General features: G+C 34.1%; 2 protein-coding genes and 2 long non-coding RNA genes across 4 annotated transcripts; 3 read left to right on the top strand and 1 right to left on the bottom strand.

The window, feature by feature from the left end:
* Nucleotides 1–30,674: 30,674 nt before the first annotated feature.
* Nucleotides 30,675–35,919, bottom strand: LOC109793642 (synaptotagmin-2). The gene is made up of 12 exons (XM_020353101.3): nt 35,602–35,919; nt 34,469–34,567; nt 34,316–34,366; nt 34,105–34,228; nt 33,605–33,723; nt 33,358–33,459; nt 32,890–32,964; nt 32,695–32,771; nt 32,371–32,617; nt 31,646–31,996; nt 31,223–31,354; nt 30,675–30,996 (listed from the first exon to the last, which is right to left on the bottom strand). Exons 1-12 carry the CDS (start codon nt 35,710–35,712, stop codon nt 30,868–30,870), a joined length of 1,617 nt encoding a protein of 538 aa, XP_020208690.1. The 5' UTR covers nt 35,713–35,919; the 3' UTR covers nt 30,675–30,867.
* LOC145951666 (uncharacterized) lies at nt 32,865–33,566 on the top strand. The gene is made up of 2 exons (XR_014429545.1): nt 32,865–33,003; nt 33,262–33,566. It is a non-coding gene; the product is annotated as an uncharacterized LOC145951666 (long non-coding RNA).
* Nucleotides 35,920–46,224: 10,305 nt separating the features above from the next.
* Nucleotides 46,225–46,472, top strand: LOC109793644 (dolichyl-diphosphooligosaccharide--protein glycosyltransferase subunit 4A). Its single transcript, XM_020353103.1, has one exon. The coding sequence runs from the start codon at nt 46,225–46,227 to the stop codon at nt 46,336–46,338; it is 114 nt and encodes a 37-aa protein (XP_020208692.1). The 3' UTR covers nt 46,339–46,472.
* Nucleotides 46,473–56,620: 10,148 nt separating this feature from the next.
* On the top strand, nt 56,621–59,223 carry LOC145951882 (uncharacterized). The gene is made up of 2 exons (XR_014429820.1): nt 56,621–57,906; nt 58,765–59,223. It is a non-coding gene; the product is annotated as an uncharacterized LOC145951882 (long non-coding RNA).
* Nucleotides 59,224–60,948: the final 1,725 nt, after the last annotated feature.

Consider the following 60,948-nt stretch of genomic DNA (forward strand, 5'->3'; position numbering starts at 1 on the left):
AACAATGAATGAAACAACATGTATATATATCATAAAAACCAGAAGGATTACAATAGTATTCGTTGGTTACATCTAACCCCACAAAAAATGGGTGAAACCACTCAACAAAGAGGGTAAATACAAAATAGAGATGAAGGGAGAAATGAAGAACCGAAGGAAAGACCCACACACGAACGGCTTCAAGCTCCGAGAATCCCTTCCACAGCTCCCAAAACGCGCCCAATGTGTGAATGGGGGTTTCTCCCCCGAAAATGGCTTCAAATACGAGCTTGGGGAGTCAGATTAGGGTTTCGCGCCCGGCGCATAAGTCTTCGCGCCCGGCGCGGGGCCTTCCAGATACTCTCTGCCTTAGGACAAGCCCGGCGCAATTCACATTACGCCCGGCGCAATGGCTCCCAGAGGTGAGATACTCTGTTTTGCTCGCCTGGCGCGGATCACCTTGCGCCCGGCGCAGAACCTCTTCTCTGCTCCTTAGCTTCTTAGATTTCCAATCCTAAGAGTCTTCAACTTTCCACTCTTACTCAATACCTGCACAAAAAATGAGGTGGATTAAGGTATTGTTAGATGAATTTGGGTTAGTTATATCTGCACACAAAATGAACCAAAAAGAGAACAATTATATTGCAATGGTTCAAAGGATGAGTGGAATTTGTTCAATAAGTCTCATCCAAAAAGAGGTAAAATTGAGACTTAACAACTCCCCTAAACTTAGAACCTTGCTTGTCCTCAAGCAAAAGGTAATTAATCTAGCAGATAACAAGCAATGCAAGTGAGTCAATTTCTACATCCTAGTTCACTTGTATCTTCTTTTCGCAAGCATGAACCTCAGATGAATTTCCAATCACAATTATTGTAATAGAACATGACAAGGTGCAAACAAAGGTTTCAAAAGAGATCAAAGAGCTGAGAAGAGTAATGACTATCTGTGTATGCATCCTCACTAGGAAAATGTTTCTCTCTATGCACACTAGTGTATCAGGGTGAGTGTTTCTCTCTAGTCTACTACTCACGCCACATAATTCAACTTTGCTCTTCGTTTCCAAATGAAACCAATGGTAAAACAAATGCAGACACTTATCACAAGGTCTTTATTAGGGCAATCTGGGTCAAGCAGGGTCAAGCGGTAGCAGTTTTATGGTTTTTCAAGGATTGAAGGTGCTATAGCTTAAGAGAGCAAATAAGATTTTACAATGATGTCCCTCTCCATACCCCATTACAACAAGTTGGCACATGCCCTTTACCTGATCCAAGCCATTAGCCTTTATGAGATGCATATTTACATTTTTGCATCTTAATATTTTTGTTTTTGTTTTGCTTTGTTTTTCTCTTTTTTTTTTTATTATTTATTTTGTTTTGTAATGGCTGACCACATACTTTCTTCTTCCCAAAATTTCCCATTCTTCAACTCCCCCAAACTTATTTGATGTCATCAGTTTGCTCTCTTAACCAAAGCAAGGGTTATGGTTAATTTTTCATGGTTTGGGACAAGTGGAAGGTGTGGTGTTTAGGCTTAGAAAGGTATGGGTCAAGTGAAGAGTGGAGATGGCTTTTTGGCTTAGATGGTTAACAAAAGATGGAAATGTGAATGCCTTGATCATATAAGTGCACAACATAAGCAAACCACCAGGGAAACTCAAGCAAAGTCTATCATGCAACCTAAGTGTAGTTCACTCATAGGTATTTAGGCTCACACCTCACCCGGCTATGCATGCACAACTATCAAACTCAACTCAGTTCTATGATCAACATTGAAACCTGTATGCAACTAGTTATGAACTAAAGATCTAATGTGACTTGAAAATGTCTAGGGTACATGCACCATAACATCAAGCAAACTACAATCCAGAATTGACCACAAGCAACGCAAGTATCAACAAGATTAAAACCTGTGCTAAAGCAGAATATTCACAAAAAGAACCAACAGTGTAATCACCAAAAGAGATAGATATAAAAATAGTTAAAATACTGAAAATAAAAGACAGAAAAATAAATTGCAAGAAACAAAGGCAAACTAAGGTGAGCTCCATCTGCTTCCATCTATGGGGTCTGGTCATCATCATCTTTAGGGGCTGCTCCACCATCAACGGCTCCGTCTGCATCAGCAGCTCCACTCCCCCAAACTTAGGAGCCTGGTCCCCAGGCCAACCAGTATATGCCTGAAAGTCCTAGAAACCAAGAGTGGTCGCGGAGTATAAGCATGAAAAAGAATGGTGAGCACAAAAATGTATACATAGTGATGACCAAGCAACTATAACACAATGGAGAATATCCTTAGACCAAAATTAAGCACAAAATGCATGTACACGGAAATGGACTAAGACAATGCAACACAAACAGAACACAAAGAAACATGAATGAAAAATAGTTAAATACAAGGTATCAGGAATGCTTTTGCGCCGGGCACAAAACAGATGCGCCGGGCTTCATATCAGTAAAACTCAACGAGGTCCAAAATCTGATATCGCGCCGGGCATGCATTAAACGCGCCCGGCGTGGTGGTTCCAGAGACCAAAAATTGAGTACTAGGCCGGGCGTAAAAGAGTCACGCCCGGCGCGTAGTCACTTTAAAAGGTCAATTTGCCCAGGTTTTAAATTAGGATCAGGCCTTATTTCCACCTAGACACAGAATTGCCTCATTCCTCACATTCCAAACAAAATGTACCCTATATTTACCCATTCAAACATGATTCTAACAACTAACACATAACACAAACAACATATACCACAAAACATATAACACAAAACACAACACATAATACAAAACAACACTTATAACACAGAACAACATGCAACAAAAATCTAAAACACAGTTCAGATCTCTGGGTTGCCTCCCAGGAAGCGCTTGTTTACTGTCCCGAGCCTGACAGTGACCAACTTGAAGTGCTCTACTCTCCTTCTCCTCCTGTTGCTCTTGTTCCTCCTTGCTTTGTGCTCAATCTCATGATTGCTCAACAATTGCTCAGAGGGATTGGTCAATCTTGTTCATAGTACCTAGCATACAAGAGAAAGTAGAGGACTAGAGCGCCCAGGTCAGCTTCAACAATTCATTGCTACCATAAAATGAAAATAAAAGTAAAAGAATAAGTCACAAATAGCTATAAATACTAAATCGCCATTCTAATCCCCGGCAACGGCGCCAAAAACTTGTTGAGATTTCCGTTGAAACACTTTTGTTAATATTTGTAAATTCGTTTAATTCTATCAACGGTCTCAAACACGGCAAGTATACCGGCCGTTCAAGTAGTAAAAATATCGTATCCACAGGGATTAGAAGGTAAAATAAGCATTTAATGACTATTCGTGACTAAAGAATGATTCCAAATTGTAGTTCGTCATGTATATGAATCGAAGAGCATGACTACTGGAATGAAAGCTATAAATAAATAATGGTTTGTGAGTGGAAAAGGGTAGAAATGGTAATGGTTTTGTGAGGTTGTGGGGTCAGATTTCACCAAACGTTACACTAATGAGTCCTTAATCTCTTGTTAAATTCATTGCTTAGTCAACCCAAGAGTTACTCAAACCTAATCCCTTAGAAAAAGAGCCTAGATGCGGATATTGAATATCAATCCCTTGAGTACCCAATATCTACACCCGCATTACGGGCTAGGGTTTAAGACTACTAATGGGTCAAGCTCTATCCCTAGATACAATCACCACTAGGCATATGTTTCAGAACTAGTTTCAAAGGTTATTTTCCAATACCCATGGAACCTTAAATCGTGCAAATGGTGATCAATCCAAAGCAAGCATTAAGAATAGAAACATAAACAACAATGAATGAAACAACATGTATATATATCATAAAAACCAGAAGGATTACAATAGTATTCGTTGGTTACATCTAACCCCACAAAAAATGGGTGAAACCACTCAACAAAGAGGGTAAATACAAAATAGAGATGAAGGGAGAAATGAAGAACCGAAGGAAAGACCCACACACGAACGGCTTCAAGCTCCGAGAATCCCTTCCACAGCTCCCAAAACGCGCCCAATGTGTGAATGGGGGTTTCTCCCCCGAAAATGGCTTCAAATACGAGCTTGGGGAGTCAGATTAGGGTTTCGCGCCCGGCGCATAAGTCTTCGCGCCCGGCGCGGGGCCTTCCAGATACTCTCTGCCTTAGGACAAGCCCGGCGCAATTCACATTACGCCCGGCGCAATGGCTCCCAGAGGTGAGATACTCTGTTTTGCTCGCCTGGCGCGGATCACCTTGCGCCCGGCGCAGAACCTCTTCTCTGCTCCTTAGCTTCTTAGATTTCCAATCCTAAGAGTCTTCAACTTTCCACTCTTACTCAATACCTGCACAAAAAATGAGGTGAATTAAGGTATTGTTAGATGAATTTGGGTTAGTTATATCTGCACACAAAATGAACCAAAAAGAGAACAATTATATTGCAATGGTTCAAAGGATGAGTGGAATTTGTTCAATAAGTCTCATCCAAAAAGAGGTAAAATTGAGACTTAACAACTCCCCCAAACTTAGAACCTTGCTTGTCCTCAAGCAAAAGGTAATTAATCTAGCAGATAACAAGCAATGCAAGTGAGTCAATTTCTACATCCTAGTTCACTTGTATCTTCTTTTCGCAAGCATGAACCTCAGATGAATTTCCAATCACAATTATTGTAATAGAACATGACAAGGTGCAAACAAAGGTTTCAAAAGAGATCAAAGAGCTGAGAAGAGTAATGACTATCTGTGTATGCATCCTCACTAGGAAAATGTTTCTCTCTATGCACACTAGTGTATCAGGGTGAGTGTTTCTCTCTAGTCTACTACTCACGCCACATAATTCAACTTTGCTCTTCGTTTCCAAATGAAACCAATGGTAAAACAAATGCAGACACTTATCACAAGGTCTTTATTAGGGCAATCTGGGTCAAGCAGGGTCAAGCGGTAGCAGTTTTATGGTTTTTCAAGGATTGAAGGTGCTATAGCTTAAGAGAGCAAATAAGATTTTACAATGATGTCCCTCTCCATACCCCATTACAACAAGTTGGCACATGCCCTTTACCTGATCCAAGCCATTAGCCTTTATGAGATGCATATTTACATTTTTGCATCTTAATATTTTTGTTTTTGTTTTGCTTTGTTTTTCTCTTTTTTTTTTTATTATTTATTTTGTTTTGTAATGGCTGACCACATACTTTCTTCTTCCCAAAATTTCCCATTCTTCAACTCCCCCAAACTTATTTGATGTCATCAGTTTGCTCTCTTAACCAAAGCAAGGGTTATGGTTAATTTTTCATGGTTTGGGACAAGTGGAAGGTGTGGTGTTTAGGCTTAGAAAGGTATGGGTCAAGTGAAGAGTGGAGATGGCTTTTTGGCTTAGATGGTTAACAAAAGATGGAAATGTGAATGCCTTGATCATATAAGTGCACAACATAAGCAAACCACCAGGGAAACTCAAGCAAAGTCTATCATGCAACCTAAGTGTAGTTCACTCATAGGTATTTAGGCTCACACCTCACCCGGCTATGCATGCACAACTATCAAACTCAACTCAGTTCTATGATCAACATTGAAACCTGTATGCAACTAGTTATGAACTAAAGATCTAATGTGACTTGAAAATGTCTAGGGTACATGCACCATAACATCAAGCAAACTACAATCCAGAATTGACCACAAGCAACGCAAGTATCAACAAGATTAAAACCTGTGCTAAAGCAGAATATTCACAAAAAGAACCAACAGTGTAATCACCAAAAGAGATAGATATAAAAATAGTTAAAATACTGAAAATAAAAGACAGAAAAATAAATTGCAAGAAACAAAGGCAAACTAAGGTGAGCTCCATCTGCTTCCATCTATGGGGTCTGGTCATCATCATCTTTAGGGGCTGCTCCACCATCAACGGCTCCGTCTGCATCAGCAGCTCCACTCCCCCAAACTTAGGAGCCTGGTCCCCAGGCCAACCAGTATATGCCTGAAAGTCCTAGAAACCAAGAGTGGTCGCGGAGTATAAGCATGAAAAAGAATGGTGAGCACAAAAATGTATACATAGTGATGACCAAGCAACTATAACACAATGGAGAATATCCTTAGACCAAAATTAAGCACAAAATGCATGTACACGGAAATGGACTAAGACAATGCAACACAAACAGAACACAAAGAAACATGAATGAAAAATAGTTAAATACAAGGTATCAGGAATGCTTTTGCGCCGGGCACAAAACAGATGCGCCGGGCTTCATATCAGTAAAACTCAACGAGGTCCAAAATCTGATATCGCGCCGGGCATGCATTAAACGCGCCCGGCGTGGTGGTTCCAGAGACCAAAAATTGAGTACTAGGCCGGGCGCAAAAGAGTCACGCCCGGCGCGTAGTCACTTTAAAAGGTCAATTTGCCCAGGTTTTAAATTAGGATCAGGCCTTATTTCCACCTAGACACAGAATTGCCTCATTCCTCACATTCCAAACAAAATGTACCCTATATTTACCCATTCAAACATGATTCTAACAACTAACACATAACACAAACAACATATACCACAAAACATATAACACAAAACACAACACATAATACAAAACAACACTTATAACACAGAACAACATGCAACAAAAATCTAAAACACAGTTCAGATCTCTGGGTTGCCTCCCAGGAAGCGCTTGTTTACTGTCCCGAGCCTGACAGTGACCAACTTGAAGTGCTCTACTCTCCTTCTCCTCCTGTTGCTCTTGTTCCTCCTTGCTTTGTGCTCAATCTCATGATTGCTCAACAATTGCTCAGAGGGATTGGTCAATCTTGTTCATAGTACCTAGCATACAAGAGAAAGTAGAGGACTAGAGCGCCCAGGTCAGCTTCAACAATTCATTGCTACCATAAAATGAAAATAAAAGTAAAAGAATAAGTCACAAATAGCTATAAATACTAAATCGCCATTCTAATCCCCGGCAACGGCGCCAAAAACTTGTTGAGATTTCCGTTGAAACACTTTTGTTAATATTTGTAAATTCGTTTAATTCTATCAACGGTCTCAAACACGGCAAGTATACCGGCCGTTCAAGTAGTAAAAATATCGTATCCACAGGGATTAGAAGGTAAAATAAGCATTTAATGACTATTCGTGACTAAAGAATGATTCCAAATTGTAGTTCGTCATGTATATGAATCGAAGAGCATGACTACTGGAATGAAAGCTATAAATAAATAATGGTTTGTGAGTGGAAAAGGGTAGAAATGGTAATGGTTTTGTGAGGTTGTGGGGTCAGATTTCACCAAACGTTACACTAATGAGTCCTTAATCTCTTGTTAAATTCATTGCTTAGTCAACCCAAGAGTTACTCAAACCTAATCCCTTAGAAAAAGAGCCTAGATGCGGATATTGAATATCAATCCCTTGAGTACCCAATATCTACACCCGCATTACGGGCTAGGGTTTAAGACTACTAATGGGTCAAGCTCTATCCCTAGATACAATCACCACTAGGCATATGTTTCAGAACTAGTTTCAAAGGTTATTTTCCAATACCCATGGAACCTTAAATCGTGCAAATGGTGATCAATCCAAAGCAAGCATTAAGAATAGAAACATAAACAACAATGAATGAAACAACATGTATATATATCATAAAAACCAGAAGGATTACAATAGTATTCGTTGGTTACATCTAACCCCACAAAAAATGGGTGAAACCACTCAACAAAGAGGGTAAATACAAAATAGAGATGAAGGGAGAAATGAAGAACCGAAGGAAAGACCCACACACGAACGGCTTCAAGCTCCGAGAATCCCTTCCACAGCTCCCAAAACGCGCCCAATGTGTGAATGGGGGTTTCTCCCCCGAAAATGGCTTCAAATACGAGCTTGGGGAGTCAGATTAGGGTTTCGCGCCCGGCGCATAAGTCTTCGCGCCCGGCGCGGGGCCTTCCAGATACTCTCTGCCTTAGGACAAGCCCGGCGCAATTCACATTACGCCCGGCGCAATGGCTCCCAGAGGTGAGATACTCTGTTTTGCTCGCCTGGCGCGGATCACCTTGCGCCCGGCGCAGAACCTCTTCTCTGCTCCTTAGCTTCTTAGATTTCCAATCCTAAGAGTCTTCAACTTTCCACTCTTACTCAATACCTGCACAAAAAATGAGGTGGATTAAGGTATTGTTAGATGAATTTGGGTTAGTTATATCTGCACACAAAATGAACCAAAAAGAGAACAATTATATTGCAATGGTTCAAAGGATGAGTGGAATTTGTTCAATAAGTCTCATCCAAAAAGAGGTAAAATTGAGACTTAACAAGGTCCTCATCACTATGTTTGATGTTATTCAACCCGCATTTGACACGTGTTAGGCAAGGACCCTTGGGACCTTAGAGAGTTCCTCTCACTAGTCTCTCTATAAGATTTCTAAAACTAGAACTTATGATGTTTTGGTTTTCAGAAAATCTTATATACCATTTTTGAACTAACCCAACTCGATACATAACATAACTTAAAACAAAGACTTTAAAACATGAGTGTTTGATAATGTTAATTTTCAATTAGAATTATTAACCATTTGTATTAACAAAACCAACTCTTCTCTAGCTTTTGATAAGTTGAGTCCCCTTTTTATGATTTTTTGTAATTAATACTGGTAACTATCATTTAATTATACCACTAATTAGCAACTTTTTTTTGTCTATATGGTTGTAGACCCCTAAAATTGTCCGGGTCGGAAATAAAGCTTGAAGACTCTCGAAGACTGAAGGAAGATCAGCCAGAAGGACTCCTGGAAGGCCCTAGGAGGGTTCTCTGTAGGTCTAGAGGTCTTAGAATAGCTCAAAATAAGGAAGTGGAGGGAATGAAGCCCAATACGGCCGTACTGAACTTAATACGGCCGTATTGAAGCTTCAATACGGCCGCAGTGAACTCAATACGGCGTATTGAAGTTTCTGAAACTTCAATACGGCCGTACTGAAATCAATACGGCCGTATTGAAGCTTCAATACAGCCGTATTGAACTCAATACGGCCGTATTGAAGTTCAAAAATTTCAATACGGCCGTATTGCTTCTGTAGGCCGTATTGCGCCTATTCCCTATAAATATGACGTCAATTGGACGTCATTCCACACTTTTTCAGATAGTTTTAACCCTCTCCTTGAGTATTCTGGGGTTTTTGAGCAGTGTTCTGCCCTAGAAATCACTCGGAGAGTTGATCCGACAAAGTTCTTGAGCCCCGAGCCATTTTGCTTGAGGATCGAACCTAGTCGAAGGGAAATCCTCCGGATTTCCATAGTTAAAAGTTTTTAGGAAGGAGCGAGCGAGCTTGTAGAGCGAGGGAACGCCAAAAGGCTTCCCAGTTTCACTCAATATATAAAAGCACGCTTCAAGAGGTTTCTTCTTAAATCCTTCCTTTTACTGCTTTCTGTGTGCATATTTAAACTGTCATCATGTAGATAGTTAATTTATAATTGCTTAGAATAAATAGGGGTAATTTAGTAATTTTACGCTGTTATTTTAGAAAATAATCTGTCATAGGGAACCCGAAAGGGGCGCTGTGGGGTGCTAACACCTTCCCCACGCGTAACCGACTCCCTTACCCAACTCTGGTTGTAATGGCCAAAGTTGATTTGTAAAATCAATTGCCTTATCCCTTTTTCCAATGTTTTGAGTAAAACATTGGTGGCGACTCCACGAACCCCTCCTTTTTGCGAAAACCACTAATCCATGGAGGGTCCCGCTTGGGATTAATATGGATTGGTGAATCATTTAATAAAATTGCTCGTTTGACAAGGTCTCAGTTTGAGAATACGTCATTCTAGCAATCCATATTTTTAAAATAAAAGCGAGCTCGACCGTCTTCGCGACCGCCGAGGCCCGTTTCGGGCCGGTGGCGACAGATGGCGACTTCACTGGGGAAGCTTCGAGAGTCAGTCCCATTTAGTGACAGATTATTTTTAACAAATAATAGTTAAAATTACTTCATTACCCCTTGCTTGTATGATAACATGCTTTATATATTTGGCTTTAAATAACTGTTGTATTTTTAAAATTTACGCAATTGTTTGAAATAAAAACTGCACACAAACCTTTGCACACAACAGTTCCCTCTATACCCGGGGGCATGAGTGGTAATCCATAGGGAGTGGATGTTAGTACGGCCGGTTGAATGGGTCTATAGGAGCCTACGAGACCGTTGTCGGAAAAACATCACTCAAGGTGATAACCATGAACTTAAGTCCGACGGTGCGTTGGAACTTTCCATCGACCCACGACGAGAGGAATTGGGTCCCTATAATGGGGGCACCTTGGGGGCCTCAGACCGGTGAGAACAGTTAGATCCACCTTGAATATGCACTTTTCTGCAGGATACCCCCACCTCGTGATTCGCTCGTGACTGTTCGTGGATGAGTGAATTGTTTGTGCATTGTTTATGTGAAATTGTTTGAGCATACATTGCATTTCTTTAAACATACAACATTCCTATTCTTTTAAAATAAAAATAAATAGGAATAAGGATCTTCCATTGCATGGTGTTAACATCTACCTTCATCACATTCATATAGGTAGTTTCCCTTTTCACCCAAAAATACAAAAAAAAATATAATAAATAAAAATACCCAAAAAAAAAAAAAAAAAAGAGAAAAAAGGGTTATTTATCCAAACCAAGCAATATCATGCATCATCTTAGGAACATCCTAAAAACATGATAATGCTTAGTTGAATAAACACTATGCATGCATACCCACCACCATCATCTCATATCATGCATATAGATCATGGAGGGATCTAGGAGTTATTCATTTCATACATCTCTCCTAGTATTCCATTAATAAATATTAATAAAAAGAAAGAAATAATCGATGCGTATGTTCAAAGAATGGATCGCACGCCGTTCGTTATCAAGTGTAAGCCAACAACCATGCCAAGCGAGCATACGTCAACTCCGTTGTTGGTAATCAGACAAACAAAGGGGAAGGTCCAACACCATTAAGGATCACAGTTCCAAGGCCTTTCCCTTGCAAATCAAATAAGGCTGTGCCGTGGATATACGACATCCACTCTTCTGCCGACAGCGATATCTCCAACATCGCTGGACTTGGGGGCATAACTAGGAGTGGCAGGATCTACACTCCCGAAGATCTTTATGATAAAGCCCCCAAGAATAAAGAAAAAGAAGAAAAGAAAACCGAGGAAAAAGAATCTGAGGAGGAGACAGACGAGCTGTTAAAGTATATCCGACAGAGCGAGTACTCCACCGAGGATCAACTTCATAAGACGCCAGCAAAGATTACGCTGTCGTCGTTGATCCGAAGCTCCGAACCGCATCGACAAGATCTGTTGAAAGTCTTGAACAAGGCATATGTGTCGCACACTATCTCCCAAGACGAGTTTGAGGGGATTGTTAGTCACATCAAGGCTAATGACCACCTCACCTTCATCGATGAAGAAATCCCCGCCGAGGGATCAAACCACAACAAGCCCTTGCACATCTCTATAAAGTGCAAGGAGTATCACATCGCTAAAGTCTTGGTAGATAATGGATCTTCCTTGAACGTAATGCCAAAAAAAAAGCGCTCGAGCAAGTGGCAATCAAGGGAATCCAAATGCGCCAACAACATGATCGTTCGAGCCTTCGATGGATCTAAAAGAGAAGTGGTGGGAGAGATCAATCTTCCAATCCAAATTGGACCCACTATCTTTAATGTCGAATTCCAAGTGATGGACATTACTCCCGCATACAGCTGTCTCCTCGGCCGACCTTGGATTCATGATGCGAAAGCTGTACCCTCTACGCTCCACCAGAAAGTCAAGTTCATAGTGGGTGACAAACTGGTGACTGTACAAGCTGAAGATGACATACTCATCAGCAAACCATCCACCATACCTTACGTGGATGCAGCGGAGGAAGCTTTAGAAACCGCCTTCCAAGCATTGGAAATTGCCAATGTCGAAACGTTTCCCCGAGAAATGAAGAAGGTAGCCTCCATGCTCACCAAGAACGGATACTTGCCAGGACAAGGATTAGGCAAGGACTCCCAAGGAATCCCGGAGCTACCCATTATCAAGGATAATCCGGGGAAACAAGGGTTAGGATACAACCCTAACAAAGATCAAAGAACGAAGAGGAATCAAGATCCTTCTCGACGTTCTTTAAGCCAGATCTTTAGGAAGGCCGGTTCACAAGCGTCAAGGCCGGTCGTCGTCGTCAAAATGTTTTTTTCCTTCCGATAGGGATGTATAGACTCAATGACTATTAGAGATCACTCCTCGGGGACAGCCCGACCCCCGAGCCTCGATAGGGCACATGTTTCCATTATGATTATAATAAAATCATTCTTCATTAATTCTTTATTGCTTCTTTTCTTGCTCGCAATAAAATTCTAAACCACATTATTTAACCCTGTTTGAATAAGCATAAATGAGGTTAAAATCGTCTTAATAATCAATAAACCCGCATCATTTTTATGTGGAAATGTGCATGACAGCTTGGAGCACCTTTTCTTGGCATCAATAAGTGCCATCATGGATAAAGAAATCCTAAAGAGCAAAAGACCCGCTAGGAATCCCACAAAAGGGTGACCTAGGCAAAAGTTAGGGTTACAAAATAAGACCAAAAGACCCGCTAGGAATCCCACAAAAGGGTGACCTAGGCAAAAGTTAGGGTTACAAAATAAGACCAAAAGACCCGCTAGGAATCCCACAAAAGGGTGACCTAGGCAAAAATTAGGGTTACAAAATAAAAAGCCCGCTAAGACACCACAAATGGGTGTTTTAGGCAAAAGTAAGAGCCATAAAAAAAAAGGAAAAAAAACAGAATAAATCCATGATGGTACCATCAATTGAATTCAACAAAGGGGCTCAAGAAAAGCTATCCAAGTTGTCAAAGCACAATAACAAAGATGTGCTTAACCTCATAAGTGTTTAAACAAACAAACCTAAACACAATAAGCCTACCTTGGCCATCCATGCTTACAAAAACAATTTTTCAAAAATAAAATAATCCCCTCTAAAACACAAACTTTTGAAAATATATCCTTTCCTTCTTTTCTCTCTTGTCCCAACGATTTTTGAATAATCTAGTGGAAACATGGAGATATAGTGGTAAATAGGAGGGTTGACACATCTCTTAAAGAAAGGGAAGAATCATTTGGTTGATGACACCAAAATCAAAATACGCATCATTCCTCGGTAACAGAAATCGGCAGAGCACAGTCCGTATGGAGGAATGGCAAAATCCAAACAGAAAAACGCATCGGTTAATTCTTTTGAAAAAAGAATCAAATAGAATTAGGTGCATCATACCGCATACATGCATACAGATGATAGGTGTACTGGAAGATCACTTATTCTCTGTTTATTGAAAAAACAAAAAAAAAAAAAAAACAACAAAAAAAACAAAAAATATAAACTTCAGAAAAAAAACAATACGCCCGTATCATGTTCAGTACGCCCGTACCAAAATTGGGGTTATGAACAAATTTTCAACTCAACATGGGCGAACTGAAATGGATACGGCCGTATTGGCCATAAAGAAATTTTCAAAGACCTCGTCATGAGGCAATTGCATAAAATAGAAAATAGGAAAAATTGATTGTGTATGACAGCAGTCAACAAAAAGCCGAAAACGGAAAAGAGGCATGGGTACAAAAAATCCAACAAGAAAATTGTACAGAATAACTAAGCCTGGAGAGGCTCGCCGAAAGAATACTCTTTCAGAATAATTGAGCCTGGAGAGGCTTGTCGAAACAATACTCATACAGAATAACTGAGCCTGGAGAGGCTTGCCGAAAGAATACTCTCAGAATAACTGAGCCTGGAGAGGCTTGCCGAAATAATACTCTCAGAATAACTGAGCCTGGAGAGGCTTGCCGAAAGAATACTCTCAGAATAACTGAGCCTGGAGAGGCTTGCCGAAAGAATACTCTCAGAATAACTGAGCCTGGAGAGGCTCGCCGAAATAATACTCCCTCGTCATACAGAATAATTGAGCCTGGAGAGGCTTGCCGAAATAATACTCCTACAAAATAACTGAGCCTGGAGAGGCTCGCCGAAATAATACTCTCTCATAATAACTGAATTTAATTTCTTTAGCACTTTTAATTTCTGTACAGCAAAAGCCAAAAACATAAAAAAAGGCAAAATACAGAAAAAGCCAAATCAGAAGAAAAGGCAAAATACAGAAAAAGCCGAAAATGAAAAAAGGCAAGGATATAGAAAATCCAACAAACAGTTTGTACAGAATAACTAAGCCTGGAGAGGCTTACCAAAATAATACTCCACATCCTCCACAGTATGCAGAATAACTGAGCCTGGAGAGGCTCGCAGAAATAATACTCCCCAGAGGGAACCTCAGCTCAAGCTCACGGGAAAATCCCCAGCGAGAGCTATCAAAGCAAGATCGACGCAATCCCCAATGGAAGTGCGATCATCCAAACAGTATATACAAGTCAAAGGACTAAAACTTCCTCAGTGGAAGATAGCTCTCCAACTCAAGCGTTGAGTGAGGCTAAGCCTGCAGAGGCTTCCTAAATAATACTCTGGGATACATAAGATCCCTAAATCCCCAGTCGCCTACTCAGAGGCACCCCTTCAAGAAAAATCACAAAAAGATCAATAACCATTCCCCAAGAGGAATCCGGCACTCAGCCGAACACTGAACATCAAGATAATTCGCCTACTCAGAGGTACCCTTCCAAAAAAGGAAAAAATATATCAATAAATATTCCCCAAACGGAATGTGGCATCCAGCCAAGCACCAAACATCAAGATCATTTGCCTAACAGAAGAGGCCAGTCAAGAAATGAATGACAAAATCCCCAGCGGATAAACAGCCTACACAGAGGCTACAAAAATCAGAAAATCCAAAAGAGATACCCGAATAAGGACAACCGGGATACTCCACCCACGTCAAAAGGACGTCAGCCAAACATAAGGCATCGCTCAACTCAGAGAGAGAGCATCTGTGTCTACACCCCAAGGAGTCAAAAATTCCCCATGGGTACCAACAATGCAATGCAAGTTGGGGCACAAGAACCTATGAATGACTGCACATCCCCTAGACGGATCCCTGCGTTATCCAGCCCTCAGCGGCACAAAATCAGAAAAACCGTCGAAGCAGCATCGTGGACTGTGGAGACAAAAATCATATCAAATCATTGCCGAAGTGATCAGAAGACACGGAAGCAGGCCTGGAGAGGCAATACTCAACTGCTGAATGTTAAGAGGCAGGACCTGGAGAGGGTAAACTCAACTGCTGAATGTTAAGAGGCAGGACCTGGAGAGGGTAAACTCACACTGCTGAATGTTAAGAGGCAGGACCTGGAGAGGGTAAACTCACACTGCTGAATGTTAAGAGGCAGGACCTGGAGAGGGTAAACTCACACTGCTGAATGTTAAGAGGCAGGACCTGGAGAGGGTAAACTCACACTGCTGAATGTTAAGAGGCAGGACCTGGAGAGGGTAAACTCACACTGCTGAATGTTAAGAGGCAGGACCTGAAGAGGGTAAACTTAGCTACCGAGGTTGTCAGGAGCGCCGAGGTATGCAACAACCTGGAGAGGTTACTCAACAATTTTCCACCGGAAGACGCTACAAGTCAGAAGGTCGGCGCATCACCCGGACAATTGGGTCAACTCCTTTACTTGTCAGCCGGTACACCAAAAGACCGTTTGACTAAGTAAAGGGGGGGCAGCTGTAGACCCCTAAAATTGTCCGGGTCGGAAATAAAGCTTGAAGACTCTCGAAGACTGAAGGAAGATCAGCCAGAAGGACTCCTGGAAGGCCCTAGGAGGGTTCTCTGTAGGTCTAGAGGTCTTAGAATAGCTCAAAATAAGGAAGTGGAGGGAATGAAGCCCAATACGGCCGTACTGAACTTAATACGGCCGTATTGAAGCTTCAATACGGCCGCAGTGAACTCAATACGGCGTATTGAAGTTTCTGAAACTTCAATACGGCCGTACTGAAATCAATACGGCCGTATTGAAGCTTCAATACAGCCGTATTGAACTCAATACGGCCGTATTGAAGTTCAAAAATTTCAATACGGCCGTATTGCTTCTGTAGGCCGTATTGCGCCTATTCCCTATAAATATGACGTCAATTGGACGTCATTCCACACTTTTTCAGATAGTTTTAACCCTCTCCTTGAGTATTCTGGGGTTTTTGAGCAGTGTTCTGCCCTAGAAATCACTCGGAGAGTTGATCCGACAAAGTTCTTGAGCCCCGAGCCATTTTGCTTGAGGATCGAACCTAGTCGAAGGGAAATCCTCCGGATTTCCATAGTTAAAAGTTTTTAGGAAGGAGCGAGCGAGCTTGTAGAGCGAGGGAACGCCAAAAGGCTTCCCAGTTTCACTCAATATATAAAAGCACGCTTCAAGAGGTTTCTTCTTAAATCCTTCCTTTTACTGCTTTCTGTGTGCATATTTAAACTGTCATCATGTAGATAGTTAATTTATAATTGCTTAGAATAAATAGGGGTAATTTAGTAATTTTACGCTGTTATTTTAGAAAATAATCTGTCATAGGGAACCCGAAAGGGGCGCTGTGGGGTGCTAACACCTTCCCCACGCGTAACCGACTCCCTTACCCAACTCTGGTTGTAATGGCCAAAGTTGATTTGTAAAATCAATTGCCTTATCCCTTTTTCCAATGTTTTGAGTAAAACATTGGTGGCGACTCCACGAACCCCTCCTTTTTGCGAAAACCACTAATCCATGGAGGGTCCCGCTTGGGATTAATATGGATTGGTGAATCATTTAATAAAATTGCTCGTTTGACAAGGTCTCAGTTTGAGAATACGTCATTCTAGCAATCCATATTTTTAAAATAAAAGCGAGCTCGACCGTCTTCGCGACCGCCGAGGCCCGTTTCGGGCCGGTGGCGACAATGGTCAAAAAACTAAAGAAGCACACTAAGTGAGAAAGTGCTTGGAAGTAAGAAAGAAGAGAAGTTGAAGAGCAAGTGAAGGCTTCCATCACCAAGCGCCACTCTACCTATGCCTGACGCTATCCATACAAAGAGCACCATGCTCTTCAGTGTTAAGAACCACTATACTTGCGCCAGGTAGGATCTTGGTAGAGTGTCACTCAAACTTTAGAGGGCCTTTATTTTGTGTTTTGATGTTCACGCCCAACGTGACTTAATCTGTGTTAGGCAACAATTTTATGACGTGGTAGTTTTGGCTCACTTGTCCCTCTCTCTTCGAGGGATGAAAAGCATTTTGGTAGTAGAACACTATTGGGATGAGTTTGAGAGCACTTTTGGGATGTTGCTAGGTCTTACTTGAAGATCTCCAATCCTCTCTTTATCTCTCCATCTTCCACCATACATCTATTTTTTTTGTGCTCCTCATGACATTGATGGACTAAATCCATTTTGTTGGGATTAAATGTATCCAATTGAACTCTCATGTAACTTGTATTGTTAATTAATTAATTAATTATATATATATATATATATATATATATATATATATGTATTTATATATATGTTTTCCCATTTCAATGTTAATACTTTTTTTCTTCTTCTTTTAATGTTTGTTGTGGAGTGATCAACCATAGCTTGATATTTGATTCATTAGGTATTGAAAAATATCTTTTGTAATCTTGAACTAAAACAAAATATCTAATGAAGCTTGTATCTAGGGATAGAACTTGACTCATTAGTTGTTTTAAACCTTTGTTATAAATGCAGATTTTTTTATTACGTAGTTAAGGGATTGATGTTTACTAAAGGAAGTTAGGCTCTCTCTTCTAAGGAATTAGGGTTTGAATAAACTAGTGGATTGACATTAACATTAAGTGAGAAAGAAGATTGTGTGATTACATGTATGAGAGTGAGATTCAGTGAAATCTAATCCCAACATTAACTTTCGTATCCATACCACTTTCTAATCTAATCCGCCTTCTAAATATTCAATAAAGTACCAAAAAGAGTTTTAATTTCTCCTACATAAATTTACTTCTTTTATAAACCAACACTTAAATTATGGAAATATTCTTTTTGTTTAAATTAGTTGTAAATTGTAATGATTGTCGTGTATTACACAAGTCTTTAGAAAAAATGATAAAATACTTTTTAATATTTACTTGTGCGACTGGTACACTTGCCAAAATCGCTTAACAATGTTATACTAAGGTTAACAATGAATAAAAAAATGAATGTAAATGCACAAATAATCAAATAAATTACCTAAATTCGGTTGGTTTATAGTTATTTTGGGAACTTGATTTTTCAAGTCCCAATACAAAGCCAAGTTTCATTATTGCATGCATGATCTAAGTTATCAATTGTTAAAGAAACATGAGGTCTAAAAGATAGTGGAGAGAATGAAAATTTAAAATTAAGGTCAATGGACTATTTTTTTCACTTTTAATTTTATATAACATATATATATATATATATATATATATTAATTTTTTCAAAAAAATTTACTAAGATAATAAAATATTGTATTATTTTATATTTATTTTATAGAAATAGAAAAAAAAATATTTTCAACTAAATATACCCTTAATTTTCATTAAATGACAAAAGACATACAATGAAAGTTTCCATGTAACTTTATACAAGGATGACAATGAGTTTAGTCAATGAAATCAACCCATAGTCATTTTGGTAGGAAGGGTTAAGGTTTAGAATTCTGATAAGTGCTATGATTTCATTAAGTTTATGGCCTAGTTTGAAGCACTTATATCAATTTTCCTTGCTTTAGACTTTGTTTTTAACTCAAAATGTATCTAAATTGTTAGGTGATCACATTTTGTTTTTGAATCATGTTTTTAGATAACTTACAAGTATTTGGTTGTTGTTTTGTAGTTTAGGAGAAAGCTAGGAAAGAAGGAAGGAAGTCAAGCACAAAGTGGTGAATTTGAAGTTGAAGGAATTTTTGGTTAAGTTCCCAGGCTAAGCCCCAGATCCACGCTTAGCCTCAGCATGGCAGAGAATCCCTGGAACAGAATTTTGATTCCCACGCTGAGCGTGGAACTGAGGCTTAGCGTGGATTGTGCTGACATGTCATTATTCACATAAGACAAAAGCTTTTATGACCTAAAAGTGGGATTTTCGAAGAGAGAAGTAAGGAGGATCATTCTTGGACTTTGTGTGGCGGCTGGAGAGCTATGGAGCCTTCAAGATCAAGCTTCTTCCTTTCTTCATCATTTGTAGAGTTCTACATGTCTATGTGTAGCTAAACTCACCCTTGTTGGGGTTTGATGTAACTAAACCCATTCTCATGTGTAAACACTAAGCTATCAATCTAAGTTGTTATTCAGTTTTATTGCTCTTTTTCTGTGCATAATGCTTGTTATGGCTTGATCACCCTTAACTTGAACTTAAGGTTTTCAAGAGATTGATAAATGATTTTAAACCTTTGACTTGAAATAGAGCAGCTAATGGTGCTTATTGCTAGAGATAGAGTAAATGCCATTGGTCTTTCTTAAGCTCTTGTTTTTAAAGCTGGTTTCTAGGTTAAACTATGCAAGAGATTGATAGTTTAAGCTAGTAACTTAGATGTCAACTTGTAAGAGATTAGGGTTGGTTACTTTTGAAAGTGATTGATAAATTCTGAATAATAACTATTGTGAACTTAGTGATAAGCATGAGAGGAAGGTTTAGTGAAGTCAAACCCCAACAATTTATTAATATTGCATTAGAATCAAGTTTTGCACTCTAAGTGTTTACCAAAATTCCAAAAAGAATTGTTATTGCTTGTTTACATTATTTACTGCAGCAAATCAAACTTTTATTGTTTTTCGGTAGCTTAGTTAGTATAACAAGTGAAATTGCAAAGTGTTGCGCAAGTCCCTTGGGAGACGATACTCATACTTTCATTGAACTACTTATACGATTTGGTACACTTGCCAAACGACATAACAAGTTTCTGGCGCCGTTGCTGGGGACTTGCGTCTCAATACTTAGGCAAAGTCACTTGGATTACTAATCTAGGCTTTGATTCATTTATTCTTTTACATTTTGCAATTACTATATTCCTTGTCTTTTAATTCATTGTATCTGTGTTGCTGACTGTTTGTTGTAGCTTTGTGATTCTGGTTTATGCGAGGTACTGTTCCTGCTAGTGATTTAGCTTACGACCCGGAAATTGAGAAAACAGCTAGGAGGAACAGGGGAGCAGTAAGGAAGCAAAGGTTACTAGCCAAGCAGGCACAGCACATAGAGGCTACTTCGTCCTTTCTCAGTCCTTCTTTATCTGAAATCTTAGAGGAAGTTGAAATGGCAGAGGAAAGACCAAGAATTACTCTTGGTGATCATGCAGCTGCTACTGGTACTACTCATTTCTCTAGCATTGCCACTCCTGCAATCGCAGCCACTAATTTTGAGATGAAGCCAGCACTGTTGAATTTGATTCAGAACAACCAATTTGCGGGCCTTGATCATGAGGACCCATATCTGCATCTCCATACTTTTGTTGAGCTTTGTGGCATAGTGAAGATACATCAAGTTCCTGAAGAGGTGATTCGGATGAAGTTGTTTCCTTTCTCACTACTTGGGAAAGCTAAGATGTGGCTCAATGCTCTACCACATCAAAGCTTAACCAAGTGGTCTGACATAGAGACAAAGTTCTTGGCAAGATTCTTCCCTCTTGCTAAGATAAATCAAGCAAAAAGTGAGATTGTCACATTCTCTCAGAAGCAAGATGAACTTCTATCCGAGGCTTGGGAGAGATACAAATCCTTGTTGAGGAGATGTCCAAGTCATGGGTTTGATGACCTTACTCAGGTTAATATTTTTCTGGGTGGATTACAGCCACGGGTGAAAATTTTATTGGATGCCTCAGCTGGAGGTAGCATGCGTTTTAAAACACCGGAGGAGGCTATAGAGTTGATTGATGCTATGGCAGCAAATGATTATGATCTACCAGCTGAAAGGGAGTCAAGACAGAAAAGAGGAATTCTAGAGTTGGGATCTCAAGATGCTTTATTAGCTCAAAATAAGCTCTTGTCCCAACAAATTGAGGCTCTTACCAAGCAAGTTGCTCGGATTCCACAACAACTACAATCCACTCAACATCAAGTTCTAAGTTGTGATCTTTGTGGGTTGAATCATCCTCACGGGCAGTGCATTGATACTTTCCCATCTCATGGAGAAGAGGTGAATTACATGAGAAATCAAGCTCGACAAGGAGGAAATTATGGTGGTAATTATGGGAAGAATTGGCAATCACACCCTAGCACAGGGTGGAACCAAAATGATATTGCTCAATCTAGTAGACCTCCTATGCAAAGGCCCAACTTGTATGACAGGCAGACTAAATTAGAAGAAACATTGAATCAGTTCATGCAAGTCTCAATCTCTAACCACAAGAATACTGAAGCATCTATAAAGAATTTGGAGATTCAAATGGGGCAGCTGGCCAAACAATTGGCTGAAAATTCTGGTGGAAATTTTTCAGCCAATACTCATACTAATCCAAAGGAGAATTGTAGTGCAATTACAACAAGAGGTGGTAAGAGAGTGGGTGTGTTGGAGGATGAGGAAGAGCAACAAGAAAACAAGGCTGAAGAGAGAGAGGGAGGTGAAAAAAATAATGAAAAAAATAAAAAAAATAGAAAATGCAAAAGAGAATGTCATAGAGGGAAAAGAGTTGGCTGAGGAAGTTGCTGTTAAAAAATCAAAGAGCCAGCTAGCAAGAGAATTGAAGATGAAACCCAAGGTGTCTAGTACCAAGGATATGCCATATCCCCCAGCCCCAAGCAAAAAGGATAAAGAGAAGCAATTTGCACGTTTCATGGAGCTTTTTAAGAAGCTTCAGATCAACATTCCATTCTCAGAGGCATTGGAGCAGATGCCCACTTATGCAAAATTCATGAAAGACCTCTTGACAAAGAAGAGAAAGTTCATTGAGCAGGAGATTATTGAGTTGGAAGCGGGGTGCAGTGCCATAATTCAAAAGAACTTACCTCCCAAGTTCAAGGACCCTGGAAGTTTTACAATTCCAATCACTATTGGGGACCTATCAGTTGGAAGAGCACTGCTAGACTTGGGTGCAAGCATTAACCTCATGCCCTTGTCTATGTTAGATAGAGTTGGCCAGGTGGTAGTAAAATCGACCCGCATGACTTTGCAACTAGCTGACCGGTCCATCAAGTATCCCTATGGTGTCATTGAAAACATGCTAGTCAAAGTTGACAAATTCACATTTCCAGCTGATTTTGTCATTTTGGACATGGAAGAGGACTCTACTATTCCTATTATCTTGGGGAGGCCATTTATGAAGACTGCACGAGCAATCATTGATGTTGGGGATGGTGAATTAAAATTGAGGGTCCAAGATGAGGTGATCACTTTCAATGTATTTGAAGCCACGACCCATCCGAATGATAAGGGTGCTTGTTTCCGAATGGATGTGCTGGATGAGGTAGTGTGTGAGGCTACAAAGAAGCTAAAAAAATCAGTTCCAGATGATGTAATCCGCTTGAAGCCACCTCCATTCTCACTACTTAGGAAATCTAAATTGTGGCTCAATGCTTATGAGTCAGCTAAGTATTACAAGGAAAAGGTGAAGTTGTATCATGAACGAAAGATCTTAAAACGAGAGTTTCAGCCGGGACAACTTGTGATCCTTTACAACTCCCGGTTGAAACTATTTCTAAGGAAGTTGAAGTCAAAGTGGTCAGGGCCATTCAAAGTTAAGCAAGTTAGGCCTCAGGGAGCAATACAAGTGGAGGATCTTGCCTCTAAAGAGAGATGGGTGGTAAATGGCCAAAGACTCAAACTCTACCTAGGTGGTGAAATTGAGTGAGCTCATTCCACCGTTGAATTGAACAACCCTTGAAGTCTTGGCTTGTCAAGCTAGTGACAAAAAATGAGCGCTTTATGGGAGACAACCCATCATTTCTAATCCAAAAACAAGTTAGCATGCCTTTAAATTTAGTTATTTTGTGTTAGTGTGTTTTAGGTGTAGGTACATGGTTTATCATTATGTTTGCTTCTTAGTCGAGAAAGCATTGTGATTGTGAAGGCTTGAGGAACTTCATGTTGAGCTATGCTTGAAAATTTTGAAAATTTGCAGAAAAATTGAAATCCACGCTCAGCATAAAGTTCCAAGCTAAGCTATATCAGTGCAGAGGTAGAAAAATAGCTTTCTGGAGGTGTCAGGCTAAGCGCCAGTCCCACGCTTAGCCTCAGAACTTAAACTTGAAAACTGGGAGTTCTCTCTGGAACTCCCACGCTCAGCCCCAGTCCCACGCTTAGCCTGGGAGTTCCTTTTTCATTAAATGTTGTCACACTCTCTCTCCAGACACCTATTTCTTTCCCTCTACCACTCCTCACTCTCTCACAAACACTCTCAAACCCTAAGTCTCTTTCTTTGCTTCCTTGGCCGTGTTTCTCTTGGTGTGGGTAGGCTCCATTTTCTCTTTTCTTCATCAAAGGCGCGAAGGTAAGTTCATCTCCTCTAACCTTGTGTGGTTCCCCCCATTGTATGTTTCTTGGCTCCATTTCTATTTTTTCCCACTCATATAATCCCCCTACCCATTTTCCTGCAAACCCTTGTATCCATGGTATTTTTGGGCTTATTTTCATGGTTGATGTTCCTTGATGATATTTGCACATTTGTGTTGGTATATTTGTGAATGGGTCTTCTTATAAAAACCCTTGGAAACCTTATTTTTGTGAATGCCCAGTACAAGATTCAAGTTATTTTGGTGTTCTTGGTGGTAGGTGAAGCCTTTTGGGGGCCAAAAGGGGAGCACATTTCTGCAACCCTCACGCTGAGCGTGGGCTGGGCGCTCAGCTTGTCTATGGAGTTTAAAAAAAAAAAAAAAAAAAAACCCAACTTGGTTGTTCATTGTTTTGCCTGATTTTGTGTCTTGCTAATTACATTAACTTATTTTACTTTTGTAGCATGGCCAGGAGGCCATGATCAAGAGAAGGGGGGAGGTGATGCAGTTGACGATGAAGAAGAGTTAGACGAGGCTGAAGATGATGAGGAGGAAGACTAAGCTGTTTCACTTTGGAAAACTATGTTTTATTATTTTGTTCTGTTATTTGCTTCTAATTGTGTGGTTTTAATGTGTTTTGAAAACTGGAAAAGCAAAAAAAAATCAGGTGTGTATGTATCCCTTAGTGAACAAAGGTATTTTAAGACACGAGATCAAATATGTTTGTGGTTGCACTCTAGGGATGATTAGAGATAGTGTGACAATTACTTTTGTGGTTAATGACTGTGGCATGATACTTTTGAAAAGTTTTGAGCACCTTTATTAGCCCATGTGAGTTTTGGCCCCTCTTGCTGTTAGAGTGTTACCATTTGATTTCATGCGGTTGATTTTGCTTGAATCTCTTTTGAGTTTGCATAGCATATGTTGTTTAGAGATGATCAAGGCAATTTTTCTTGTAAATTTGAGCCACTTGACCAAAAAGTCAACCTAACAAAAAAGTGAATCCATTGCACCCTACTTTGAGCCAAACAGTGAATTTATTGAGAACCTTGAAGCCCTTAAGAAAAACAAAATTCTCCCACACCTTAGGAATAGGAGAGCAGTCAAATTGATCATAAGGGGAGAAAATTCTTAAGTTTGGGGTATTGTGGGGTGATCATTGTTGCTGAGCATATTGATGAATGTACATGTTATGGTTGTACCACTGTGGCCATTAGTCAGCTATTATTCAGTTTCAAAAAAAAAAATTCAAAATTCAAAATTCAAAAATCAAGAATCAAAAAGAAAAAAAAAATTCAAAAGAGAAAGTAAAAGAAAAAAAAAAATCAAACATCAAAAAGTGATTAAATTGTGTGTATAAGTGTGTTGTATGATCTATATGCTTTGGGTGAAGGTAGTATCTTGGGACTTCTGGGAATAGAGAAAGGAAGAGGAATTATACATGGTGATCATTGAGACTTGCTCTTCTACTCCTGTGGTGTCTTTTGTTTACCCAGAAAAACCAATTTCTTTTGTTAGCCCAGCCACATTACAACCCATGAAAGACCTTGTGATCTATGCATGATTATGTGACTGTTTGAATTTGATTGAGATGAAAAGCAAAGTTGACTTGTGTGATTCATTTGTGTTGATTTGAGAGATTCCCACCTAAATACACTTGTGTGATGAGAGAAACACTGATCTTGGTGAGGAAGAGGTTGTTCACTAATTTTCATTAGTATCATTGCCATGCTTGTTAATCCCTTTGGGAACTGTTCCAATACACTTCTGATATCAAATTGTGTGGGCACCACATTAATTGGAGGATCAAGTGTAAACATTTTTGGTGTTCAACTATTGGAAGACATGTATGGCTATTTTGTGTGATTACCAATTTTCAAATCGTGTTCAATTAGGAGATTAGGTTGTGTGTTAACTTAGTTGCTTTATTTTTCTTTGCTTGAGGACAAGCAAGATCTTAAGTTTGGGTTATTGATAAGTGCTATGATTTCATTAAGTTTATGGCCTAGTTTGAAGCACTTATATCAATTTTCCTTGCTTTAGACTTTGTTTTTAACTCAAAACGTATCTAAATTGTTAGGTGATCACATTTTGTTTTTGAATCATGTTTTTAGATAACTTACAAGTATTTGGTTGTTGTTTTGTAGTTTAGGAGAAAGCTAGGAAAGAAGGAAGAAAGTCAAGCACAAAGTGGTGAATTTGAAGTTGAAGGAATTTTTGGTTAAGTTCCCAGGCTAAGCCCCAGATCCACGCTTAGCCTCAGCATGGCAGAGAATCCCTGGAACAGAATTTTGATTCCCACGCTGAGCGTGGAACTGAGGCTTAGCGTGGATTGTGCTGACATGTCATTATTCACATAAGACAAAAGCTTTTATGACCTAAAAGTGGGATTTTCGAAGAGAGAAGTAAGGAGGATCATTCTTGGACTTTGTGTGGCGGCTGGAGAGCTATGGAGCCTTCAAGATCAAGCTTCTTCCTTTCTTCATCATTTGTAGAGTTCTACATGTCTATGTGTAGCTAAACTCACCCTTGTTGGGGTTTGATGTAACTAAACCCATTCTCATGTGTAAACTCTAAGCTATCAATCTAAGTTGTTATTCAGTTTTATTGCTCTTTTTCTGTGCATAATGCTTGTTATGGCTTGATCACCCTTAACTTGAACTTAAGGTTTTCAAGAGATTGAGAAATGATTTTAAACCTTTGACTTGAAATAGAGCAGCTAATGGTGCTTATTGCTAGAGATAGAGTAAATGCCATTGATCTTTCTTAAGCTCTTGTTTTTAAAGCTGGTTTCTAGGTTAAACTATGCAAAAGATTGATAGTTTAAGCTAGTAACTTAGATGTCAACTTGTAAGAGATTAGGGTTGGTTACTTTTGAGAGTGATTGATAAATTCTGAATAATAACTATTGTGAACTTAGTGATAAGCATGAGAGGAAGGTTTAGTGAAGTCAAACCCCAACAATTTATTAATATTGCATTAGAATCAAGTTTTGCACTCTAAGTGTTTACCAAAATTCCAAAAAGAATTGTTATTGCTTGTTTACATTATTTACTGCAGCAAATCAAACTCTTATTGCTTTTCGGTAGCTTAGTTAGTATAACAAGTGAAATTGCAAAGTGTTGCGCAAGTCCCTTGGGAGACGATACTCATACTTTCATTGAACTACTTATACGATTTGGTACACTTGCCAAACGACATAACAAATTCATTAACAAGCTTAACTCTTATTACCCAATATGTAGTCCAAATTCTAAAAATTAAGTTTAACATAATGGCCTATTGGGTTAAGGTTTAAAATTTAGACAATAATGAAATTTTAACTAAAGTTATTATGTTAATTATTCTATACATTTTTCTTTTTATTATTGGGAAAATTGAAAAGAGAGGAAAAATAAGCAAATAGATGCTTTTGAGGAAGTAATAACTAGGTTCCCCTAGAATTAGCATGAACAAGTAAAAGTAAATAAAGAGGATATACAAGCCTAGTAACTAGACTATCAACCAATGAAACACCTCCCTTAGCTAACCATTCAATGCATTGGTTTCCTTCCCCAAGAGTACAAATAAAGACAATATTCTAACTACAAGAAGACAGATCATCCTTGACGAGAGAGCGCAATTTTAGAGTTTGATTCACATATTATGATTTGATAGCCACCAGAACAAGCTAAGGTCATGCCAAGAAAAATTGCCAAAAGTTCAATATGAAGCACTATAGAGAATCCACAGAACTTGAAAAGCCAATGAGCCAGCACCCATCATAGTCTCGAATAATACATCTAAATCCCGTCAAGTCAGGGTAATCATGATAGCTCCCATCAGTGCTGAGCTTTAACACATTAGTTGGAGGGGGTAACCACTTGATATAAGTTATAGCATGGGACTAGTTTGAATGAGTAAAAACATTACACTTTTAAATGCAGATTCTTGATAATATTCACCTACAACCAAACAAAAGTCTCTTTGTCCTAAAAGATTGGAGTATTCTTGACCTACCAAATGCACCATCAAGAAACTGGGGGCAAAGTTGCACAATTTTTTGTCCTGGGTATTATTATGAATCAATCATAAAGTATTTGAATTAGTCAAATGCCTTGAAATGATGTCAACATGAAGGCCTCTCAAACCCTCGTTACTTTATCACACTCTCATATGACATGCCAGAGGTTTCCTTGAAAGGTGTCTCACATATTACACGAGAGTTTAGGAAACAAGTGTCTCATGTGTCAAAAGGAATTAATATAAAGAGAACAGTGGATAACTAGCCAAAAGAATAATTTAATATATTCTTCATGAGTGACAAAGGCCAAATCCACAAGATAATTATTCTTTGTTTGGCCGACTTTGTTGGATTTAAATTATCTAAAATAAAATTATATCTACGTGATATTTTTGAAACGTTTCTAAACCTAACATCGACTACCAAAACACTTGACAATAAAGCTGAATATAGCTGATTTAAAACATCTATAATAAGATCATATTAATATGATATTTGACTAAATTATACTTTTGAGCTCTCTATTTATTTTTAAAACTTAATTTGGTCTCATTAATTTTAAAGAATTTAATTTAATTTTCTAATTTTTAAAAAATATTTAATGTTATTTTTTTGTTCAAATTGATATTAACAACGTTAATAAAATATGATAGAAAGACAACATTGAATACTAATTGAAAATTAGATGAACAAATGAAATTATTTAAAATATTCAATTCAATTTCATTATTTTTAAATTATTTAATTTAATCCTTTAATTTTTTAAAAAAAATGTTCGATAATGTTTTTCACCTAATTTTATTAATATATTATTAAAGTAAAAAATTTGACAGAACAATTGCTGATCCCAATTTCCAGACAATAATTAATTTGTGACGCATATATTATTAAAGAAAACACAAAAATTGCAAAGGAACTGAAAACCTCTTGGTAAAGAAACTTAACTTTATATGAAAGAGAACATCCAACCTATAGGATAAAGAAAAAAAATCCAATCAGATATACAATCTCCAATGAGAGTGTTTTAGCTACAATGCATGAGTTGTTGAATAATTCATAACTTTTTTATAATGTCATATGTGATTTTGACACTTAAAATTGTAGTTACTTATATGAAAAATGTTTTTTTTTTTAATGAGTCGTTTAACATTTATGTGTACATACAAGAAAAATATGAGATGTTTAAGAAAGGAGGAATATTTGTGACTTAAGTAACTTGTTAATGAAAATTTATATTTAAGTGAAAACTATTGGAATGCTTAACATTGAAGTGACATATATGATTCAATTAAAGAGCATCGAAGATATTCTTAAGAGTTTGAAGTTGTGTATATATAATTTAATTTTTTATTACATATTTTTAGTTCTTAAATTTTTATGTTTAATTCTTCAACAATATTTTTACTAATTTTAAATTTTTAACTTTTGTCGTTTTTCAGTTTTAGTCTTTTAATATTGACATTTTGGTTTGTAATGTTAATTTTTTATAGAGTAAATTACACTTTTTACTCTTTTGAGATAAAAAAATTACACTGTCAACCTTATATTAAAAATTACAATTTTTTCTCTCAATAAATTTCAAAACACGACACTTTACTCATTTTTAAAATTTTTCCATTGAACTTCTGTTACAAGACATTGAGGTATTATTTAATTGATGTTAATAATAAAATATTTTAATAAATAACTAAATAAAAAGGTGTTTTATGACATAATATTATTTATTATATTTGATTAATATAATACTAAAATATGTTATTAAATATATATTTATATTAAAAAGTTATTATTAAATAAAATATAATTATTACAAAATTTAATACTTATATATATATGTTTGTTATATTTATGTATATGTATGTAATTATACATATATAATTTATTTTATAATTTATTTTATTTATTATTTTAATAAATTACTTTAAATTTAATTATATATATTTTTAAAAAATTATTAAGTGAATGCAGAATCACAATGAACTAATTTTTTTTTTAACATATATTCAAAAATATTTGTTTACCATATATTTTAATTAAACAAATATTATAAAATCTAATAATAAATATTTTTTAGTAATATTGATTTAAATAATCTAAAATATATATTTAATATAATAAGAAAGATAGTATAATACTTATATCTTTAAGGAGTAAAATTGTAATTTACTTTATATTTTTACATATGAGGAGGTGATAATGTAATATTTACACCTCGTTAAAGAAAAAATGTTATTTACATTAATGATGTTTAAGTTAAATAAAATAAATTATATATTTTAACATAAAAAAATGACATTATAATATTCTTATCTTTTTAGAGAAATTAATGTAATTTACCATTTTTTATTCCTAAATAAATCAAAATTAAATAAATTTTGTTCAAAAAAAAAAATTAACAAAACTTTAGGAACTAAAAAAATTTAATCTATAACTTTTTTTTTTTAATGTGTGACTTTTGTAATGATAACCAATAGGTTTTGAGATACCAACATGTCATTGTTTCGAGTAAATTTGAATTTGAATTTTTTACTTAAAATTTTATGTTTTATTGATGTAAATATAAAATAGTTAAAAAATAATTTTATTAAAGATAATGAACCAAAATTTCTATAAAAATTAATAATTAATAAAGATAGTCAAGTGAAAAACTTATCATCAGCAATGCCTAAAATGTTATACATTAACATATCAAACCAATTTATCAGTTATGTGATTTCTCTTACCTCTTGTCTAGATATCTATCATTTGAACACTAAAATCTTTTTATATGAATTCCTACAAATGATATGGGTTTATTTAGGTAAACTTCTCTAGAAGTAATTTTAGAAGAGAAAATTAGGAAAGAAAACTGAAACAAGTCTCTCCCTGAGCTAAAACTATCTTATGCAAGAGTTAAAAATAAAATTTTAAAAAAATAAATTAGATAAAATTGTACAAATTATCTTATGAATAAGTTAATTTTAATTTATTAAAAAATTCATTTCATTTTTTCTTCCTATTTTTCTCTATTTTTACAGAAATTTATCTAAATAGACTCATATTCACAACATTGAAAGACCATCACTAAAGATTAACATGTGCAAAATAAGATTATAAAATATGCATTCATTACTCTTAAGTTAGTGCTGAACACTAATCATATTAGCTATATTTTTGGTAATTGTTATTTGTACGGGGTATCTCGATGATTAATCTTAAGTTAGTGCTGAACACTAATCTTATTTGCTAATTTCTTTCTAAAATACTGTATTATATTTAAGTTACAATAAAATAAAATATTATGAGATATCTTTTAGATATTCTTATCGTATGATAAACATAAACCGAAGAACAGAACTAGATCATAGAGTTAATTAACTCATTGGATAGTTATATAGTATTGAGTCATGGACGTTATTCTGTATATCAACAGTAGAATACAAATACTCCCAATTTTCTACGTGTCAAAGAGACAAGTCTGAGAGCTTTGATCCAAACCTTATCACAAGGAAAGAGTGCTTTACAAAAACTATGCACGCCAACTGTTACCAGCCATCATCAGGGAGTTCTCCACTGAAGCTCAATTTGAATCCGTCCATTTCTTGAGTCAATAAGATGATATTTCTCGTTTATTCTTTTGTTGGTAACAACGTCAGATAATTTTATGTCCACGTAACCCAGACTTTCCTGTTTAACAAGCTTTCTTGAATGAGAACCATATATTATCATCTTCAATAAAGTGAAGCCAAATATATGCACATATACACGAGTCAGGATCTTTTAAAACCAGGTCACAGTTAGTAAAATAACATTTTGTTCAGAACATTTACAATAACTTTGACACCTGATATCAGCAGATCATGTCCCATATATATATATATATATCATTTAGAGATAATAATAGTACATTTACCTTTGGATGTAGCAGACCAAGCTTTGAGGAGGCACTTTGCACTTCAACATATAGTCTCTCATTGGTGGGGGGTTCTTCCAGCATAAATTGAAACGACTCACCCCATCTTGGATCTCTATTTTTCTTTACATGCTGTAAAGTTGCCGCAAACAATAGTCAAATTTCACTGAAATATCAAGCTATCATGTATGGTAGATTGGTGGTGTAAAACTTTTTTAGTGTTAAACAAACAGAAACCATTGTTTATATGATTTTTAAGATAATGATTATAAAAGACAAAAAACTTAAAATATATCATAATTTGTGATTGAATGACTATGTAAAACTGCTTCACTGTTTTATAAATTGAAGCATAACACTCCTTATTAACCACAAAAGAAGAATAAAAATATGATGAAAAATATCATAATCAGTGTATAATACCTTGGTTTTTCTCTCTTCCCCTTTAAATATAAGCCGTGCATACGGATTTGTGTGGTGTTTTCCTTCCACATCTTCAGCTTCATGGATGGTAATTACAAGCAAACCACCACTGGCAGGTGTTCCTTCAGGAGCCTTTTCTATTGCATTGGAATCTTCTGCACTCTGAGCTAACTCATCTTCATTAAAAGGTTTATACAGAACTTCTACAGTGAGCTGTCCACGTGACTTCTCATTCTCAGGATCACTAGGGTCCAAGGTCTTGAGTAAATTAAGAGTCACTACTTTTGATTCATCAGGTGTAATCTCTTTTAATTGAATCACATTCATACCCATCCTGTCATGCTTGCCAATCTAGGCAAAAGAAAGAAAAATCATGCTTCAAAATATGTAAGAGGAAACTTTTATGCAATGAAAATATTATTTAGTTCTTCACGGTTTAGACAAAAATTCGAAAAGTCACCTATTTTATAAAATGTTAACCAAATCATATTTTATAAAGTAGTCCTGTAAGAATTTCTCAAAAAACAGATTGGCTTCTTCTAAAATTGGTCAGTTTGAATAGATTTGGATCCTTTATTCCAATAGATTTTACAAAGTGGATCCAGTTTGGCCTTTTTTTAAAACAGTTCTGTCCGCATTTTTTGCGGTGACAGTTTCTAAATGTGTCCTAAAGGAAATTTCACATCCAATTTTATAAATCTAGAATTGCATGTGAAGATACTTACCTGCTCCCAGTCATAAATACTAAGTTCTAGGACTTGAGATTCTGGATCTTTGACTACTATGTTAAACTCCTCATTCCATTCCGGATTCAAATTCTTGTATTTCACAGTTGTTTTCTTTGAAGGAAGTTTATCTTCAGAGATTTTGAGTTTCACATAAGGGTCTGATGATCCCAATAGATCTTTCTTTCTAAGCTTTTCTGCCCTCACAACCTTCACGTGAAGGATTCCAACTGGCCCTTTCATGGCCCTGATCACAAACCAAGCAAAATTAGCTAGTCCAACACCTAATGTTAATATAAACTAGATGAAAGGAAGAAATCATACTTTGCTGGATCCATTATTTGCACCTCCAAGGCCTTGGGCCACAGATACATTTTGGCAACTTGATCTTTAATAATTTCCTGAAAGGAAAGTAAGTGAGGAAGAGAAATTAATCCTGAAACTTGACATGTATAATCATGACTAGCCATAAACAATTATTTGAAAAATTTAGAGGACATGAAAGTGATATATGCTTACCTGGACAATCCTATAAAGGCCAGGAATAGACATTGCATCAGCTCCGAGCAGTTTCAGTCCAAAATCAACATGCGGCTTCAAACAAGAGTTTCAACTTTCAGGACAACACAATAGGTGAAGAAAAAGATGAAAATATATAAAATCATAATTGCATAGATGGATGTTGTGGTCGCATGCTACACAGACACACCTAGATTACTTTTGAAAGTTTTGCTACAGGAAAAAAAAAAAAAAAAACTCTTTATTTCTAATAAAGAAACTCTCAAAAGTGCTACTAACTTGTATCCAAACAGACTTCAAGATATGAATTCTTTTAAATTTGATTGTGCGTTCAAGAATACCCTAATTATTCATTTGCTCATCACTATGCAGGTTATATAGAATCGCCAATTCATCAGATATCTTTCTCTTCACTCCTCACTAAGAACTATGAAAATTTAGTCTTAAGGAGTTTGACATCATACACACCTTCTCCATGAGAGACACGTAAATATTGGCAAAACAAGGAAAACTTGGAACCAAAGGCTTCAGAGTTATACGTGGAGCAGCAAATACTTGCAGATCAACAACCTGATATTATTTAAAAGCATAAAAATATCCTTCGTGGGGTGAGAACAAAGTATTCGCATGTTACTTACCTTTTACAACTGCTAAAATAAATTAAATCAAACATTATCTTTTCTGTTCTTCAAAAGTTCACGCAGTACTAATATACCTGCACTGTGGCTCGAAGTCCAAATGCTTTAATTGCTACTATAATATTAGGATTCCCAGCCCACTTCACTGATGGTTCCATAATCAACTCCTTTTCGTCAGTCGTGTAGACTTTCATTCCTGGCATATATTCAGATGAAAACAAATATTAGTCAGTCTAAACTTCTATTTGCTGAAAGAGTCATCAAGGATCATGAATAAAGAATTTGGAACCACGAAACATGAGGTGACAATGATTTCATTTTGAAGTTCAAGCAAATATCTGTAGCACTTTAGAGACCACATTCATGGTAAAATCAACTTGGTTCCACGGACACACTGCTTGTACCAGAACATATTTCAAGACAGTGAAAACCCAACACATAACCAACATTGGCTAGACAACTATTAAAAATATACTTGTTTAAGCAATGGGGTCATGATAAAAAAAATGAGTCTTACACAATAGCAGCTTCACATACTTAATGCTCATGTGAGTGTGGAAGAGAGAGAGAGATCAACCTTGAAAAGTTGGTGGCAGAGAACCCAAGTTAAGTTCTTCAAATTCAACTGAATCAATTTTGTACTTCGGAATTTGCTCAGCAATAATGGGCTTTGCTATACTCCTTGCAGTCTTGCAAATTGCCTATAAAGATTGAATTGTAGATACTACTTAGACAGTCTCATAGATGCCATAGGAGCATTTATGAACATCAATAAAAAGTGAACATACCTTGTCCAGATAAGGCCACATATGCTCAATAAATTTATTAAGCCAATCAAGCTGTAAACAAGAAAATAGTATTAGTTCTCTGTAGAACCTACAATACATTTCTGGATCCCAAGATAAACACTTGTACAAAGGGCCTATAAAAGAATAACATACACGGTCAAAGTCTGGATTTTTAATCCAAGAGGGTATCTCTGTAAGCAACTGTTGGAGAGTTTTAGAATCTTGCTCAACCAAAGGTTGAATTATTGGATCCTGAAATCATGCATGCCATAATTTGAAAGTGTAAGTCGACAACTAAAAGAGAAGGTAACGGAATAACAGAATGTTGTCTTTTAACTTTTGATTAGAGTCTATTTCGATACAAATTTAGCCTATTTAAATACAACCTTAGAAGAATTTTCCAATACTTATCTATTGAGACAAGCTCTTTATTATTAGCTGAGAAGTTTTCAAAAGTTTTTCTAAACATGAATCCAAACATACTCTTACAATGATGAAATATCAAATAACACAGTTGGAATACTCTTACCTCTTAAAAAAAAAAAACAATAAAACCAGAAAGAACACAATCTTTTTCTTGTTCCAAAATTCTATAAGAAAGAAAAAGGGAAATCACCTTTCAAGACTAAGAAAAGAGAAAACGGCATATCTATCGAAAGCATATCTTTGAATGTGTTGCTCATGTCTTGCATGTGTGTATAAGAACATAAATTGCATATTTCTTTTCATTAACAATAATTGAGTCCTATGTAAAGTATTTTATATATGGTCTAGAATTCCTCTCAATGTTCTAAAAGTCCCTCATTACCCTATAGATCAAGAAGTTCAGAACAAAAAGTTTATATGAAAAAGAGGTTTTCGAAAAGTTAACGGAGAGAAGCAACTTTAGTTATATTCAAAACAACTATTGCATTGTCCTCTGATAGAAGTTTCATGACAACAAATTTTATCTACAATTAATGTCACGAGATCTCAGTTCAGGCTAAAATCATCCTCAGTAAAAAAATCAAGACCAAGTTCTTGAAGAATGAAAACATTCAGTTTTATCAACAAAATAAAAATTATGCATGCAAAAAAGTCATTGAACAAGTCTATAAATAAGTAACAACAAAATGTAAGGAATTAGCTTGTTCATCCTTCAGCACAGAAGTAATAACAGGACAATGATACCTAGTTATATCATAAATCATGATTCAACAAACAAAAGAGATTGAAAACGATATAATTCAGAGTTCACACAATCCAAAAATTAAAAGAAACAATAAATAAGAGAAACAAAAACCAACCTTAACATCTGTTGGCTGGAAGTATATGAACAAATAGTAGCCAATGACTAAGCCAATTGAAGTTCCCACCCCAAATCCAAAAAAGCTTGCTATAGTACCCAAAATTCCCATCTTCAAAATCTTTGTCCACCACTACCAAGTACCCTGAAAATTCATTTGCACAATGTGGAAAGAAGAGAAGGAAGCTTCCAACTGAACAAATAATGGTTATTAGTTATTACTACCTATCGTTGTGAATTGAGTTTCAAAGAGAGTGAAAAAGACAAGAAGGTGAATAATATCTTAATAATGTTATGATACAAGTGCATTAAAGGGGCATTAAAACCAGTGGCCAATAGAAACCTTCTTCAACTTCCACTTGATCCACCCAACAGTTAACAAGGAAACATGTAAGCGCGTGAGAGTGTCGGTAAGGTTTATTCTTTCAGATTTTTGGAAAATAATATCAACGTGGATGTAACTAAGAGTGAAATATGTTCATCACAGAAAGGAAAATAAAATATTGTCTTAAAGTGGTGCAATAAAGACAGGTCCCAGTCCCACCATGCTTTCTATTTTGGCTTTTGGTATGTTAGAAACGGATAAAGGAAGGAGTAACGTTTTACGTTATCTTCTACCAGTCACACCAGATTTCATAAAGTAACTTTCAAATAAACAATAAATATGTATTGAATATTTTAGAAACATTTTTTTATAACTTTTCTTATATGATAAATAAATAAATAAATTATTATAAGAAAATGTCTTAAAAAGATGTAGAATTATACAGATTCTGTGCTTCTGTTTCGTCATTAACTTCAACTGTTATCATTTTCTTTACTGTATTGCATGCATAGTTACTAGAAATAACTAACTTCTATTTTATTTTTAACAACAGAATTCTATTTCAGGAAACAAATAAAAAATTATTCGAATAGAAAAATAGAAAAACTTGTACCAGTTGAAAGCTATGGTCCCTGGAATTGAGGAATATGTAAAAATAATAGGGTCTGAACGTCTCGTGATGTACCCACAAAAAAGTAAAACTTATCATATCATTATCAGCTATAGGTCTATAAGAAAAATAACTAATCATTGATTTTTGTTAAAATCATGCGTAAAAAATTTCACATTGAGAAGTGGTATAATTAAAACAAAATGTAAAGTGATATAACACTTACTTTATAAAAAAAATCAACTGAACTAAACTCTATTAATAAAAAAAACTGATTTAAATTCGTACAAAGTAATTTCTAAAATATTCTAAACAAGAAATATAGATTATTAAATTATCAAAAATTAGAGCTGGTTGATTACGATACAGGTCACCCTCATGTAGGCTTTACGCCTCTACCAGTAAGTCAAACCTTAGAGCTACTTGATGAAAATCCATAATAATATTATTAAATTAAATTCATAGATTTTGCTTCATCATTAGAGATAGAAATAAGTTGGACTAAGTTTTACATAACTAGAATATGAATTATGACCTGCTTTTCAAACTAAAGGTTTAAGTCTTACGTAAAAAAATAAAATAAAAATTAAAGGCAAACAGATATGTTTTTTTTAATCCTAATATAACCTTTTAATAAAAGTCTAATATGATCCAAACACATTATTATTTTTTTTTTGCCAATGTGTTTCTTTATATAATGATCCAAAAACTTATTTAAAGCTTACTTTTGTAGCAAGATCTATTGAAATAAGGTTATAGACATCCTTTAAATATACCAATTAGTTTATGCTCATATAGAGACTAACGAATTGAAGTCTTTAAATACATTAATACGTATATAACCTTAAATATTGCAATTAAATTTCAATACAAATAATAATAATCATTATTAATTTATTACCAATATGTTATTTATTTATTTTGATACATATATTGTTAATTATTTATTTTAAAAAAATAATCTAATGTATTTAATAAATAGACTTATCTTAAACTGAGCCATGTCATAAAGTTGCAATGGATGATCCAAACTACTTTTGTACCTAAAAATCAGCGACCAGAATTTTATTCTCCACGGGTTACTGAAAAAAACAGCATTTAGACCATCTTTATAACTTTATTATAACAATATACTCTATCTGTCACAAAACAAAATTATTCAATGTTGTCCATGCAGTATAAAACCGATTGGCGAAGCCTATGAGGCTTTCTATTTATTTGTTGTTTGGGGATAAAGTAAATTTTTTTAAAAAAATTTATAGGAAAAAGAAGGATGTAAATGAGAGTACGTACTTTATTAAATTAAAAATTATTAATTAAATATTTATAGGTTTATTTTACAAGTATTTTCATTTTATTTTATTTTTTAAAAAAGGGAAGTCTTTCATTTATTTTATTTTATTTTTTAATAAAGGCGTGCTCGTCATCCCCAATCAAAATATCAAATGCAAAATTTCCTCATTGGTCATTATCAGTTTTAATGGCAACCGTAGCCAAAGGCAACAACAGGTATTGAAAAGGGAAAGTGAAATTCATCAGTCCAAATTATATTGAGGAAGAAGAGTATTAATAAAATATTGGTAATAAATTAATAATGGACTTCAGTTTACAGAAAAGAAGTTTAATGAGTTCCTCACAAGTCTAGGAATCAAACACAGAATGATTTTGGTTGAACATCCACAATCAAATGGGTAGGCAAAATCGACAAACACGGTCATACTCACAGAATTAAGGAAGAGACTCGATTCAGCTAAAGAGGCCTAGGTTGAACAATTGCCAGAGATATTATGGGCATATAGATGTACCCCTCAGTCCATTATGAAGAAGTCACCTTTCTGGCTTACATATGGTAACAATTTTATGATTCCAGTAGAAGTAAGAGAGTCCTCATACAAAAGAACCCAATTCTAGGAAAATCAGAAACATGAAGAATTAAGGGCAGAAATGGATATGGTAGAGAAAATGAGAGAAAGAGTGATAATAAACATCGAAGCATGCAAAAGGAGAATGGAAAAAAGATACAATTCAGGAGTAAAGCCTAGATAATTTCATGAAGGAGATTTATTATGGAGGGCTACATACAAAGCAACGAAAGACCCAAAAGAAAGGAAATTATCAGCCAATTGTGAAGGCCCATATAGGGTTCACCAAAACATGAAGAATGGAGCCTACAAGCTTGTAAAGTTGAATGGAAAATTAATCCTGAGGACATGAAACTTGACACATTTAAAAATCTATTACAATTAAAATTCTTGTATTATGGTGTACTCTTTTCCTTACTTGATTTTTTATCCCTACAAAAATGTGAAAATGATTTTTACTAGGGAGATTTTTAATGAGACACGCCTATAATTAAGAAATAATATGAGAAGTTTTGACAACAAATCTGTGATGAAATTGATAAGGGTTTTCCTTCTAAGGACCCTCTAGACTAAGGAAGCACTCTTGATAAAACGAGACAAGGTTTCCCTCCTGAGGGCCCCTCGAGTAAGGAAACACCTTGATAAAACAAGACAAGTTTTTCCTCTTGAGGACGCCCTCGACAAAAGAAACACCTTGATAAAATAAAAATGAAGTCTTCGCCCCAAAGACCTCCATTCAGTCTAAGGAATGTCTTTATAACATAAAACAAAGTTTTCCCTTTTCGATTACGAAAATACCTAAGTTTTATATTCGAGAAATAATCACATCACTAAGTTTTGATGGTAAGTAACTAAAATGAGGCATAATATATATATATATATATATATATATATATATATATATATATATATATATATATATATATATATATATCAAAAGAGATATTGATATAAACAGGGAGGCATAATATTCATTAAGAAAATAGTTACAAGTTTGACAAAGGGGGCTATCAACCCCAAAAAGAACAAAACAGAGGCATTATCGACCTTAACAAACATAAGGAAATTACTAAGGAACTGTTAAGTCATCTTAAGAATTTTCATCATTCACAACTTCTGCATGGACTTCCTCAATAGGGGGTGATGAATGCGGTGGAGCGTCATTGAGTTGTCTAGAGCCAAAGACTGACTTAAGCGTCAGAGTATCTTTTGTAGGTATCCCTTTTTATCCCCTCAAACAAGTATAATCGAAAGCTATCAGGTTTATTACGTCAAAAATAGTTAAGAAACACCTATACAAGGGCTTAAAGGGAGGATCAAAGCAACGAAATTACTAATGTATCCTTATGCAGGTATAATATATCTATATATATAATTATTAATTAATTTTTGAAATGTATAAAATTATGAATAAATTTCATTAAATATAAAATACAATTTATTAATATTTATAGTCTTATAATAAATTTTAACTAATTATAAAATTGTTTTAAAAAATATTAACAAATGTGTTCTTGGTAACATTTTTTAAACGAGATCTCACATTACATATTTCTCTGTTTTTTTAATAATAATATAAGTACAAAATAATTATCATGAATAACAGTAATTAATTTTTATAGAAGATGGTTAACATAAAAGCAGCGCATTTTCTTGGTTACTTAATTTATTCCATGAAGGTTTTTATTTTTCTTTTACTTTTTTCTCTCCTCAAATGGAGCTCACCTTAACTATGAAAAGGTACAATATTCTTAAAAAAAAAAAAAAAAAAAAAAAAAAAAAAAAAAAGGTACAAAGCTGAAAAGGCTTTAGACGTGCACATTCATGTTAACATGTTACATAAGGAAGGACTAAGGAAGACTGCACTTGTTGTGACTAATCATCAGGTGACAGTGTGGTGTCTCGTACTTGCATTTTTATTCTGTGCTTGTAGATAAAGAAAACAGTCTAAAGATAAGAATCTGTCTAAAACTCAGTATCAATTTTAGTAGTTCTATTTTTTTTGTTTCAAAACTTAGTCAAAATTGAGAGAGACTCGTTCAATTTGGTCAAATAGATCATATTGCATCGTGTAACTTGTTATTTTTAATTAAATTTTTATTCAATAAACATAATAATTCATTGGTAAGACGTATATCGTGTCATACAATTAATCTATTACAATAGATTATACTATAACCCTCTATTTTATTAAAATATTTAAATATATGTTATGGTGATATATAATATATGTTATTTAATTTTATTAAAAATTAGTATTAAAATTGTGTATAATTATATGTCAAATAAATTTATACTTACATATGTTGTATTTATAGTGACATTTTTTTTATATCATTATATATGTAGTGTTTCTTATAGTAAAGTTAAATTAAAAGTAATTGTGCAACTACACAGTCTTTTTTTAATATATAAATATAATAAATGTCTAATTATTTATTTATTTAATGGAGAAACATAATACTTTTTTCTAGTAAAAATTAAGAAGAATCTAAGGATAAAATTGTTCTCTAATCATGATTGGAGTTTAAATGTTGTCAATAATATTTTAGAATAATACTAACTTTTGATATAATTAATTAAAACTATTACTTTTATGTTATTATATTTTGTTAAAACTAATATTAATTAGGTTTCAAAACTTGTAATTAATAAAATAGCTATTTTGAATTTTAAATCTGATGAGTAAATTGATCCTTTTAAAATATCTATAAATATACGAAAAAATTAAATTAATATTAATTGATATCAGTGATAACAGTTTGTGTTCTTTAATCAAGTTGTTCAAGATTCACCTTGAAAATGAAATAAATTATATTGGGAGGAAAATATTTATTGGTGTGTGCTTATAGAATTAAAAAAAAATTATCAACTTAAACTCAAGCTAAATCAACAATTGGAATTGTTTTTGTTAATAACTAGCAAGTAATCCATGCATATAAGGATCTTAGGAAGATGTTCTGGTGGCCTAAGGTGAAGAGAGAAGTAAATGAATTTGTGCACTCGTGTTTAGTATGCTAGAAGTCTAAGGTAAAATATCATAAGTCTTTAGGACTTTTATATCCTTTAGACGTCCTATTTTGGAAGTAAGATGGTGTGTCGATGGACTTGGTTGTAGGTTTACCTAAAATGCTTAAGAAATTGATTCTATTTGTGTTGTGTGAATACTCTCACCAAGGTTGCTCACCTTATCCTTATTGATATTAGATATTCCTTGAAGAGATTGATAGAATTGTTCATCTATAAGGTAGTAAAGTTACATAGATTTTCTTATTAGTATAGTTTTTGAGAGGGAATTGAGGAGAGTGCGACTTGAGAATTTGAGAGCCAGATGCGAGAGTATCCGATATTGTTTTCAGTAGGTAAATTTTGGGGATAAAATTTAAAAAAAGAGGAGAAAGTTGTAACATCCCGATTTTTATAAAATTATATTAATAATACGTAATATTTATTTAATATTTTAAATTTAAAATAATTTCATGAATTAATTAACCTTTTTTAAATATCTCAAAATATATAATATTAGCATGATAATCGGAAATTCGGAATGTGAGCTAATACTCGACACATTATTGATTTTATAGAAATAGAAAATAACGTTTCAATACAAATTTTAAAAAATGGAGTTAAATAATAAGATGTCTGTATTTTTTGTACCAAATAATAAGATATGTCTTATAACATGGGCATAATAAACTTCTTTATAAGAGACCAAATATTTAACATGGATCTAAATAAGGTTTTGAAAATACTTAACACTCATATAGTCATTTGTATAGGTTATCACAACAATTTATAACAAAACAATGCTTTTTGTGGTATAAATTGAAACCAAGTTTGAAGAGCAAGAATATCAAGGACAATTTATTTTATTATTACAAAAAACCAATTAATTGAAGAATACGGACATTGTTGTATTCTTAAATTATTTATTTTAATAAAGGCACATTTGGAAAGAAAAATAAGTTCCGCTTTGAAAATAAATGGTTAGTAGAAAATGACATCTTTTCGGTGGTTCAAGATGGTTGGTGCAAAAATTCAAATGCTAATTTCCTTTCAAAGCTTCATAATTGCTCAGATGAATTTTTCATACGAGGAAGGAGAATTCGTTCACGCTTCAGAGATGACATAACTAATAAGATTGTTTGGATGGTTGAGAAAAAAATCTTTAACAAATGAGATTTGCTAAATTTAAGTTTTTTTTATAAAAAAATTGTTTAGTTTTCCATAATATACATTGTGTTTGATTTTTTTTTGTTTGTTTGAAGACAAGATTCTAAATTTGGTATGTTTTGATAATTATCAAATATATCTATATCTTTTTATCCAATTTAGATAGTTATAGACTACATTTTATGTTTTAGAGTCCTGTTTTCATAAAAAATAATAATAATAATAATAATAATAAGTAATTTAGGTTAAGTTCTATTTGATTAATAAAATTCATAAAAAATAAGTAATTTGATTAAGTTCTATTTGATTAATAAAATTGTTTAAGTCTTAAATATTTATCAATGTTTCTAAAATTGGACCAATTATTAAATTAGTATAGACAGTCAAGGTTTAATGATTTAATCATGATTGAATCGTAATCAAATTAATATTAATAAAATAATTATTATTATTATTAATACAAAATTAACATTAAATAAATGTAATTTTATAATTTTATAACACTAAAAATTAAAATAGTATGTTATTTCTAGATTCTTAACATTTAATGTATATGTAAAATATAATAATTTTTTTGGTAGTTGAAGATGCTAAAAAAAAAAGGAAAGAAAAACAACAAGCAACAAGAAAAGCATAAACTAGAATTTTATAAAACGCTCTCCAGTAGCATCCGCTTGAAGCAATGGAATAACATCTAGAGGAGGCTCCATAAAATTAGTTAATTTGTCAGGACACCTAAGGCCCAATTTTGCAAAATAGTCTGCACACTTGTTGCATTCTCTAAGGACATGAGATATAGAAACTATCCAGTCCTTATCCAACAGTTTGTGAATTTCTTGCACTAAATTTGAATAATGATGCATATGAGACACCCCTCCTTGAATCCACTTTACTGCAACCAAAGAATCGATTTGACAATAAACTCTTGATAAGCCCAATCTTTGAGCAATACGTAAGCCTTGTAGAATGCCTAACAACTCCACTCCAATAATCTCAGAGCCATCCACATTTCCACAAAAACCATGAATCCAAACACCGTCCGAACTCCTCAACACACCTCCAAAACCAACTTTGTCTTCCATAACACTCCCATTCATATTTAGAATGACGCAATTCTCGGAAGGAGCTGACCACCCCACCCATTTTGGCAAATTGCTATTCACCTCATGGTTTAAAAAAACATTAGTCATAGCCTCTGAAAGTGATTTGGCAGCCAGCGCTACCTGCCATGCCTTTGTTCTACTACCTTCAAACACCAATCGATTCCTACCCAACCAAATCTCCCAAATTGTAGATAAAAATAATGCGCCTCCCAACTTAATTCCATGAATGACCCACATCTTAAAATTATCTATCTGATAAAAAGTCACAACTTACAAACTGTAAAATTCGCCACACTTCTTGCACCTCATGACAGTCCCTGAAATAATGCATTACTATCTCTTCCTGGCTGCCACACTGTCTACACTTATCATTTCCCATGATGTGCCGCTTAAATAGTAATGAGGAGGTGGGAATAGAATCATGCCAAGCTAACCAGAGAAAGAACTTGATATTCTGATATGCGTAAATCTTCCAAATCCATAACCACTTGTCTTCACTTGGTTTTTGCTCGGGTTCAAATGTAAGTCAATTATATCCACTTTTTGCTGAGTAATTACCTGTTAAATCAGGTTGCCAAACAATGCAATCATGTAGTCCTTCAGACAAAAGCAAAGTTTGTTTAAGAAGCACGTGATTGAAGTCCTCTGAAAGAGATGTCCAAAGAGAACTCAAATTCCAACCCTCCTCATTCCAGACATCCCGAACTCTCATTTCCAAGTCATGTACATCTATCGCCCAAACTTTCTCACAAAGTGGGCCCTCCCCTGTCCAGTCCTCAAACCAGAAACTGACATCCCCATTCCCTAGCTTCAACTTAAAGCCCGGAAGAAGGAAGTCACAGGCTTTTATAATGGCGCGCCAAACATAGGACCCCTGCTTCCTCTGACACTTCAGAATAGAATCAGATAACAAATACTTCTTTGACATAATTAAGACCCAGAACTTGTCATGACCTTGAAGCAGGTCCCAAACCAACTTCCCTAGCAAGGACACATTTTTGAATCTAGAAATTCTGGTATTCAATCCTCCTTCTCTTCGACGTCTAGTAATTTTTGTCCAGGCCACCAAATTAATACCCTTCCTAGAGGATCCCTTCCAGATGAAATCACGGCTCATTTGATCAAGTGTAGAATAAATATAATTAGGGAACCAATACAACTGCATGAAAAAAGTGGGTATAGAAGAAATGACAGCATTTGCCAAAGTGACTCTACCTAGCTTGGATAGTAATTTGCCTTTCCAAGTAGCTAACTAGGCACTAATCCTATCCAGAACTGGTTGGAAAACTTCCTTCCTGGGCCTCCCACAAAAGATGGGGAAACCAAGATATTTTCTTAAAGAAGTAGTGAATTGGATGTTAGATATTCCTTGAAGTCTAGCTTTCTTGGCCGAAGTAATTGTCTTAGAAGCAAAAGCCCTTGATTTTTCAACGTTAATTTTCAAGCCAGATTTAGTACAAAATTCATCAATAATAATCTGCATCAATCTAACTTGAGAATTACGAGCCTTAATAAAAAGAAGGCAATCATCCGCGAAAAACAAATGGGATATGGAAGGGCCTTCTTTTAAAATCTTAATATTTAAGTTCAAGTTTTAATAAAATTTATCAATATCTGTTAATAATAACAAATTTATATCTAGAATAAAAAGTATTAAATCTAGTACCTATTATAAAGAAAATAGGTATATAACTATTTTTTGTCTTCACTTTTTAGTATGCTATTATATCTTTCGAATGTAAAAAAAACAAAAAAAAAATCTTATATACTGTCTAAATAATTACACACAACCTTATAATATTTTGTTTATGTATAACTATTATAGGTATGAAATATTTCAACCTCTTTAATAATAATAATATCTCAACCTCTCTAATAATATTTTGTCTAAGTATAATTATTATTATTATTATAGGAGTAAATTTGAAAAATTGTGATGGGTAAAATGGTCACCGATTGAAGAGTATTGACATTGGTTGTTGTTATTTGTGTTAAGGAAGTGTGGGGGAAACTCTGCAGCGAGACCTAGGAAGCACGACTTCAACAGCCGTCCGAAGGAAAAGTGAAGGGCACTGCCACCGCGTCGAAGGGTAATCTCAATGCCTTCCTTATTCTCATGAACGAAATCTTTCTCCAATTTCCGCTTTCTTTTTGTTCACCATCACAATGCACAAATTAACCGTGCCAATGCCGATTACGCCTTTTCCTTGACATGCTTCCGTGTCTTTTTTCAGATCGGCCCTTATTGTTTCTGTTTATATATAAAATCGGTATGATTTTAATTAGTCGGTCTAGAATGAGGGTTGGGACCATAATTCATATATAATCTTCTCGAAGTGAAATGGACATTAAATTGAATACCCATTTTTGTTGCATCGCTTCATGTTTGTTTTTAATTGTATACTGTTATGTCAATGTCACTATTGAATCAAAATTTGGTGGGATAATAGGTTTAACATTTTGGATTCGATTTATGTTGTGACTCCGTTTTGTGATATATCCCAAACCAGGGTACTGAAATGTGTTGAATTTGTTGACTGTGATGTTGCAGATGATTGATGATCAAGATCTGGGTTTCTTTGCCAATTTTCTTGGCGTCTTCATCTTTGTACTGGTGGTAGCATACCATTTTGTCATGGCTGACCCAAAGTTCGAAGGAAACTAGGAATTTGAGTTCAAGATGTAATTTTTATGTTGTAGACCGGGATGCTTTGCAAATGGAAATCAATTTGGTGTAATCAAGGACTCGGATTTGGGAATGTGAATGTTAGCTTACTACTGAAACTTTTATAAGCATCATACGAGAGCTTAATACTTAAAATTTAGCTATACTCATGTGTGCTTCCTTAAGTTATGTTTTGCACTTAAGAAACTTTCATTGCGAAACTGGTTAATATAATATAAACTATAAAAAATAAATATATTAAAAATTATAAATTAATTTAAACTATTAAATTATATTTATAAAGCAAGTATTAAAAATAACTCATTATTAAGTTATACTTTTTTATTAAATATTATTTTTTATTAAAAATATTTTAAATTATATTTTAAAAATAAAATTTTTAATTGGATCGGTTCAAATTGGTTTGACCAAATTTGATCGATTCTATCAATTTTTTACTAGTTTGATTGAAAATGATTTTCTGAACCGACTAATCGATTTCCAATCAAATCAGTTCGACTAGTTGTTTCGATTCGATTTTCAAAACTATGGTATTTATGATAGCTTTTGTTAGTTTTGAGATAAAGGAAAGAAACAACTAATGCCAAAAGGACAATAAAAGAGTTGAACATTGAAGTGCTTACTCTGAATGTAAAGGAAATCTAAGTGATTTCATGCTTGCTTTGCGTGAGCTAACATAGAAGATAGTCTTGGAATATCATGAAGAGCTTGCTCAAATGAGCCATCTGAGTACTTTAATTAAGTGGGCTAACATAACAATGCCAATATGAAATGTTATCAAAGTCTCTTAAGTGAGTCAACCTTGTTGTTTAAGCGAGCCTATACGAATAAAGCTCATTTAAAACATTATAAAATTAAGGTTCATGAAAATAGATAGGTACTTCACATTTAGCTTATTTTAGAGAGATTAGAGAGTGAGGGTGAGAGCCTTTGTAATCACAAATTCCTACTAGAGGTGGGATTTTATGACCTTTACTCATGACAAACCCATTTGATCCATGTATATGGGTAAGTTTCTCCACTCTTGCTAACCTCTTTATATGTCTATATCATAATATATATAAGCCATTCTCCAAAGATAATACTAAGCAATGTGAGGTTTCTACTTTTTATAATACCTTTTATACAACACTTTAGAATTGATACAGGGATCCAACACAAAGAATGTATTAGTAACCATAACTAAATAGAAGTCGTAGTTACCTTTTAAACTGTCAAACACATTCTTACTCTTAAAGTCGACACCAAAACCCACCCATAAATTCTCTAATTTCCATGATAGAAGATGACCACAAAGCCAACAAAAGTCCAAGCCCATCACAAAAGAGAAGTATTTGAAAGAAAAAGCTAAAAGACATTTTAACCCTTAAATGTGTACATGTGTACAAAAATTAAGGGTCAAATTTGAAATTTCTGCATACATGATATTGTATAGAGATAATAAATAATAATAGATTAGTAACTTAGCTTCAACATATAAAAGGACTATATATATTATCATATACGGAGTTTAATGAATAATTGAGAAAAAAAATAGGTTAGAATATTTTTCAAAGAATAAAACTGAAAGAGGTTGATGATGAATAATTGAAAGAAAAAAAAATAGGTTAGAATATTTTTAAAAGAATATAACTGAAAGAGGTTGATGGTTTTCTCACTATTCCTTTTCAAAAGAGACTATATTTCCTCACTAGCTTTTAACTCATTTAAGATGTAAATTTCACATTTTCACTATTATCAATGCAGGTGAATTTACATGAGTGATAGAAACTATCATTCTTCTTCCAAGATCATTAGTGCATATTTGATAGTTGTTATAAATTAAAGGTATTTCAAAACGTCTCATGTTGCTTGAAATTACTTGTATATAAGGGCATCTTTAATGGATACAACTCATTTGAGTTGTTTCAAATATTGAAAAATGAAAAAAGTGGTTGTCACTGTGTCATATCAGCATTAAGCAACTAAAACACAAATTTACTCCAATGATAAGAAACTTTAAAAAATTCAACTTTTAGAATTTTTTTTCTAATCATTTATGAATCAAAATTAAATTTTTATTAAAAAAGATAATTGCACTACAATGAAAGAAAATAAATTACGAGAAAAAATACACAATAAGTAGATAATTGCACCGCAATAATCTTTTTCTTTTTTTTAACCCCCAACGTCTCTTTCTTCCGGCCACTCTCTTCCTTTTTCCTCCCCGCACGCTCCATTCCCTCACTCTCATTTTTCCTTTTTCCTTCCCTCACTCTCCAACCTCCACTCGTGTGTCGTGCTTGGCGGGAGGTGCTGCCAGCCACTGTGGGAGGCCATGGTATTGCTCCGGTAAGGCTCTCGAGGCCTTCAATAAAGCCTCCACGCGTGGCTTCGTCGTCGCCGTCAAATCCCGCGCCTCTACCATCAAACTTCGCGCCTCCACTATCAAACCCCCACTGTCCAATCTTGCGTCTCCGCTGTCCAACCTCGCGCCTCCGCCGTCCAACCCCCACCTCACCCCGCTCCGCTGATCTCTTCCCCCACCAAAATATGATAAGAAACGGTTGCTTGAAGAAACAATTCTCTCTCTTCTTCAAGCAACTCAAGTTGCCACCTTAGAGTCTTCCAATGGCAAGAAATTGGGACTTGAGTTATTTCATAAGACAAACAATTCCCATTAAAATTGCTCTAAGTATTTTGTTTTTTTTAATATGAAATATTTATAGTGAAAAGTAATAACTTTTGAACACAAACATTTTAAAGAGAAAAGTAAGACATACAAGTTGTGCCCATGAAGATGGTGTGGTGAGTCTATTAAAGTACAAATCTACTTATTTTTCTCCTTTCCTCATGAGATACAAAGATGTAAATCTTATTCATTCTCAAGTCCATGAAACTATATATGGTTTGATTTTGTGGCAGTATATCCAACAAATATATTCGTCAAGCTTTTCCTTTCCTTTTTTTTTTTTTTTTTTTTTCTGTCAAAGACTTCAGAGTTCTGAGAAAAATTAATATGACATGCAAAACTAAATTTATATCACGAATCACGAGAAAATGCGAAATCGGGACTTTCAGTAATAAGCCATCAATTGAACAGGCTTTATTAACACTACATTCGATTTTAAAAATGGAATCATCTGATTAGTTTACTCCCTAGAGAAAAAAAAAATATTTTAAAATCATGGCAATAATTAGAGACTCGATTAGGGATGAGAGAAATTGAGAGCGGAAGGAGAGAGGAGAAGCCAAACTGAGAAACTGATACGCGATTAGATGGGGGTTTTGTGATTTTGAAAAATTGGGAAAAATAGGATAGAAAATATCAAAGGGAAGAAAAGGCTTCAATTCCATGGGAAAGGTTTCTCAAGAAAAACAAAATAGAAAATAAAATGAAGAAGAAAAAATGATGAAGGAACAATGGTAATTTTTTAGGATAATGTGCTGTGATACCATATTGTAAAAAAAAAAATAATAAGAAAAGAGAAATGAGAAAATTAAGGTAAAATTATTATTTAATTGAACGAGTAAAAGTAATTACACCAAACCTATATCAAGCTATATCTATAATATAGAATAAATTAATCAAGCAATAACTAAACATCGACAACTAATAATTAGAGTTGTCAAAACGGGTCAGTCCGGCTTATGTGGGTCAGTCCACCTTGACTCACTTTAAAAACGAGCCAACCTAACCTGGCCTACTTTTAATTTTTTCAAAAAAAGATTTGGCCCGGTCTGGCTCACCACGGGTTGGTGGGTTATATGGGCCAGCCCACCAAAAATTAAAAAAAAATTATCAACAAAATTCAAAATTTTAAATTAATTATAAATTAACATAATAGTCATAAAATTAGTATCATTAATAGTCATAAGTCATAATTCATCATACAAAATTAAATATAAATCATGATAAAAGTCCAAAATAAAAATTTTCAATATCCCATAATACAAAATTAACTACAAATCATACTTAAATTTTTATTACAAAAAAAAATTGGTGGGTTGGTGGGCTACCCGGCCCACCACGAGTTCAGCCCGGGTGGGTTGGTGGGCTACCCGGCCTACCACGGGTTCAGCCCGGGTGGCCGGGGTTGAGATATACTCACTTACTATAAAAATTCAAATTTTTTGACCCGGCCCAGCCCGTTTTCAAGGTAGGCTGGGTTGACCCACGAGCCCCAGCTCACTTTGACAGCTCTACTAATAATTAGTCTCTAAATTAAAGAATAAAGTTACCAAATAATTTTTTTCTAAAAGTATAATTATAATACATTTTAATCACTTCATCTATGAAAATCCACGAAGTGATCACGATCTCATAATTTAATAAAATGAATTGTTGGAATGCAAACCAATCATCACTACAACTAAATTATTATATAGTTACACACATTAAATTATCATATAAGTATATATACTTTATAATAATATAATTATATTACTAAAAAATTATTTTTATTCATATAATAAATATATATTAATATAAAATTAAAAGTGTGAATATAAATTATAATAATATATAAAATACATTATTAAATAATATTCAAAATTAGTATTAAAATTATGTATAATTATATATATTATATATATATATATATATATATTATTTATGAGTTAATCATCCATATACTGTCAGTATAAAATTTTTTACACTGACAACTAATCATATCTTTTAAAATATTTTATTTTATTTTTATTTCATTAAATGAGCAATTAGCATGATACTATTAAAAGATATGATTAGTTGTCGGTATAAAAAGTTTTTACACAAATGGTATATAGGTGATTAATTCTATATTTATAGTCACTTTTTTTTTCTTGTAATATTTGTTGGAATGCATGAATCATCGGATCCAACCCCACTGCAATGATAAAAGGGGTCACGAGAAAACCCTGGAATCGAACCTATGACTAAAAAGAAAAAGAGCATGCCATGATTTATTATTTTAGATTTGATCCTTCTAGAATTAGCTGTGTTTTAGAAAATAAAGTAAATAATCTCAGTTATTAATTACCAATATTATACACTTAATTATACGTAGATCCGATAGATTTGTGTTGACGAGACTATGGGTTGCTTCCACTGAAATAAAAGTGTTAGGTTTGAAGTTTGAAAGACAGATCAAAGCAGTAAGTGGTAGACAGCATGGAGTATGGAGAAGAGGGACAAGGCACCGACCTAGATCAATATTATAGCCACGTGAATAATTCTATAATCACACAAATATTACCTAACTTCTTTCTGTTAAGGATCATACGTTGTTTATGCAGACTATTATACTTTTTGAAGAGTCTAAAATCTAAGCATGTTTTTGGTTTAAACGTTTTGTTATCTATGAAGTATAGTAGTTTAATGATTTCAATTTCTCAAATTTTAATTAAATAATTTTAATTTTTTAAATATTATAATTATATAATATTGATAATTTTTAATTAAGTACTTTTAATTTTTTAAATATTATAATCATGTGATTTTAGTCTTTCAAATATTATAATTATGTAAATTTTTATAAATTACATATATTAGTAATTTTATAGTAATATATAATTTAATATATAAATAAAAATTAAAATATATGTATATATCTTAAATAAGTTAAAAATTATATAATTATAATACTTAAAATATTAAAATCGTACGAATGGATTAAAATTATACCGTTAAAATCTAAAAGACGAAATCATTCAATTCTAATACTAAAAGTGTAAAAAATAAAATTAAACCTATTTTTTTCTATTGAGTTTTTTATTTAGCATTTAATTTTCTCTGTCTTTCTAAATTTAAAACAAGTTAAAGTATTAAAAATTATTTCTCATCTATTTTACAAGTGAACAAATTCGTTTACGTATGCGTAGGTTCAGCGTTTGTTTAACTTACTGATTACTCCTATATGAGTTAAATTATCACAACTTTCTACTACCAAAATGTTTTATTATAAAAATTATTAAGAAGATATATTTAAATAAAAAAATGATGTAAAATAACTTCATTATTATGTAAAGTAAAAAAATTTACATATCTTAATTAAAATCCTCCAAGCCCAGAAAGAAATAAACAGAAATAAGAATTCATAAATGAAGGGCATAAATCGAGTTCTTACAAAATCTTAAAATAAAAAAGAATATTATAAAATATTTCTGTCTAAGTTATAATTTAAGAAAATGTTATAATATGCTCTAATTTCAATGTCACACAATCATATTAACAAGATCTATAAATTGAACTGAAGCATCAAGTTTTGTCTTTCTCATATATAGTCTTATATACCTAATCAACTCTTAGATAACATACTATTGAAATAAAAAAAATTTTAAAAAAAAACACACAAGAGAAATGAGAATATATTTCATGCATATACAACACATATGGTATATAGGTAATATACTAACACATCATACATTCTCAATTTATATCCATACAAATAATTCAATCCTCAAGATTCATCTCATTTCATTCAATGCATTAAACTTGAGTATATCCCTATTTAATAGCGTATATCCCTAACTCTATATGTATGTCAAAGTATCTCCAACTTCACCAAAAGTCGACGCTCCAATACAAGACAGTTTAGGAACATATGTACAGATCATCACACATCGGGTGATTCCCTCAATTCATTACCAACAAGGAGAGGTCTATTAGGATCCATTTGAAGCATTATAGTCGGCTATGATTACCCCCCCCCCCATACTCGTTAGGGGCTCCCTTATAATGCCTCTAAGATTTAAGAATAAGACCATAGAGAACCTCTTGTATATATTCACATCGCCTCCCAAAAAAAGTATACATGAATACATGAACTCTCACACAACATTATCAACACAATAAATAATAAAATTTATAATGACACGACAACAACTTACCAGATTCCTCTATTTGAACTTTTCCACAAGATACCAAGCTTTTGCCTATATTTCACCATTGTCAAGTCTCTTCCTAGACTTTCTCATCTCATCATCACCATCATCTCTTGTATTCTTATTATCTCTTTTCATCATACTCACTTCCCTTTTATATTTATTCAATTATAGTTATCATGTTTCTCTTTTCCTTATTGTCGCTCTCCCTTGACACTCTCATTTTTGTCTTCTTTTTAATTAATTACCAATGGTTATTCACTCTTTTTATCTCTACTTTTAATTTCTAATAGTATCACTCTTTCATGAGCTCCTTGCTAATTGCTATTCTTAAAACTCACTCTATTTTTCATTAGTGACGTGGTGCTTGTTGAGATTTCCATTGAAATTAACTTTCGTTCTTGTTGTAAATCATTTTAACTCTGACAACGGACTCAATCACGACAAGTATATCGGCCATACAACTAGTAAATTTAAATCGTATCCACAGGGACTAGTTAGGTAAAACAAACATTTAATGACTATTTGTGACTAAAGAATAATATTCCAATTTTTCATAGATTGTCATGCAATTGAAGTAAAGGTTATGACTTGTTGGAATTTTAAAACTATAAAACTATTTGTGTGTGTGTGGAAGGGATAGGAAATGGTATTGTGATTTTGTAAGATTGTGGGGTCAGATATCACCGAACTTCACACTGATGAATCTTTGTTCTCTTATTACATTCATTGCCTAGTCAACCCGTAAATTTACTCAAACCTAATCCCTTAGAGCAAGAGCCTAGGTGCATATAGTGAATATCAATTCCTTGAGTATCCAATATATATACCTGCATTACGGGTTAGAGTTTAAGACTACTAATGGGCCAAGCTCCATTCTTATATACATTTTCCACTAGGTATTTTGTTTCAGAGCTAGTTTCAAATGCTATTTTCCAATGCCCAATGGACTCTATATCAAGCAAAGGAGAATCAATCCAAAGCAAGCATTACGAATAGAAACATAACACAATAATGAATGAACAACATATATATCATTAATAAAGTGAAGATTACATAAGAGTTACGTTAGTTACATCTAACCTCACAAAATAATGGGTAAAACCGCTCAAAATAATGAGGGTGAAACAAAAATAGGGATGGAAGAGAAGATGGAAGAACTGAAGGAAAGACCCACACACAAACGGTCCCAAGCACCGGGAATCCCTTCCATAACTCCTAGAAGTCGCCCAATGTGTGAATGAGGGGAGAATCCTCGAAGATTTGATCAGATACGAGTTAGGTGAGTCAGGAAAGGGTTAACACGCCCAAAGCGTTATACTCCGCGCTCAGTGCAGGGTCTTCCAGAGAGTTTAGATGCTCTCTGTCTCAAGGCACGTGCTACGCGGATACTCTTGAGCCCAGCGCGATATCTTCCAGAGAGTTTTGGTTACTCTGTCTCGAGGCATGCCCGACATAGAGACTCTTGCACCTGGCGTAGTGCTACGTTACAGAGTGTGTTGCTCTCTGTCTTGTACAAGCCCGACGCAGGTAGTCTTCTCTTACTCTTTAGCTCCTTAAATTTGCAATCTTATGGGTCTTCAACCTTAACTCTTCAACTCAATACTTACACAAAAAATTAGGTATATCAAGGTATTGTCAGATAATTTTTGGATTAGCTATATTTGCACAAAATTGAATCAAAAAAGAACAATTATATTGCAAGAGTGCATGGGGTGAGTGAAATTGTTCAATAATTCCTATATAAAAAGAAGTATAATTGAGATTTAACAGTGCCCAACGAAGCAAAGCTCATGCTTAGCATGGAGAGGTCAAGGATCTCTTTATCGTGTTTGCACCTAAGGTGGCAACTCCCACACCCAATATGGAGAGGTCATAAACCGTTGTCTCTTTTACGTTTGTCGTGACTACTCTCACATCCAACACTAAGGGAATAGGGGATCCCTTTGGTTTTCTTATATGCCCACATCGTGATCCTAGTTACTCCTAGCATCACCCCTTTGGAAAAATGACATCAAATCGCACTAGACGAGACACTCCTCACCCTCCTCTAAGAGGTCAAGAACCTCTCTGTGGTTCTTGTGCCCATCATGGCCCTTCCCATGCCCACTATGAAGAATTGCACTTATCACATTTGATGCATTAAACGCACGTCCAACATACATTCCTTCATCGTCTTTACAAGTATTCCACATGCTCTCTATAGTTTCCTTTTAGGTTTTTATTTACAGCATTTTAAGGTTTAAAAATTTAACACATAAGATTGACTTAATCTTTTTTTTTCCTTCTTATTTTTAATAAGGTTTTGGATTGGGTTCAAAAGTCTAATCCAAAGACTTATCTCTAACCCACCAGCTATTATTTCTTATTTTATTAAGATTTTTTCTTATTTATATTATAAGCTTAATTAAAATAAATAGATTAAGTTTATAATATATATATATATATATATATATATATATATATATTATTTAGATAACTATTTTATTTTTTATAGTAAAAATTAAGATGTTACATAACTTACATCAATTAAAGAACTCAATTATATAATAAGATATTAAATATTTTTAAAATTTTATAAAAAAAATATTGTAGAATTAATTTATTAATTTGATAACATTTAATTTATTACCGTAAAAGAGTAAGACTTTCGCTCTCCCCATTTTCTCAATTACTCTTTTACTATTCTCTTTTCTCTCGTGACGGTACATTTCACACACTCCCTGAATTAGTTAAAAAAAATCGAATTCCCTCAATCATTTCAAATTACTTTTCTTTAATCTTTATTTTTATATTTGATCTTTTTAACTATCTATTATTTTTAATTAATCCTCTTAATGTCATGCTAGTTCAAAATTAAATTTCACTTTTTAAAGAAATTATTAATTATTAAAATAATCTTATATTCTTATTTAAATTTTAAATTACGTATTATAAATATAAAATATAATCATATTAAAATATTTATCTTGTATAATTTCAATATTAATTTCTTAAAATTTTTAAAATTAGTTACTTAAATACTACCTCGACTGATCAAAGTAGTTAGATTATTTTTCTGTATTTTATCATAAAAATAAATTAAGAGATAATAATATATGTACTAGCAATATTATAAGGCTTTTCTTTTACATTCTCATCTATTTACAAATAACTATATATGATGAATAGCAAGGAAGTCCAATTGTAGAGTTAGAAGTGTAAATTATTATAAACTTGGTGCCGAGTTTGATTCTCATAAATAAATTAGTACTAAATTTATTGACTAATAATAACTACCTCTAAAATTATATAAAAATAATTTTATTGATTAACCCTTAATATTGAAATGTATGTCTATTAATTAAATACTTGATTAAAAATGTACGGTCAGTAATCACTATTATAGTTATAACAATAATAATAATTTTGTAAATTTTTGTAATAAATATATTAAAAATGATCTCAAAGATTATTTCTTTTAGTTTTTGTTTTGTCCATTTTTTAGTTCATGAGTTAGTATTATCAAACTCGATGTTAAAAAATTTATATTACTCACACATAACGAGATCCATTTAAAAAGTTGACATCAACTGATAAATTATTTTCATATACGTCAACAAAAAATTCAACTCATCCAAATATTTAAAAGATAACATTATGAACTAATCATTGTTATTAATATATCACAATTTGCACGCATAATATAAGAGAAATAAAGCAAAAGAAATACCATCAGAAAGATGTCCACTAAACACTAAAGACGTTATTAATTTGATTGATGAGGTGGGGGAATTGATGAACGGCCATTCTCTTCTGAACGGCTATTAATCCAACGGTTCTCAGAACCCGGGCGGTCACCGTCCTACAGTTTGGGAAGGAGGTAGCCGACCGCAGCAAACGGTGACTTCCTAGGAACCACATTACATTAAATTATATAAACACTTTGCATATCATATCATATGAACGTAGATGCACGGCATGCATAAAAATTAAATGCCCGTGGGAATTGGGATCCAAATCTCCACAACATTAACCACTATTTTATGATAATTGTCCTCATCTGATTTTGCTTTCCATCTTTATACATTTAGGATATTGCCTCATGAATTTGTTTTACCATTTATAATATATTTTCCCATGCAACACATAATTTGCCAGGTTTGAGTACGTAGTTATATATAATAATCTTATCAATAAGATCATCGAAAAATGGAGGAACAAAGAGTTGCTTCGAACAAGCAACGTGGAATGAAATTCCAGAAGAAAAACACGAGAAGTGAATTCACATCGAATCCTTGTGCAGGTCTCATGAATACTCCATCTTATCCATTGGCGCTGTCTTCTTCATTTTTCTGTCATCAACAAAACCAGCAACCGCCGCTACTTCCTTTGCCCGAGGTTTCACCGATTGTCAAGAATCGTAAAAACAGAAGCTGCAGAGACATGTCCAATAACAATAAACCAAAACAAAGCATGCGAGAGGAGGTTAAGAAGAAACTACCGACGCAACCAACAACAAGATTTCAAAGCACTCCTGCGGTCTGCACGACGTCGTTTAGGTCAACGAATGGATTTGGCGGCGAAGTGATGGATTGGGAAAGTTGGGTGTTCAACCTGTCACCGCCACCAAGCAGTTTGCCGGTGCCAAGGTTTTGTGTGAGAAGATCAAAGACCGGTTGCAATAATATTGCAGAAACTAATTAATTAACGGTTGGTAATTTGGTATGTCACAAGTCACAACCTTCCGCGTCTACATGATGAAGTTGCTTTGGTTATTCATTTGTTATCAGTGTACACACTTGTCTCTCTTTCATTTTCTTTTTCTCTTTTGCAGAAGGGGCAACGCCAATGACTTTTTTTTTTTTTTTTCTTCTGTGTGCACCATCTGTTTTTGAATTTGGGGCACACAAAAATGAAGTTAATTTCTTTTGGATGTTTAATGGAAAATGTTTAATATAACGAAGGTGGTTGGACTTTTATAACACTAGTGCAAAAAGGGGTTATTACGTCTCCTCATTTACGTTGAAAACTGGAACAGCTGACGTTGTAAAAACGCGGTGACAGTTTCGTAAATATAGAGGGGAAAAGTTACGTCAAACATATGGGGTCTGACGTAAATTAGACAATTTACATCGGACTATTTTGTAGCCAACGTAGATTGGCTAATTTACGTCGGACCTCCCTTGTCCGACGTAAATTTCCCCATATAACTCCCCACTCACCACGATTCTAGAGCCTTCCTCCTGTTCTCGTTGAGTTAGTGGTTAGGATTTCCTCCTTCCTACTACTTCTCCCTTCGTCCCTCTCTTTACTTTGAGTATGTGAATGGATTTCAACTACACTTCTACACTTCCCTTCTACGTTTCTTCTTGCTACCACGATTCCAGCATCTAATTGGAAGAGTTCTTTCATATTTCCTTCTTCTTGCTTCCCTTCTACGCTTGCCTCTGCCTTCTAATTTTTTAGACTTACTTTTTTTGTTTTTATTACATTTTGTGCCTTGATAGTTGATCTAGATGCTACATCTTCAAGAGGTGTGGTTTTTATTACGTCTTCTAATTTTTCTGTTTGTGATTTTAGATGCTGGAAATGATGATGTCAAGTTGAGTTCTAAGGACCAGAGAAGAGAAGCCAGAGGAAAAACCAGCAGAGGAAAATAAGGAGGAGGAAAAGCCAAAAGAAAAGCCAAGTCTGGGTTTCAGAACGACCCGTTCTGCACGGAGAATGGGCCATTCTCCAACCAGAACGGCCCGTTCTGCTTGCAGTCATTTTTCTTTTTTTCTTTTTTTTTATTTTAATTTTTTACAACTTTTTACGTCGGACCTTGTAATGTCCGACGTAAATTTACGTCGTTTTCGCGTCCCGACATAAATTTACGTCTTCTGCTTCTATGTTGCATCTTTTTTCGATGTAAAACTCCCTAAAATGACCGACGTAAAATGTATATTCTATACTAGTGTAAGTTTCCGAATTTGTAGCTAAACATGTTGTACGTCAATTATCATATCTTTCGATTATTACAATCAGTCTATTTGTTTACTTGAAATAGTATATATAAATTCCTAAATTCAAGTTGTTATTACTGTAATTTTTATTTTTTAAAAATAATTATCATATCTTTAATAATAAGATATGAAATGATTTGTCATTTTAGCATATGTTAATTTTAAATAAATGATAATATTTCGAAAGATTAGTCTAATATATTAGTTTTTGACTTAATTTTAACTAGGATGTCATTTTTTTTGTTGAAAAAAAAGATACTATATATAGGTTTCATCCGAGTCTTGTGTGCATTTTGTCCTACCTCATGACCGATGTCATTGTCCTGCGCATGGTGGAAAGAAATCTGGACTTGTGGAGCATTTGGTATTTGGTCTTGTCTACCATGAACATTTTGGCTGATGCTTTAGTACTTGTGATTGTATTATTATTCGATTGATGTGAATATTTATCAAAATATTCAAATGAAATGGAAATAAGTAAAGTAAAATAAAATTGGAAATAAATAAATCAATAACATAATCGCAATTAAATTGGAAATAAATAAAATAAGAATCAATCTGTTAAATTAATAGATTATCATTTATCTTAATGACTATTTATATATTACATTTTTATTTTTAAAATTTTAATATATGAGATTTTCTTATAAGATTTTTGTTATTCACTTAATTTATATATATAATTATGAAAAAGTAAGTTAAGAGGAGATGTTTACTTATTTGTCTGTCGAGCCTTCAAAAAAGATTATTTCTATATTTGACAGAAAATACTTCTTGATAATAAACCAAAATAATACAGTTTTGAAAAGGAAGGAAAAAAGCAAGAGAAACAATAAAATAAAAATAACAAAATTAGGAAAAAGAAGAAATGATAGAATAATAATAAAAGTGGGGCACGGCGAGGCAAATTCGGCCCAGCCCCAGCTCAAACATGTAGCAGCTCAAAGACTAAAATCCCACTAAACAACTTAGTTAGATACTCAAATATTAAACCAATTTAGTTATATTATAGAGAAAATGTTGAAAAACAAGACCCATGTTAGTGAGTTAAAAATAAATTAAAAAATATATGAGCAACAAAGTCATGAATTCACTTTTATTAATTCTTCAATAAATTAAGGTCTTTATACATGCATCAACTCATCATGTTTAACGAGTTCAGATATACAGCAACAAAAACAATGAAAATGGACGTAGAAACAAGGAAGAGGGCAGCGGCTTTCATTTTTCCATGTAACAATCTAACCCAATTAAATAGTTCTCAAAATTTACATGTTTTGAGATACAAAGTGAGCACCACTCTATATTTTTTATGAAAATGGGCCAAAGCCAAATAAGGCCCTATTTGTTTTAAATATTTTCCACTGCATTCAATTTTAATATATTAAACATAAATACAGGTGATAAAATGGATCTGAACCTTATAGATATTTATAAAAATATCCTCATGCGAAGCGGATAAATACCTGCTTATATGAAGATAAGTATGTATGGGACAGATATAGACTCACAAAATTTAATGAATGCGGATGTAGGTACTGGTACTATGGTATCCAACTTGCCCCGCAGTATATATAATATAATTACTTAATAATATATATATATATATATATATATATATATATATATATATATATATATATATATATATATATATATTAATTAATATAGTAATATTAATATTATTTTAAATCTAAGATACAAGTTGAAGTCATTAAAACACTTTTTCTCTAAGTTTCACGGTAGCTTATCTTCAATT

The sequence above is a fragment of the Cajanus cajan genome, chromosome 9 (assembly GCF_000230855.2).
Source record: "Cajanus cajan strain Asha chromosome 9, NIPB_CcT2T_4, whole genome shotgun sequence".
Taxonomy (NCBI): Eukaryota; Viridiplantae; Streptophyta; class Magnoliopsida; order Fabales; family Fabaceae; genus Cajanus; species Cajanus cajan.

Bases quoted from the DNA above. Each gene is read 5' to 3' on its own strand.
- LOC109793642 (XM_020353101.3), bottom strand. From the start codon at position 35,712: ATGGGAATTTTGGGTACTATAGCAAGCTTTTTTGGATTTGGGGTGGGA. The intron at 34,568-35,601 runs GTTGGTTTTTGT...GCATGATTTCAG, and splicing joins TCCAGCCAACAGATGTTAAG to GATCCAATAATTCAACCTTT. The intron at 34,367-34,468 runs GTATGTTATTCT...TCTTGTTTACAG, and splicing joins AAAATCCAGACTTTGACCGT to CTTGATTGGCTTAATAAATT.
- LOC109793644 (XM_020353103.1), top strand. From the start codon at position 46,225: ATGATTGATGATCAAGATCTGGGTTTCTTTGCCAATTTTCTTGGCGTC.